At 39.4% G+C, this 72,089-nt stretch overlaps 1 pseudogene; it reads right to left on the reverse strand.

Moving 5' to 3' along the window:
• Positions 1 to 2,084: 2,084 nt before the first annotated feature.
• Positions 2,085 to 38,678, reverse strand: LOC106990902 (homeobox protein MSX-2-like; annotated as a pseudogene).
• Between the last annotated feature and the right edge of the window lie 33,411 nt (positions 38,679 to 72,089).

A 72,089-nucleotide genomic window follows, 5' to 3' on the forward strand; every position in this document is an offset into this window, starting at 1 on the left:
CACCCTTATGGCAAAAAGTGAAGAAGAACTAAAGAGCCTCTTGATGAAAGTGAAAGAGGAGAGCGAAAAAGTTGGCTTAAAGTTCAGCATTCAGAAAACTAAGATCATGGCATCCGGCCCCATCACTTTATGGCAAATAGATAGAGAAACAGTGGAAACAGTGGCAGACTTTATTTTTGGGGGCTCTAAAATCACTGCAGATGGTGACTGCAGCCATCAAATTTAAAGATGCTTATTTCTTGGGAGAAAAGTTATGACCAATGTTCAGTTAGGTTCAGTCACTCAGTCATGTCTGACTCTTTGTGACCCCATGAACTGCAGCACGCCACGCCTCCCTGTCCATCACCAAGTCCTGGAGTGCACTTAAACTCATGTCCATTGAGTCAGTGATGCCATTCAGCCATCTCATAATCTGTCATCCCCTTCTTCTCCTGCCCCCAATCCCTCCTAGCATCAGAGTCTTTTCCAATGAGTCAACTCTTCACATGAGGTGGCCAAAGTACTGGAGTTTCAGCTTTAGCATCATTCCTTCCAAAGAACAGCCAGGACTGGTCTCCTTCAGAATGGACTGGTTGGATCTCCTTGCAGTCCAAGGGACTCTCGAGAGTCTTCTCCAACACCACAGTTCAAAAGCATCAATTCTTTGACACTCAGCTTTCTTCACAGTCCAGCTCTCACATCCATACATGACCACTGGAAAAACCATAGCCTTGACTAGTTGGACCTTTGTTGGCAAAGCAGTGTCTCTCCTTTTAATTTTTTTATTTTTATTTTTTACTGCAATAAAACAAACGTTTAATTTAATTCAGAATAAGAAATAAGAAATAACTCTTCAATAAGATATATAAAATTATATAAGGCACTCTTTCAAAGTGATAAAGGTATACTTGGGGCAGGGAGGGGGTGCTGGATAGAAAGATTAAATACCAAGGAGCTATACTGACTGTCTGACAATATCATTTTTTACCAAGTCAAAACATGCTTTACCCTCTGCCCCCAGCATGTTAAAAAGTATATAAATTTTTCTAATAAGTTTAGCACATACAATAGGTACACACAGAGAAAGCATGATTTTCTTCTTTTTTGGATCTGTTCATTGTTCAAGAATATTTAGCATATAGACAATGGTTACAAGATACTCATTTTTTTTAAAGCAGAGAATTAACTACACCCCTCCTCCAAATTGCCTTTGCAATGCGTGAGGACTGACATACCTAGTGGTTCACAGAAACCATCAATTCCTCCCAACATGCTTTAACTTTTCACTCCCGAATTATCTGAAATGAAGTTAAGCAACAGCCTTGAGAGGAATTAGGAAGGACCTCCATTTTCCACCTTACCCGGGAGGACTCTCGCGATTCTAATCTTTTATTGATCTCACAAAAACTTTTAGTAATGTGTAATAAAGAAGGTGGAGAGGGGGAAAAAATATAGGGCCAAATAGGGTCATGTCTAGTGAATTTTCAATCTATGTGAGTTTTCAATGCACATGAAAAATGCAAAAACATGATGTGTCCCTTCCCTGGGAGGAATCTTTCCATATCTACTCCTTATGCAAGTAATGTCTAATTCTAACGTTTGTTTTCCATAAGCTAAAGTCAGTTATTCCATCCAAATCACCAGATTTCAGCAATTTTAGCAAATAATTTGTCTTCCCCATAAGAAAAACAAAACAAAACAGGTAGACTTAAGCAGTCTCTTTTAGGAAGGTGAAATATAGAGAAAAAAGATATATATATATATATAGCCTTTCAAAATAATTTGATTTTTATGTCTGCTGTATAAATATATATATATATATATATATATATATATATATATATATATATAAAGTGTCAGAGCCAATCTTTATGAAAAGAGGGGGGGTGCATCTGGCAGATTAATCAAGAAAACAGGGCTTGGGTGTCTCCGGTCAAAGAAGCAATTCGAACTATGTCTGTGGCCCTGTCGATCTAGCCGCTGAGGCTGAGGGTGGAGCATGCAAGGTTTGCAGAGCGGGACTGTCTTCTTGGAGTCGGGGTCGGGGTGGGGGGGGGGTGGGGCGCCGGGGCGGGGGGAGGCTTTTAAAAAACATCCGTCCCGAAGTCTATTGAGCTGGTCTTCCTTAGGATAGGTGGTACATGCCATATCCCACTGGAGTCGCATAGAGTCGAACGGGCGGGATGGGGAGCACAGGTCTATGGAAAGGGTAAGATGCACTGTATAGAGATGCTGCTTGAAGTGGAGAGTTGATGGGGAAAGGGAGGCTGAAGCCCCAGGGCAGCATAGGTTTTGCAGCCATTTTCAGCTTTTCCAGTTCTGCCTCCTGCAGTCTTTTCGCCTTGGCTCTTCGGTTCTGGAACTAGATTTTGACCTGGGTCTCTGTGAGGTTCAGAGAGCTGGAGAACTCTGCCCGCTCTGCGATGGAGAGGTGCTGTTTCTGGCGGAACTTGCGCCCCAGAGCGAGGAGCTGGGACGTGGTAAAGGGTGTGCGCAGCTTCCGATTGGTCTTGTGTTTCCACAGGGTGCAGGTGGTGGCGCTCATGTGTCTTGGCGGCAGCGGCGGTTCCTGCATCCACGCCGCTCAGTCTTTTGAATTTTCCGACTTGACGGAAGCGGTCTCGAAGGGTTTGACCAGCGGCCCGGGGCTGTGAGCTTCCCGGACGCCGTGGCCAGGCAGCAGAAGCGGCCGCAGGGTGGCCCAGGCGGAGGCGCTTTCGGCTGGCCGCGGGGACGTCTCCTTGGGCGGCTTCTTGTCCGACATGAGCGCCTCCACACTGAAGGGCAGGCTGGAGACCTTGATGCGGCGCTCCTCCGCCGCCCCTTCGGCGCCCCCAGGCCCCAGGCCCGGTCTGGCCACCATCGCCGGGCCCTCCTCATCAGGCGAAGACAAGTCATTGGCTTTGGACGGAGAAGCCACGACTTCTCTGCCCTACGTAGCTCCCTGCGCGCGACTCCGCTGGCAACCCAGCAGCTGCGACTCAAACTTTTTTTCTCTCTGCTTTTTAATATGCTATCTAATTGGTCATAACTTTCCTTCCAAGGAGTAAGCGTTTTTTAATTTCATGGCTGCAATCACCATCTGCAGTGATTTTGGAGCCCAGAAAAATAAAGTCTGACTGTTTCCACTGTTTCCCCATCTATTTCCCATGAAGTGATAGGACCAGATACCATGATCTTAGTTTTCTGAATGTTGAACTTTAAGCCAACTTTTTCATTCTCCTCTTTCATTTTCAACAAGAGGATTTTTAGTTCCTCTTCACTTTCTGCCATAAGGGTGGTGTCATCTGCATATCTGAGGTTATTGATATTTCTCCCGGCAATCTTGCTTCCAGCTTGTGCTTCTTCCAGCCCAGCGTTTCTCTTGATGTACTCTGCGTATAAGTTAAATAAGCAGGGTGACAATATACAGCCTTGATGTCCTCCTTTTCCTATTTGGAACCAGTCTGTTGTTCCATGTCCAGTTCTATCTGTTGCTTCCTGACCGACATATAGGTTTCTCAAGAGGCAGGTCAGGTGGACTGGTATTCCCATCTCTTTTAGAATTTTCCAGTTTATTGTGATCCACACAAAGGCTTTGGCATAGTAAATAAAACAGAAATAGGTGTTTTCTGGAACTCTCTTGCTTTTTTGATGATCCAGCGGATGTTGGAAACTTGATCTCTAGTTCCTTTGCCTTTTCTAAAACCAGCTTGAACATCTGAATGTTCACGGTTCACGTATTACTGAAGCCTGGCTTAGGGAATTTTGAAGCATTACTTTACTAGCATGTGAGATGAGTGCCATTGTGCGGTAGTTTGAGCATTCTTTGGCATTGCCTTTCTTTGGGATTGGAATGAAAACTTTCCTTTTCCAGTCCTGTGGCCATGTCTGAGTTTTCCAAATTTGCTGGCATATTGAATGCAGCACTTTCAGAGCATCATCTTTCAGGATTTGAAATATCTCAACTGGAATTCCGTCACTGCCACTAGCTTTGTTCATAGTGATGCTTTCTAAGGCCCCCTTGACTTCACATTCCAGTATGTCTGGCTCTAGGTGAGTGATCACACCATCGTGATTATCTTGGTCGTGAAGATCCTTTTTGTACAGTTCTTCTGTGTATTCTTGCCACCTCTTCTTAGTATCTTCTGTTTCTTTCAGGTTCATACCATTTCTGTCCTTTATCAAGCCCATCTTTGCATGAAACGTTCCCTTTGTCCAAGCAGCGGTGGCTGCACCAGCACAAGAGGGCTGAGATGAGCTATTCCATGATCAATGTCAGGAGGGGCGGCAGTGAGGACATAACCCTTGTACAAGGTAAGGAGCAGCAGCTGCGCTTTGCTGGAGCAGCTATGAAGAGATACCCCACGTCCAAGGTAAGAGAAACCCAAGTAAGATGGTAGGTGTTGAGAGAGGGCATCAGAAGGCAGACACACTGAAACCGTAATCTCAGAAGACTAGTGTATCTAATCACACGGACCACAGCCTTGTCTAAATCAATGAAACCAAGCCATGCCGTGTGGGGCCATGCAAGTGTCATGGTGGAGAGGTCTGACGGAATGTGGTCCACTGGAGAAGGGAATGGCAAACCACTTCAGTATTCTTGCCTTGAGAACCCCATGAACAGTATGAAAAGAAAAAATGATAGGATACTGAAAGAGGAACTCCCCAGGGCGGTAGGTGCCCAATATGCTACTGGAGATCAGTGGAAAAAATAACTCCAGAAAGAATGAAGGGATGGAGCCACAGCAAAAACAATACCCAGCTGTGGATGTGACTGATGATAGAAACAAGGTTCGATGCTGTAAAGAGCAATATTGCATAGGGGCCTGGAATGTTAGGTCTATGAATCAAGGCAAATTGGAAGCGGTCAAACAGGAGATGGCAAGAGTGAACGTTTACATTCTAGGAATCAGCAAACTAAAATTGACTGGAATGGGTGAATGTAACTCAGATGACCATTATATCTACTACTGCGGGCAGGAATCCCTTAGAAGAAATGGAGTAGCAATCGTGGTCAACAAAAGAGTCTGAAATGCAGTACTTGGATGCAATCTCAAAATGACAGAATGATCTCTGTTCGTTTCCAAGGCAAACCATTCAATATCACAGTAATCCAAGTCAATGACCCAACCAGTAACACTGAAGCCGAAGCTGAACGGTTCTATGAAGACCTACAACACTTTTTAGAACTAACACCCCCAAAGATGTCCTTTTCATTATAGGGGACTGGAATGCAAAAGTAGGAAGTCAAGAAACACCTGGAGTAACAGGCAAATTTGGCCTTGGAATACAGAATGAAGCAGGGCAAAGGCTAATAGATTTTTGCCAAGAGAACCCACTGGTCTTGGCAAACATCTTCTTCCAACAACACAAGAGAAGACTACACATGGACATCACCAGATGATCAACACTGAAATCAGATTGATTATATTCGTTGCAGCCAGAGATGGAGAAGCCCTATATAGTCAGCAAAAACAAGACCAGGAGCTGACTATGGCTCCGATCATGAACACCTTATTGCCAAATTCAGACTTAAATTGAAGAAAGTAGGGAAAACCACTAGACCATTCAGGTATGACCTAAATCAAATCCCTTATGATTATACTGTGGAAGTGAGAAATAGGTTTAAGGGACTAGATCTGATAGATAGAGTTCCTGATGAACTATGGACAGAGGTTGGTGACGTTGTACAGGAGACAGAGATCAAGACCATCCCCATGGAAAAGAAATGCAAAAAAGCAAAATGGCTGTCTGGAGAGGCCTTTCAAATAGCTGTGAAAAGAAGAGAAGCAAAAAACAAAGGAGAAAAGGAAAGATATAAGCATCTGAATGCAGAGTTCCAAACAATAGCAATGAGAGATAAGAAAGCCTTCCTCAGTGATCAATGACCACTGTAGACAGCATATTAAAAAGCAGAGACTTTTAAATTTTACTTTGCCAACATAGATCCATCTCGTCAAGGCTCTGGTTTTTCCGGTAGTCATGTATGGATGTTAGAGCTGGACTATAAAGAAAGCTGATTGGCAAAGAATTGATGCTTTTGAACTATGGTACTAGAGAAGACTCTTGAGTGTTCCTTGAACTGCAAGAAGACCCAACCAATCAATCGTGAAGGAAATCAGTCTGGAATATTCTTTGGAAGGACTGATGTCAAAGCTGAAACTCCAATACTTTGGCCACCTGATGCAAAGAGCTGACTCATTTGAAAAGCCCCTGATGCTCGGAAAGATTGAAGGTGGGATGACAAGGGGAGGATAGAGGATGAGATGGTTGGATGGTATCCCTGACTCAATGGACATGAGTTTGAGTAAACTCTGGGAGTTGGTGATGGACAGGAAGGCCTGGTGTGCTGCAGTCCATGGGGTCACCAAGAGTCAGACACGACTGAGTGACTGAACTGACTGACTGAGTCTGACTTCTGTCTTCCTCCAGATTGGTCTACCAGTAATCATGATTTCATCATGAAAATGGACCTAATTTTTTCCAAAGAAGTTAGTTTTTCCTTCTTCCTAACCTTAAAGGAATTGAGGCCATACTTTTTTTTTCTATTGTATTCCCTGGGCACATAGCATAAGTTATAAAATATCACACAAAGTCACACTAGCAATATTAAGGGGAAGAAAGAGAGAGTCAAGACTGTTACCATTTATTCTGGACATACCCCATACCAGACTCAGGATAAGTAACTTAACCTGCACTGTCTAATCAGCTCCCACAACATGTAATTCCAGTTTTGTACATTAACTCACTGCCTCCAAAGTAATGAACTTGCCAAAGGTCAGTGCTTTAGATTCATCCAGATTTGCCTGGTTTGAAAGCCTTGTTTCTTTATTTCTTTTTTTAATTTTTATTTTTACTTTATTTTACTTTACAATACTGTATTTGTTTTGCTATACATTGACACGAATCTACCACGGGTGTACATAAGTTCCCAAACATGAACCCCCCCTTCCCACCTCCCACCCCACGCCATCTCTCTGGATCATCCCTGTGCACCAGGACATGGAAACAACCTAGATGTCCATCAGCAGATGAATGGATAAGAAAGCTGTGGTACGTATACACAATGGAGTATTACTCAGCCATTAAAAAGAATACATTTGAATCAGTTCTAATGAGATGGATGAAACTGGAGCTGATTATACAGAGTGGAGTAAGCCAGAAAGAAAAACACCAATACAGTATACTATCACATATATATGGAATTTAGAAAGATGGCAATGATGACCCTGTATGCGAGACAGCAAAGGAGACACAGATGTGTAGAAAGCCTTGTTTCTTAACCTCTGAATTATTTCCCCTTTATTCATGTTAGGCACTAGGATACATTTACTGCCAAATAGATGGTTTGTGTCATAGAAGGAAAGAAAATTACCCAATATTCAGAACAAGTTAGGCAGATGACAGAAGGGGGAAAGAGGAGTGAAATGTGGCTTGGCATTATGCTAGTGTTCAACATTCTGGGACCAGAAAATAAATCCATACAGCTTCTTGACCTTTCCTAACTCTTCTGGCCCCTGAAGAAATAAGGAGTAGGAGACTTTAGGTATTAGAGTGGATTGATAATTTCTGAATATCAAAGACAATTTCTCAGTACAGTTCAGTCACTGAGTCATGTCCAACTCTTTGCTACCCAATGGACTGCAGCACGCTAGACTTTTCTGTCTATCACCAAACCTGGAGTTTACTCAAACTCATGTCCAGTGAGTCAGTGATGCCATCCAATCATCTAATCCTCTGTTGTCCCCTTTTTCTCCTCTTCCAATCTTCCAGCATCAGAGTGTTTTCAAATGAGTCAGTTCTTCCCATCGAGTGGCCAAAATATTGGAGTTGCAGCCTCAGCATCAGTCCTTCCAATAAATATTCAAGACTGATTTCCTTTAGGATGGACTAGTTGGATCTCCTTGGACTACAAGAGTCTTCTCAAGAGTCTTCTCCAAGACAACAGTTCAAAAGCATCAATTCTTTGATCTTCAGCTTTCTTTATGTTCCAACTTTCATATCCATACATGACTACGAAGAAACATAGCTTTGACTAGATGGAGTTTTGTCAGCAAAGTAATGTTTCTGCTTTTTAAACCTATGTTGCCTAGGTTTGTCATAGCTTTTCTTCCAAGGAGCAAGTGCCTTTAGTTTCATGGCTGTAGTCACCATTTACAGTGATTTTGGAGTCCAAGAAAGTTGTCTCTCACTGTTTCCATTGATTCCCCATCTATTTGCTGTCAAGTGATGTGACTGGATGCCATGATCTTCGTTTTTTGAATGTTGAATTTTAAGCCAGCTTTTCCACTCTCCTCTTTTACTTTCATCAAGAGGCTGTTTAGTTCTTCTTTAACTCTGTCATAAAGGTGGTGTTAACTGCATATCTGAGGCTATTGACATTTCTCCCTGCAAACTTGATTCCAGGTGGTATTCACATGATGTACTCTGCATATAAGTCAAATTAGCAGGGTGACAGTATGCAGTCTTGACCTACTCCTTTCCCACTTTGGAACCAGTCTGTAGTTCCATGTCCAGTTCTAACTGTTGCTTCTGAACCTGCATACAGATTTCTCAGGAGGCAAGTAAAGTGGTCTGGTATTCCCATCTCTTTAAGAATTTTCCAGTTTGTTATGATCTACACATACAAGGTTTTGGCATAATCAATAAAGCAAAGGTAAATTTTTTTTTTCCCTGAAATTATCTTGCTTTTTAAATGATGCAATGGCTGTTGGCAATTTGATCTCTGGTTCCTCTGCCTTTTCTAGATCCAGTTAAAACATCTGGAAGTTCACCATTCAGGTACTATTGAAGCCTAGCTTGGAGAATTTTGAGCATTACTTTGCTGGTGTGTGAGATGAGTGCAATTGTGTGGTAGTCTGAACATTCTTTGTTGTTGTCTTTCTTTGGGAATGGAATGAAAATTGAGTTTTTCCAGTCCTGTGGCCACTGCTGAGTTTTCCAAATGTGCTGGCATATTGAGTGCAGCACTTTCACAGCATCATCTTTCAGGATTTGAAATAGCTCAACTTGAATTCCATCACCTTCACTAGCTTTGTTTGTAGTGATGCTTTCTAAGGCCCACTTGACTTCACATTGCAAGATGTTTGGCTCTAGATGAGTGATCACACCATTGTGTTTATCTGGGTCAGAAGATGTTCTTTGTGTAGTTCTATGTATTCTTCCCACCTCTTCTTAATATCTTCTTCTTCTCTTAGGTCCATACCATTTCTGTCCTTTATGGAGCCCATCTTTGCATGAAATGTTCCCTTGGTATCTCTGACTTTCTTGAAGAGATCTTTAGTCTTTCTCATTCTATTGTTTTCCTCTATTTATTTGCACTGATCACTGAGGAAGGCTTTCTTATCTCTCCTTAATGTCCTCTGGAACATTCATCCTTTTCATTCAAATGGATATCTCCTTTTCTCTTTTGCATTTTGCTTCTCTTCCTTTCTCAGCTATTTGTAAGGCCTCCTCAGACAACCATTTTGCCTTTTTGCCCCTCCCCCCCCTTTTTTTTCATCCAGATGATCTTGATCACTGCCTGCTGTACAATGTTACAAACCTCCGTTCATAGTTCTTCAGGCAATCTGTCTATCACATTTAATCCCTTGAATCTATTTGTCACTTCCACTGCATAATTGTAAGGGGTTTGATTTAGGTCATACTTGAATGGTCTAGTGCTTTTCCCTACTTTCTTCAATTTAATTCTGAGTTTTGCAGTAAGGATTTCATGATGTGATCCACAGTCAGCTCTCAGTCTTGTTTTTGCTGACTGTATGGAGCTTCTCCATCTTTGGCTGCAAAAAATATAATCTATTTTATTTTGGTATTGACCATCTGGAGATGTCCATGTGTAGAGTCATCATTTGTGTTGTTGGAAGAGGGCGTTTGCTATGACCAGTGTGCTCCTTTGGCAAAACTATGTTAGTCTTTGCCTTGCTTTATTTTGTACTCCAAGACCAACTATGCCTGTTACTCCAAATATCTCTTGACATTCTACTTTTGCATTCCAGTCCCCTATGATGAAAAGGACATCTTTTTTGGGTGTTAATTCTAGAAGGTCTTGTATGTCTTCATAGAACCACTTATCTTCAGCTTCTTGAGTATTACTGGTTGGGGCATAGACTTGTATTATTATGGTATTGAATGGCTTGCCTTCAAAATGAACAGAGATCATTCTATCATTTTTAAGTTGGCACCCAAATACAGCATTTTGGACTCTTTTGTTGACTATGAGGGATACTTCATTTCTTCTAAGGAATTCTTTTCTACAGTAGTAGATATAATGGTCATCTGAGTTAAATTTGCCCATTCCAATCTATTTTAGTTCACTGATTCCTAAAACGTTGATGTTCACTCTTGACACCTCCTGTTTGTCCACTTCTTATTTACCTTGATTCAGGGACCTAACATTCCAGTTTATACTCTGAACATTTTGCATAGGGCAGCATCCTGGTGTCAGCACACAAGTCAGTAATGGGAGTTGCAGGTAGCCGAATGTGTGGATTATCCCCTACGTTAAAATGTCAAATAAAGCCTTTCCATTCTCAACAAATACAAATGTACTTCAAGCAGACAGAAATAGGTTAATAAAAGTTCTGTGACCATATGGAGCAGTGCTAATATGTACATGATAAGGACAGTAATCTGTTTATCCTCCTAATGGCTATGTGTTCTCTATCTTCACAGAGAGGATTATTTATCTTTTTAAAATAAAGTAACACTTCAGATCATTCTACAGACTACAGTAATCAAGGCAGTAAGGTCCTGGTGCAAAAGCAGAAATTTGGATCAATGGAACAGGATCAAAAGCCCAGCAATACACCCATGCACCTATAGTCATCTAATCTATAACAAAGGATGCAAGAATATACAGTGGGAGAAAGACAAACTCTTCAACAAGCAGTGCTGGGAAAACTGAACAGTTAGATGTAAAATAATGAAATTAGAACATTTTCTAACATTATACAAAAAATTAAAAAATGGATTAAAGACCTAAATATAAGGCTGGAGACTATAAAACTCTTAGAGATGAATATAGGCAGAACACTCTTTGATATAAATCAAAGCAAGATCTTTTCTGACCCACTTCCTAGAGTAATGAAAATAAAAGGTAAACAAATGGGACATCGCATTGCACAGGAAATTATAAAGATGAAAAGACAACTCTTAGAACAGGAGAAAATATTTGCAAACAAAGCAACTGACAAAGACTTAATCTCCAGAATATACAAGCAGCTCACGCAGCTCAGTAAAATAGAAAAAAAAAGAAAAAAATAGGGAGAAGACTTAAACAGAAGTTTTTTTTCAAAGAAGACGTATACAGATGGTCAACAAACACATGAAAAGATGCTCAACAAAATGCTCATTATTTGCGAAATGCAAGTGAAAACAATGAGATATCACCTCACATGGTCAGAATGGCCATCATAAAAAAATCTACAAACAATAGATGCTAGAGAGGCTGTGGAGAAAAGGCAATCCTGCTGCTCTGTTGGTGGAAATGTAAATTGATAAAACCACTATGGAGAACAGTATGGAGTTTCCTTAAAAAGCTAAAAATAAAACTGCCTTATGGCTCAGCAGTCCTACTATGGGACATATACCCTGAGAAAATCATAATTCAAAAAGGCACATATACCCCAATGTTCACTGCAGCACCATTTACATTAGACAGTACATAGAAACAACCTAAATGCCCATCAACAATGGAATTCATAAAGAAGATGTGATATATATATATATATATATGTGTGTGTGTGTGTGTGTGTGTGTGTGTGTACAATATAATATTACTCAGCCCTACTAAAAAGCCTCTTGGTGAAAGTGAAAGAGGGGAGTGAAAAAGTTGGCTTAAAGCTCAACATTCAGAACACTAAGATCATGGCATCTGGTCCCATCATTTCATGGAAAATAGATGAAGAAACATTGGAAACAATGTCAGACTTTATTTTGGGGGCTCCAAAATCACTGCAGATGGTGATTGCAGCCATGAGATTAAAAGACGCTTACTCCTAAAGCGTCCTAAAGTCATGACCAACCTAGGTAGCATATTCAAAAACTGAGATACTACTTTGTCAACAAAAGTCCATCTAGTCAAGGCTATGGTTTTTCCAGTGGTCCTGTATGGATGTGAAAGTTGGACTGTGAAGAAAGCTGAGTGCCAAAGAATTGATGCTTTTGAACTGTGGTGTTGGAGAAGACTCTTGAGAGTCCCTTGATATGAAAGGAGATGCAACCATTCCATCTTAAAGGAGATCAGCCCTGAGATTCCTTTGGAAGGAATGATGCTAAAGCTGAAACTCCAGTACTTTGGCCACCTCATGCGAAGAGCTGACTCATTGGAAAAGACTCTGATGCTGGGAGGGATTGGGGGCAGGAAGAGAAGGGGACGACCCAGGATGAAATGGCTGGATAGCATCACTGACTCGATGCACATGAGTTTGGGTGATCTCCGGGACTTGGTGATGGACAGGGAGGCCTGGTGTGCTGCAGTTCATGGGGTTGCAAAGAGTTGGGCACGACTGTGTGACTGAACTGAACTGAACAAGGAATGAAATTTGTGGTGATGTGGATGGACCTAGAGTCTGTCATATAGAGTGAATAAGTCAGAAAAGCAAATATTGTATATTAAGGTATATATATGGAACCTAGAACAATGGAACTGATGAACAAACTTGTTGACACAGTGGGGGAGAGAAATTGTAAGGCAAATTCGGAGAAGCATTGACATATATACACTACGATGCGTAAAATAACTAGCATAACGCTGTTGCCTAGTACAGGGAGCTCAGTTCAGTGCTGTGTGATGATTTAGAGGAGTGGGATGGGGATTGAGAAAGAGGCTCAAGAGGGAAGGGATGTATGTATATATAAGAAATTAACACAGTATTATAAAGCAATTATACACCAATTAAAAATAAAAATACTTGAAAAAAATTAAAGTGACAATATAGGGTTACAGTTATTTATTGAGTGTCATCCATTCCCCACCCTAAATTTCTTGAGAGGTGCAAAAAGTTTTCTGAAAGAATTCTGGAGCCAGCAGAAAAGTCTTGTCAGTTAGCTCTTCACGTAAAGAGATGGAGTTCAAGAATGGAACTAGGTTGTAATGCACCTTCTGACTTTCAGTCCTTTGAGTCTTCTGTTGGATGCAGTCTCAGGGAGGGGTTGCAAGACTGAGGAACAGCTATAGTCAGCAAAGCCTGATGTCATTATTGTCTCAAATCTCTGTGGCAGCTCACTGTTCAGGGAGCCACTATTGGGTCTGAGCACAGTAACTGACTGTAGCCATCACTGGTTCTCTGAAGAAGGCATTGTCAGGTGATATGATCCAATTTGGTTCATAATTCCATCCTAAACATAACTTCCACAATTAAACTAGGAATATTATGATGGGAAAAGTCAACCTTGGTGTTATATACTAAACATGTTTTTGGGTCACTTGATATACCTGGCAAGATAGAAGTCTACCATAATCTTAAGAATATACTATTTGAATACACTGATTTACTTCATGGAGAAGGCAATGGCACCCCACTCCAGTACTCTTGCCTGGAAAATCCCATGGACAGCAGAGCCTGGTGGGCTGCCATCTCTGGGGTTGCACAGAGTTGGACACGACTGAAGCGACTTAGCAACAGCAGCAGCACTTACCTCATGAGAAGAGTTGACTCATTGGAAAAGACCCTGATGCTGGGAGGGATTGAGGTCAGGAAGAGAAGGGGATGACAGAGGGTGAGATGGCTGGATGGCATCACCGACTCAATGGACATGAGTTTGGGTAAACTCCGGCAGTTGGTGATGGACAGGGAGGCCTGGCATGCTGCGATTCATGGGGTCGCAAAGAGTTGGACACGACTGAGCGACTGAACTGAACTGAACTGAATTAAATAAAATTTTAGGTCTCTTCTGTAAGTATTTTGCAACTCAACAGTTTTCTGGCTCAGCAAACCACATTTAGACCTTGTTGTATCGCTTTTATTTTAGTGTGCATACTGTGAGTAGTTGCTCAATTGTATCTGACTCTTTGTGGCTCCATGAATCATAGCCCATCAGGCTCCTCTGTCCATGGGGAGTTTCCAGGCAAGAATACTGGAGTGGGTCACCATGCCCTCTTCCAGGGGATCTTCCCAACCCAGAGATTGAATCCAGGTCTCCCTCATTGCAAGCAGATTCTTTACCATCTTAGCCACCAGGGAAGACCATGAATACTGGAGTGGGTAGCCTATCCCTTCTCCAGGGGATCTTCCCTATCCAGGAATTGAACCGGTGTGCCCCGCATAGCAGGCAGATTCTTTACCAGCTGAGCTATTAGGGAAGACCATCTTCAGTTTGCACGGTCAACTTTAAAAGCAGATTATATACGTCTCAAGAGTTATTTCAGCTTCATTCTTAGAAATCTAGCATCTAAGTATCTGAAATGTAGAAAGTTTGATTCATAATGATAATAGATAAAAAAAAGATATTGATTTAAACTGCTGTGATTTTGAAGATTTATTGCTCTAAAAGCATATATTGACTTAAAATATAAGGTCAGATTTTGACATTAAATTAACAATAAATATTTGTATATATACCAGAGCAGAAAGGCAGTAAATGTAAATAATGCTCTCTGCATGTTGAATCTAAAAATGAATCATTTGCTCTTCTAATCCTAGTTTCCCAGGACACTCACACAAAAGACTTATTAAAAACATGAGAAAGAACTTTGATGTAGAAGCTCAGATATCATCTGCATCAGCTACCAAGATGACATTAGGATAATTACCAAAATATGAATCTCCGTGTAGTCATGACAGTGCAGCTGTTCCCAGGCTGATTCCCTTTTGGCTTCTGAGTTGATTGCAAAATGACATCATACTACATTCCACTTTACAATAGGCAGTTATTTTTCATCCTGTATTAGGGGATACATATTGGATTCTATTTAAAAACTGATTTTATAACATTCAAGGTTTAAATATATACATTAAGTGTATGGATGAAAATCAAAGGACATGGTCAGTAATGAGCTATGTTATAAATTTTCCATTTCTTTCAGATGCTGTTATGACTTTATAATATTTAGAACACTTTATCTACTGCCTATCCACATATTTATGTCATCTGTTTCTATTATCTGTCTGCCTTTAAGCCTGCTTTACTATGGATCTTGAATGCAATCCTGATTCCCTTTGAGAGATTCAATGAGCACATAAATTTGTCAAAGTCCAGATTTTAGGTTACAATAATTGACCCTGATGTCTATAGACTCATTTCAGCAAAATTGTACATCTTTTGAAATTTTTGTGTGTATGTTTATATACTGTTTATATATTTGAGAGAGACTCTATAGTTCTTGACAGATGAGAATTTGTGACTTGAGAAATGATAAAGATTTAAAAAGAAACATGTGAGTTAAGTTGGGAGAAGAAACAGTTGGAAGCATTTCTGAGATTAGAGTTTCACCTTATTCTTTTTCATGATAACATATCTCAGCACCATTCACAAGGGGATACATACCACATCAGCACATACTCAAACTTTGTATCATATACCTGGTGGCATATCTTATACCAGGTTCTTTTCTCTCTTCTGGCAGCCAAATTCTTCCTTTCTGGGAAATACCAGCTCAGTAAAAGTCCTGCATTCACTGCAGTTCATGGTACAGAGGTACTTCTTCCTACTCTCCCACCTTGCCCACATACCTCCCCTCTCCTCACATGTGCCAGGCAGATTTTTTCTATGTCTTCACTCGTCCTACCCTTTCAGCCTGGGATGAACTCCTCACTTCTTTGGGGTACATGTCTGATTATCCCAATGCTGCTTCTCCATCATGATCCCTCATATGCTGTGTTCATTTACCTTGTAGTTCTACCATACTGTCTTCCTTCTTCACTAGACTCTGAGAGCCTTCTTTAAAAAAAAAAAATTTTAGCATCTCATCATTATGTAGCAGTTTATGATTTATCAGTACTTCTTGCATTTGATCCTCACAACCACTTTAGCTCCTTGGGGATTCCTCCCTTCTGCCTGAGTGTTTAGGACCTCAACGAGTGTCTGGTAAGTGTCTTAAGTATGGGAAGACATGAACTTCACATCTTCCTCCTCTGTTCTTGACTCCACCCCTGGCATCCTGGAAAGAAGGCAAGCATGCCTTTCATCACCATACCTCTGGCCCCAAAGCAGGGCCTACCACTCGGGAGAAGCTTAGGAAGTGTGTGTGTGGAAAGGTATCCTCTGCAATCTATTGTAACCTCTGCCCCCTCCAAACCCATACTGGGCTCCCAATCTGTACCACACACCTTGAAGCTGCTTCTCCTACATGGAGCTGTTGATGTTCTATGTGCTTAATTTTAGCACCCTAGACAGACAGAAAGTCACTCAGAGAAAGAGACTGTTTTCACACTTATGAACTTTCAAAGAAAACAAATCTACCAAATCTATTTGGAGCACATGTGAGGGAAGGGGCAGGCCCTAGGCAAACACTGGTCAAGAAGAATTGACCCCTCCAGTGTTTATTACTTCTCTGAGAAGAAAAACACTGCCTCTGAGTCTTTGAAAAGAGTATTCAGATAGAAAATGAAAATTTTCAGGAATGAATGCTTGAGTTTTTGTTTAGTGCTAGCAAGGAAGTCAAAAGCAATCCTGTTATTGCTATCAATCATAACAGGATTAGAAAAGTGAATCAAGAAGGGAGTTATTGCCATAATAAGCATATTCATCTTAGAAACTACTATCCTTCCCCACCAGTCCTAAAACTAACCTTCCTCATCCAGTGACATGTGGCCCTGGGAGATCTGGGGGCGGGGGGGGGGGGGGGGGGGGGGGGGGGGGAGCTGAGAGTGGCTTTACTGCAAAGAAGTGAGTAAAAATTCAGTTTTAAAATGCATTTGAACTTGAGTGACTTAAAATGATTGAAAAAAAATACGACAATAAACACAGACAAAAATAATAATAGGTACACGCATAAAAAAGAAAGGAATCCAAAGCATACTGCTAAAGATAGTCACCAAATAATAAGAAGAGGGAAAAAAAGAAGAAAGAAACAAGAAAGAATTACAAAAACAACCCCACCTAAAACAATTTTTAAAATTGTAGTAAGTGCATTCCTTTTCATAATTACTTAAATACGAATAGACTAAAAGCTCTAATAAAGGCATAGCATAGCTGAATGGATAGGAAACCAGTCCCATATATCTGGTGCTTATAAAAGACTCACTTCAGGTCTAAAGACACACACAGACCAAAAATAAAGGGATGGAAAAAGGTGTTCTATGTAAATACAGATAAAATAAAGCTGGAATATTTATATCAGACAAAATAAACTTTAAATAGACTGCAACAAGAGACAAAAAAAGACAGTACATAATGATCAAATGATCAATCCAAAAAGAAGATATAACAATTATATATATATATATATTATATATATATATATATATATATTCACACACACACACATATAAAGTGAAAGAAAGTGAAAGTCTCTCAGTCGTGTCTAACTCTTTGCAACTATATACTCCATGGAGTTCTCCATCCCAGAATGCTGGGGTGGGTAGCCTTTCCCTTCTCCAGGGGATCTTCCCAGCCCAGCAATCGAACCCAGGTCTCCTGTATTACAGGTGGATTCTTTACCAGCTGAGCCACAAGGGAAGCCCAAGAATACTGGAGTGGGTAGCCTATCTCTTCTCCAGCAGATCTCGCCAACTCAGGAATTTCCTGCATTACAGGCAGATTCTTAACCAACTGAGCTACAAGGAAAGCTATTATATATATACTTCCATGTTGGTTACATATGGGAGCAACCAACATGGGAGCACCTAAATATATAAAGCAAATATTACAGACCTAAAGGGATAAATTGAAAGTAACACAATACTTATAGGGAATTTTAACATATTGCTTACATCAATGAAAAAATCATCCAGACAGAAAATCAAAAGGAAATACTAGCCTTAAATGATAACTTAGATCAACTATTTACTATAAAATATTTCATTATAAAGGAGCAGAATACACATTGTTTTCAAGTGCACATGGAACATTCTCCATGGTAAATTACATGCCAAGCTATAAAAGAAATCTCAGTAAATTTAGGAAAGTTGAATATATATATATAAATATATAAATATATATATATATAATGGATATATATATATAGATATCATATATATATGGATATATATATAATCATGATATATATATAACTGAATATATATACATAATATATATATTTTATATATATATATATATATATATATATACACGTAGCATCTTTTCCAATTACAAAACTGAGACTAGAAATCAACTTCATGAAAAGAGCTTCAGAAAGTATAAACACATGATAGCTAACTAATATGCTACTAAACAACCAATGGATCCAGGAAAAAATCAAGAAGAAACAAACAAAAAGAAAAAAAAAAAAAACCCTGGCGACAATGAGAATGAAAATGCAGTGATTCAAAATATAAGACACATAGCAAAAGAAGTTCTAAGTAGGAAGTTTATAGCAATACAAGAAAAATTTCAAATAAACAACCTAAACTTACAAAAACTGGAAAAAGTAGAACAAACAAACAAACCCAAAGTTAGTAGAAGGAAATAAATAATAAAAATCAAGTCATAAATAAATGACATAGAGGAAAAAATAGAAAAAAATCAATACAAGCAAAAGCTGACTTTTTGAAAAGATAAAACTGATAAACTTTAGACAGATTTATCTAGAAAAAAAGAGAAAGGGCCCAAAATGATAAAATCAGAAATAAACAAAGAAGTTACAACCAAAACCACATAAATGGGAAGAATTATAAGAAATGGCGTCAATAATATACCAGTAAAGTGGATTACCTACAAAAATACATTTCTAAAACAAAAGTCTTCTATGGCTGAATCAGGAAGAAGTAGAAAGCATAAACAGATAAATGATCAGTAATAAAGTTGAATCACTACTAACAAACAAGTCCAGCACAGTTTAGCTCTATGGGTAAATTTTACCAAACACTTAGAGAAGAGTTAACACATTCTTTTCAAACTATTTCAAGAAAACTGCAGAGGAATAAATTTTTCTGTACTCATTTTATGAAACCAGGATCACTCTGATACCAAAACAGGACAAACATATCACAAATGAGAAATTATACTCCAATATCATTTATGAATGGGGTTCCCTGATAGCTCAGTTGGTAAAGAACCCACCTACAATACAGGAGACCATGGTTCAATTCCTGGGTTGGGAAGATCTGCTGGAGAAGGGATAGGCTATCCATTCCAGTATTCTTGGGCTTCCCTTGTGGCTCAGCTGGTAAAGAGTCCAAGTGCAATGCAGGAAACCTGGGTTCGAGCCCTGGGTTGGGAAGATCCCCTGGAGAAGGGAAAGGATACCCACTCCAGTGTTCTGGCCTAGAGAATTCCATGGACTGTATAGTCCATGGGGTCACAGAGTCAGACATGACTAAGTGACTTTCACTTTCACTTTCATCATTTATGAACACAGATTAAAAATTCTCAACAAAATATTAGCAAACTGAATGCAATAATTCACTAAGATGATTATACACTATGACAAGATGGGGTTTATCCCAGGGGTGAAAGGATGATTCAATATTAGCAAATCAAAAAAATCAAATCAATAAAATTAGAAATGAAAATGGAGAGATCACAACAGACAACACAGAAATACAAAGGATCATAAGAGACTACTATCAGCAGTTATATGCCAATAAAATGGACAACGTGGAAGAAATGGACAAATTCTTAGAAAACTACAACTTTCCAAAACTGAACCAGAAAGAAATAGAAAATCGGAACAGACCCATCACAAGCATGGAAATTGAAACTGTAATCAGAAATCTTCCAGTAAACAAAAGCTCAGGTCCAGACGGCTTCACAGCTGAATTCTACCAAAAATTTTGAGAAGAGCTAACACCTATCCTATTCAAACACTTCCAGAAAATTGCAGAGGAAGGTAAACTTCCAAACTCATTCTATGAGGCCACCATCACCCTAATACCAAAACCTGACAAAGATGCCACAAAAAAAGAAAACTACAGGCCAATATCACTGATGAACATAGATGCAAAAATCCTCAACAAAATTCTAGCAATCAGAATCCAACAACACATTAAAAAGATCATACACCATGACCAAGTGGGCTTTATCCCACGGATGCAAGGATTCTTCAATATCTGCAAATCAATCAATGTAATTCACCACATTAACAAATTGAAAAATAAAAACCAGGTTATTACCCAATAGATGCAGAGAAGGCCTTTGACAAAATTCAACATCCATTTCTGATAAAAACACTCCAGAAAGCAGGAATAGAAGGAACATACCTTAACATAATAAAAGCTATATATGACAAACCCACAGCAAACATTATCCTGGTGAAAAATTGAAAGCATTTCCCGTAAAGTCAGAAACAACACACGAGTGCCCACTTTCACTGCTACTATTCAACATAGTTCTGGAAGTTTTGGCCACAGCAATCAGAGCAGAAAAAGAAATAAAAGGAATCCAAATTGGAAAAGAAGAAGCAAAACTCTCACTGTTTGCAGATGACATGATCCTGTACATAGAAAACCCTAAAAACTCCACCAGAAAATTACTAGAGCTAGTCAATGAATATAGTAAAGTTACAGGATATAAAATCAACACACAGGAATCCCTTGCATTCCTATACACTAATAGTGAGGAAGTAGAAAAAGAAATTAAGGAAACAATTCCATTCACCATTGCAATGAAGAGAATAAAATACTTAGGAATACATCTACCTAAAGAAACTAAAGACCTATATATATAAAACTATAAAATACTGATGGAAGAAATCAAAGAGGACACTAATAGATGGAGAAGTATACCATGTTCATGGATCAGAAGAATCAATATAGTGAAAATGAGTATACTACCCAAAGCAATCTACAGATTCAATGCAATCTCTATCAAGCTACCAGCGGTATTTTTCATAGAACTAGAACAAATAATTTCAAGATTTGTATGGAAATACAAAAAACCTCGAATAGTCAAAGCAATCTTGAGAAAGAAGAATGGAACTGGAGGAATCAACTTGCCTGACTGCAGGCTCTACTACAAAGCCACAGTCATCAAGAAAGTATGGTACTGGTACAAAGACAGAAATATAGATCAATGGAACAAAATAGAAATCCCAGAGATAAATCCACACACCTATGGACACCTTATCTTCGACAAAGGAGGCAAGAACATACAATGGAGTAAAGACAATCTCTTTAACAAGTGGTGCTGGGAAAACTGGTCAACCACTTGTAAAAGAATGAAATTAGATCATTTTCTAACACCACACACAAAAATAAACTCAATCAATATGATAAACAATTTATGAAAAGAAGAATAAAAATCATATGATAATCTTCATAGATCTTGAAAAATCTTTTGACAAAATTTAGCATCCATTTATGATAAAAAATTCTTCACAAATTGGATACAGAGGGAACAGGTTTCAACATAATGAAGGACAAATATAAGACAGCTAATATACTAAATGGTGGAAAAGTTGAAAGCATTTCCACTAACATCAAGAATGTGACAAATATCCCCATGCTTGCCATTTTATTCAACAAAGTATTGAATGTCCTAGACACAGTAATTGACAAGAAAAAGAAATAAAAGAAATTCAAACTGGTATAAAGGTGTAAAACTGTCACTATTTGCAGATGACATGATACTATTTATAGAAAATGCTAACAACATCAAAAAACTACTAGAACACATCAACAAATTCTGTAAAGTTGCAGAATATAAAATATATATACAGGAATCAGTTGCATGTCCATAGCCTAGCAACAAACTATCAGAAAGAGAAATTGAAAAAGTGAAAGTGTAAGTCCCTCACTTGTGTCCAGCTGTTTGTGACCCCATGGACTACAGCTTGCCAGGCTCCTCTGTCCTTGGGGATTCTCCAGGCAAGAATGTTGGAGTGGGTTGCCATTCCCTTTTCCAGGGGATCTTCCCAATGCAGGGATCAAACTCAGGTCTCCCATATTGCAGGCAGATTCTTTACCATCTGAGCCACCAAGGAAACCCAACAACAAACTATCAGAAATGAAAACTGAGAAAACAACCCTATTTACCACCAAGTCAAAAAGAATAAAATACCTAAGAAGAAATCTAACCGAGGTGCTAAAACTCCTGTACCCTGAAAATTTCAAGACACTGATACAAGTCATTGAAGATTAAACAACCAGAAAGATATATGATGTTCATGAATTGGAAGTTTAAAGTTGTTAAAAATGATTATATATCCAAGGCAGCCTTGAGGTTTGATACAATTTGTATCGAAATGTCAATGGCAATTTTCACAAAATTAGAGAAAACAATCCTAAAATATTCAGGGAAACACAAAGGACCTCAAATAGGCAAAACAATCTCGAGAAGCAAAAACAAGCCTGGAAATTTTGTGCTCCCTGACTTCAAACTATATCACAAAGCACAGTAATCAAAACAGTATGGTACCGGCACATAAACAGACACAAATATCAATATACCAGTTTAGTTGGTTCAGATATAAACCCATACTTATATGGTCAACTAACTTATGATAAAAGAGGAAAGACTATACAATGGGGGAAAAGACAGCCTCTTTAGTAATGGTGTTGAGAAAACTGGATGTCTTTGTACCAAAGAGTCTCACTGGACTACTTTCTCCCACCATATAAAAAAAATATGCTCAATATAGATTAAAGGCTTAACTGAAAGACCCGAGCCATAAAACTTGTAGAAGGAAACATAGGCAGTACATTCTTTGACATTGGACTTAGCAATAATTTTTGGATATTTTCTCAGGCAAGAGAAGCAGAAGCAAAAATAAGCAAATGAGATTATGGTAAAATCTAAAGCTTCTGCATAATGAAGGAAACTATCCAAAGAATGAAAAGCTGGCCTCCTGAGTGACAGAAGATATTTGTAAATGATATATAGAACAATGGGTTAATATCTAAAATATGCAAAGAACTTATACAGATGAACATAAAAAAACTAACAACTTGATTAAAAAGGGGCAGGTGTCTGAATAGACATTTTGCCCAAGAATATCTACAGATGGCCAATAGGTACGGGAAAAGGTATTTAACATCACTAATCGTTTGTTGTTGTTGTCATTCAGTTGCTAAATTGTGTCTGACTCTTTGAAACCCCATGGAATGCAGCATGCCAAACTCTCCTGTTCTTCACTATCTCTCTGAGTTTGCTCAGATTCATGTCCACTGAGTCAAGGATGCTATCTCAATTTTGCCTTCAATCTTTCTCAGCATCAGGGTCTTTTACAAGGAGTTGGTTCTTCACATCAGGTGGCCAAAGTTTTGGAACTTCAGCTTCAGTCTTCCAATGAATATTCAGGGTCGATTTCCATCAGAATTGCCTGGTTTGATATCTGTAAAACCTAAGGGACGCTCAAGAGTCATCTCTAGCATTGCATTTTGAAAGCATCAATTCTTCAGCACTCAAGCCTTCTTCATGGTCCAACTTTCACATCCATTTATGAGTACTGGAAAAATGATAGCTTTGACAATATGGACGTTTGTTAGCAAAATGATGCCTCTGCTTTTTAATACACTGTCTAGATTTGTCATAGCTTTCCTTCCAAGGAGCAAATGTCTTCTAATTTTATGGCTGCAGTCACCATCTGTAGTGATGTTGAAGCCCAAGAAAAGAAAATCTGTCACTGCTTCCACTTTCCCCCCATGACATGAAGTGATGGGACTGGATGCCATGATCTTAGTTTTTTGAATGTTGAATTTAAGCCTGCTTTTTCACTCTCCTCTTTCATCTTTGTTATGTGGCTCTTTTAGTTCATCTTCATTTTCTGCCATTAGAGAGGAATTATCTGCATAACTGAGGTTGTTGAATATCTCCCAGCAATCTTGATTCCAGCTTGTGATTCTTCCAGTCCAACATTTCAACATGATGTACCCTGCATAGAAGTGAAACAAGCAGGGTGACAATGTACAGCCTTGTCATACTCCTTTCCTAATTTTGAACCACTTCCTTGTTCTATGTCTGGTTCTAACTGTTATTTCTTGACCTATACACAGGATTCTCAGAGAACAGGCAAGGTGGTCTGGTATTCCCATCACTTGAATAATTTTCCAATTGTGATCCACAAAGTCAAAGACTTTAGTGTAGTCAGTGAAGTAGAATTAGATGTTTTTTCTTAGATTTTCTTGCTTTCTCTATGATCCAACAGATGCTGGCAATTTAATCTCTGGTTCCATTTCCTTTTCTAAGCCCAACTTGTACATCTGGAAGGTCTCAGTTCACATACTCTTGATACCTAGCTTGAAGGGTTTTTAGCATAACTTTGCTAGTATATGGAATTAGTACAATTGTACTGTAGCTTGAACATTCTTTGGCATTGCCTTTCTTTGGTATTGGAATGAAAATTGACATTTTCTAGCCCTGTGGCCACTGTTGAGTTTGTCAAGTTTGCTGACATTGAGTGCAGAATTTTCACAGCATCATCTTTTAAGATTTTAAATAGTTCAGCTAGAATCCCATCACTTCCACTATCTTTATAATAATTCTACTTAAGGCCCAGTTGACTTCATACTCCAAGATGTCTGGCTCTAGGTGAGCTACCATACCATCATGGCTATCTGGGTCATTAAGACCTTTTTAAAATAGTTCTTCTCTGTATTCTTGCACCTCTTAACCTCTTCTACTTGTTACATCCTTCCTGTTTCTGTCTTTTATTATGCCATCCTTGCATGAAATGTTCCCTTGATAGCTCCAATTTTGTTGAAGAAATCTCTAGTCTTTCCCATTCTATTACTTTCTTCTATTTCTTTTCATTGTTCACTTAAGAAGCCTTTCTTATCTCTCCTTGCTATTCTTTGGAGCTCTTCATTCAGATGGGTATGTCTTTTCTTTTCTCCCTTGCCTTTTGCTTGTCTTCTTTCTTCAGCTATTTGTAAAGCCTCCTCAGACAACCACTTTGCCTTCTTGCATTTCCTTTTCTTTCAGATAGTTTTGGTAACTGTCTTCTGTACAATGTTACAAACTTCCATCCATAGTTTTTCAGGCACTCTGTCTACTAGATCTAATCCCTTGAATCTATTTGTCACTTCCAGTGTATAATCATAAAGGATTTTATTTAGGTCATACCTGAATGGCCTACTGTTTCCCCTACTTTCTTGAATTTAAGCCTGAATTTTGAAACAATTAACTCATGATCTGAGCCACACTCAGCTCCAGGTCTTGTTTTTGCTGACTGTATAGGGCTTCTCCATCTTAGGCTGCAAGAACTATTATCAATCTGACTTCATTATTGATTATTTGGTGATGTTCATGTGTAGACTATCCTTTTGTGTTGTTGGAAGATGCTATTTGCTATGACCAGTGTGTTCTCTTGACAAAACTTAAACATTTTCCCTGCTTCATTTTGTACTCCAAGACCAAACTTGCCTGTTACTCCAAGTTTCTTGGTATCTGTTGACTTTCTAGTTATATGTTCCAATCCCCTCTTATGAAAATGACATATTTTTAAGTGTCAGTTCTCAAATGTCTTGTAGGTCTTCATCTAAGGCCCACTTGACTTCACTTTCCAAGATGTCTGGCTCTAGATTAGTGATCACATCATCATGATTATCTGGGTCGTGAAGATCTTTTTTTTTTTAACAGTTCTTCTGTGTACTCTTGCCACCTCTTCTTAATATCTTCTGCTTCTGTTAGGTCCATACCATTTCTGTCCTTTATCGAGCCCATCTTTGCATGAAATATTCCCTTGGTATCTCTAATTTTCTTGAAGCATTTCCCTAATGATTAGTGTTCCTTCATGGATCATAGACTTGCCATGCTAAAGAGGCCCATGTAACTCAATGAAGCTATGAGATACGTTGTGTAGGGCCACCCAAAATGACAGGTCATAGTGAAGTGTTCTGACAAAACATGGTTTTGCCATACATTGACATGAATCAGCCACGGGTGTACATGAGTTCCCAATCCTGAACCCCCCTCCCACCTCCCACCCCATATCATCTATTTTCTAAAGATATATGAAACCCTATGTTCATTGCCAAATCACTTATAATAACCAAGATAGGGAAGTACCTTAGCACCCATCAATAAATAAATTAATAAGGAAGATGTGGTATGTATATGCAATGGAATAATGCTCAGCCATAAAAAAAAAAATGAAATCTTGCATTTGCAGAATCATGGATAGGCCTAGAGGGTTTTATGCTCAGGGAAATTAGTCAGATAGAGACATATGCTGCATGATTTCACATTAATCTGTAAAACAAAATGAAATATCAATAATCTCAGATATGCAGAGGACATCACCCTTATAGAAGAAAGTGAAAAAGAAGAACTAAAGAGCCTCTTGATGAAAGTGAAAGAGGAGAGTAAAAAAGTAGGCTTAAAACACAACATTCAGAAAACTAAGATCATGGCATCTTGTCACTTCATGGCAAATAGATGGGAAACAATGGAAAGAGTAACAGTCATTATTCTGGGGGGCTCCAAAGTCACTGAAGATGGTGACTGCAGGCATGAAATGAAAAAACACTTGCTTCTTGGAAGAAAAGCTATGACCAACCTAGACAGCATATTAAAAAGCAGAGAGATGTTATGTTGCCAACAAGAGTCAGTCTAGTCAAAGCTATGGTTTTTCCAGTAGTCATGCATTGATGTGAGAGTCAGACTATAAAGAAAACTGAGCGCAGAAGAATTGATGCTTTTGAACTGTGGTGTTGGAGAAGACTTTTGAGAGTCCCTTGGACAGCAAGGAGATCCAACCAGTCCATCCTAAAGGAAATCAGTCCTGAATATTCATTGGAAGGACTGATGCTGAAGCTGAAGCTCCAATACTTTGGCTACCTGATGCGAAGAGTTGACTCATGGGAAAAGATCCTGATGCTGGGAAAGACTAAAGGGAGGAGGAGAAGGGGACCAGAGAGGATGAGATGGTTGGATGGCATCACTGACTCAATGGACATGAGTTTGGGTAAACTCCGGGAGTTCGTGATGGATAGGGAGGCCTGGTGTGCTGTGGTCCATGGGGTTGCAAAGAGTCAGACACGACTGAGAAACTGAACTGAACTGAGCTGAAGTACTGAGAATGTAATGAACAACATGATAAAATAATTAAAACTGCTGAAGTATGTATGAAACTTATTTGAGGAAATCTTAAGACTTCTCACCACAGAGAAAAAAAAATTGCTGTTTCTTTAATTTTGTACCTATATGAGATGATGTATATTTAGTAAACTTAATGTGATAATCACTCCATGATATATTTAAGTGAAATAATTACACTGTACACCTTAAACTTATACATTGCTCTATACCAAGTATAAACTGGAATAAAAAAGTAAATAAAATTTGAATTTTATAGAATTTTCTGTTATAAAATCATAATTTTCCTTCTCTTTCTTTTCTCTGTCTTCTTTCAGTTGACATAATTATTTTGAGATATATCAATGGTTGCCTGTCAATATTTCATTATGTGGATGATTTACAATTTTTATCTATTTCCTTTTTTGGGACATTTAATTGTCTCTAGTATTTTGGCTCTTACTATTAAAGTTGCCTTGAATATTTGTGTAGATAAAAAAGATCGAGCAAGTGATATAAATAGACATTTCTCTAGTGGTAATATACTCATAGCTCAGTCAGTAAAGAATCTGCCTGCAATGCAGGAGATGTAGGTTCTATTCCTAGGTTCAGGAGATCCCCTGGAGAAGGAAATGACAACCGACTCCAGTATTCTTGCCTGGAGAATACCATGGACAGAGGAGCCTGGCAGGTTACAGTCCATGGTGTCGCAAGAGTTGAATATGACTTAGTGACTAAAGCATCAACAAGCACATAAAAGATGTGTAGTTTCATTTGGTTCAGTTCAGTGGCTCAGTCATGTCTGACTCTTTGCGACCCCATGAATATCAACACACCAGGCCTCCCTGTCCATCACCAACTCCCGGAGTTTACCCAACTCATGTCCATCAAGTCGGTGAAGCCATCCAGCCATCTCATCTTCCGTCATTTCCTTCTTCTCCTGCCTCCAATCCTTCCCAGCAAAAGTTTCTTTTCCAATGAGTCAACTCTTCGCATGAGGTGGCCAAAGTACTGGAGTTTCAGCTTTAGAATCAGTCCTTCCAAAGAACACCCAGGACTGATCTCCTTTAGAATGGACTGGTTGGATTTCCTTGCTGTTCAAGGGACTCTCAAGAGTCTTCTCCAACACCACAGTTCAAAAGCATCAATTCCTCAGTGCTCAGTTTTCTTCACAGTCCAAATTTCACATCCATACATGACCACTGGAAAACCATAGCCTTGACTAGATGGACCTTAGTCGGCAAAGTAATGTCTCTGCTTTTGAATATGCTATCTAGGTTGATCACAACTTTCCTTCAAAGAAGCAAGCATCTTTTAATTTCATAGCTGTAATCACCATCTGCAGTGATTTTGGAGCCCAAAAAAATACAGTTTGACATTGTTTTCACTGTTTCCCCATCTATTGGCCATGGAGTGATGGGCCAGATGCCATGATCTTAGTTTTCTGAATGTTGAGCTTTAAGCCAACGTTTTCACTCCCCTCTTTCACTTTCAACAAGAGGCTTTTTAGTTCCTCTTCACATTCTGCCATAAGGCTGTGTCATCTGCATATCTGAGGTTATTGATATTTCTCCCAGCAATCTTGATTCCAGCTTGTGGTTCCTCCAGACTAGCATTTCTCATGATGTACTCTTCATATAAGTTAAATAAGCAGGGTGACAATATACAGCCTTGACATACTCCTTTTCCTATTTGGAACCAGTCTGTTGTTCCATGTCCAGTTCTAACTCTTGCTTCCTGACCTGCATACAGATTTCTCAAGAGGTAGGTCAGGTGGTCTGGTATCCCCATCTCTTTCAGAATTTTCGACAGTTTATTGTGATCCACATAGTCAAAGGCTTTGGCATAGTCCATAAAGCAGAAATAGATGTTTTTCTGGAACTCTCTTGCTTTTTCGATGATCCAGCCAGTGTTTGCAATTTGATCTCTGGTTCCTCTCCCTTTTCTAAAACCAGCTTGAACATCTGGAAGTTCACAGTTCACGTATTGCTGAAGCCTGGCTTGGAGAATTTTGAGCATTACTTTACTAGCCTGTGAGATGAGTGCAATTGTGCGGTAGTTTGAGCATTCATTGCCATTGCCTTTCTTTGGGATTGGAGTGAAACTGACCTTTTCCAGTCCTGTGGCCACTGGTGAGTTTTCCAAATTTGCTGGCATATTGAGTGCAGCACTTTGACAGCATCATCTTTCAGGATTTGAAATCGTTCAACTGGAATTCCATCACCTACACTAGCTTTGTTCGTAGTGATGCTTTCTAAGGCCCCCTTGACTTCACATTCCAGGATGTCTGGCTCGAGGTGAGTGATCACACCATTGTGGTTATCTGGGTCAGAATATGTTCTTTGTGTAGTTCTGTGTATTTTTGCCACCTCTTCTTAATATCTTCTGCTTCTGTTAGGTCCATACCATTTCTGTCCTTTATGGAGCCCATCTTTGCATGAAATGTTCCCTTGGTATCTCTAATTTTCTTGAAGGGATCTCTAGTCTTTCCCATTCTGTTGTTTTCTTCTATTTCTTTGCATTGATCGCTGAGGAAGGCTTTCTTATCTCTCCCTGCTATTCTTTGGAACTCTGCATTCAGATGCTTAAATCTTTCCTTTTCTCCTTTGCTTTCACTTCTCTTCTTTTCACAGCTATTTGTAAGGCCTCTCCAGACAGTTATTTTGCTTTTTTGCATTTCTTTTCCTTGAGGATGATCTTGATACCTGTCTCCTGTAGAATGTCACCAACTTATGTCATCAGGCACTCTATCAGACCTAGTCCCTTAAATCTATTTCTTACTTCCACTGTATAATCATAAGGGATTTGATTTATGTCATACCTGAATGGTCTAGTGGTTTTCCCTACTTTCTTCAATTTAGGTCTGATTTTTGGCAATAAGGGATTCATGATCTGAGCCACACTCAGCTTCCGGTCTTGTTTTTGCTGACTGTATAGAGCTTCTCCATCTTTGGCTGCAAAGAATATAATTAATCTGATTTCGGTGTTGACCATCTGGTAATGTCCATGTGTAAAGTCTTCTCTTGTGTTGTTGGAAGAGGGTGCTTGCTATGACCAGTGCATTCTGTTGGCAGAACTCTATTAGCCTTTGCCCTGCTTCATTCCATATTCCAAGGCCAAATTTGCCTGTTACCCCGGCTGTTTCTTGACTTCCTACTTTTGCATTCCAGTCTCCTATAATGAAAAGGACATCTTTTTTGGTTGTTAGTTCTAGAAGGTCTTGAATGTTAGTTCTAAAAAGTCTTTTTTGGGTATTCTAAAATGTCTAATTGCTTCATTATACATCAAAGAATGCAAATCAGGTCACAATGATCTCCTACTCACATGTACTATGATGGGTAGAATAAGAAAGGTAGGTAATAACGAGTGTTGGTGATGATGTGGTGAAATTAGAACACTTATTCCATGCTGGTAGGAATGTAAATGCCATTTTGGAAAACAGTATTTCAGTCCTCAAATGCTTAAGCATAGAGTTACCATATGGCACAGCAATTTCATCCTTAGGTATACCTTACCCCCAAAAAGCACATATGTCTAGAAAATCTTGTAAATTAATCTTTATGGCAACATTACTCATAATAGTTAAAAGACAAACACAACTCAAATGTCCTTCAACCGATAAATGGGAAAAGAAAATATGGTGTATGAATGTAATGAAGTATTATTCAGCTAAAAAACAAATGACGTATTGATGCATACCATATGAGTGAACCTTGAAAACATGCTAAATGAAAGAAGTCTGTGATAAGAGACTATGTATTATATGATTCTATTCATAAAAATATCTTGAAGTGGTAATTCTATAACAGCAGACAGTAGATTAGAGGTTAAGGTTGGAGGTGGAGAGGGGTTATTTAAGGAGGTGATAGCTAAAAGGATATAACGTTTAACGAAAATGTTCTAAAACTGACTCAGTGTTGATTGCACTTATCTGTTAATATATTAAAAACCACTGAATATCCAGAGAGATGATATGGGGAGGTTGGTGGGAGGGGGGGTTCAGGGTTGTGGTGGATTCATGTCAATCTATGGTAAAACCAATACAGTATTGTAAAGTAAAAAAAATTAAAAATAAAAAAATAAACCCTCTAAATGGGTGAATGTTATGGCATTTGAATGATAAATCAATAAAGGAGTTTAAAAATGATGGAAAGTCTGGAAAGTTTCAAGTTATTTACCCTAGCTGTACCATGAAATTGGTGCAAAGGATATGGCTGGAGAGAGAGAAGCTGAGGGGTCTGGACAATGTTCCAAAGTCAACAGGGAAGCAGGATGATTTTGAATTCAAATTCAAGACTGTTAGCATATGCAGATTTCAGGGAGTATAGGGGGAGAAGTGGCAACCCACTCCAGTATTCTTACCTGAAGAATCCCATGGAAAGAGGAGCCTGGTGGGCTACAGTCCATAGGGTTTCAAAGAATCAGACATGTCTGAAGCACCTTTGCATTCAGGGGTAGAAATGGCAGGGTGATCTGCTTTTCTCTAGTTAACTGTGTTTCCACAACTGCAAAAATGTTTTTGCCTTAATATCAACCTTTTTTCCCCCAACCCCTACTCACCTAAACTGATGATGGCATTGTTCTTCTTTTCACGTCACAATTTCATCTTCTTCACTGATTCTCCTACATACTAACTCCTGCAAGTAGCATTAGCCAACTGATTAACTTTTCTTAAAGAAAAAAAATAAATTATTATTTAATGCCTCAGGGTGGTGCCTGGTGTACACTCGTCGCATTCTTAGAAGTCCAAGGGAAACTTGCATGCAAAGAAACAGGCCCAGCATAGAAAGATGGTTGCTGTGATAGGCGGAGGAAGGGGTAACAAAAAAAGACAGTGGTTAGATATGCCTCTTAGGAAGGCAACACAAGGGAGGTAACCTCAGGAGAGTCTTAAATTTGCTAAGTAGAAAAAGTGTGTGTGTATGTGTTTTTGGGGAGCAGAAGCTTATCAAGTGCCAAATGTTCAGGCTTTTTGGATTACCTCCTATGAAATTTAACTATATTTCCTTTTCTATACAGAATAAAAGTAAACAATTGTAAGTCACGCTTTTACGTGCCTCAGTTATTTTCCTTCCATGAGTCAAGAGACTGTCAATAAATGAGCCCTTCCTTCCCTTGCATGCATAACTAACATGATATTCATTAGATTCTAAGCAGAATTATTGATGAGGATTACAAAGGTATATAGGAGGAAGAGAGCAATAAAACATTATGTTGGCAGAAGTAAAGCATTTTATAGTTTTCAAAGCATTTTGACATCTATTAATTCTTTAAGACCATAAAACTTCTCAGAAGATATGTGATATCATCCTCATTGTACTGTTGGGTGAAGCAAATCTTAGAAAATGTGACATCTAATAGGTCATTCAGATTTGATGAGATATAAATGGACAAGTGGGGTCAGCTTAGACACTTGTTCCAGGGCTTTCCTCTGGCAACATCACAATGTCAGGAGTGACTCAGTAGAAAGAATGAAGACCATGTACATATTGGGTTCTGAGAATGCAGGTATTGAGAGTGAGAGTCTTAACGGTCTACTACAGATGCACAAAGTGGGACTTGAAACCAAGCTGAGGATCCATGATTCCTGCCAAGAATTCCTTTTATTCCATAAAAACACAAAGCCTAAATATGGAGCATGTATTTATTATGGAGAGTCTGACCAGGAGGGTCTAAGAAGACATGAATGTTGTCTACAAAAAATTTACAAGCAAGTTCTTCTAAGTATGGAAGAAAATCAGAACCTTTTTCTTTATATTATAAATGTAAGTATTACTGTGGTAGAAAATGTTGTGTGAGAGAACGCTCATGTACCAGGTCTCAGGTGAGACCTTGGAATGCAACACCAAGTAAGAGTCCTCGGTTTTGCAGAGAAAAATGTTCAAGAGTGAGCTGTAGTAAAGTGAAACAGGTTTATTTAGAAACCATGCATGTTCCAAGTGGCCTGTCTCTAAAGCATCCCTGGGGTGCAGGGGTGGTTAGTTTCTATGGGATGGGTAATTGCATAGGTTAAGTGGGAGGATTGTTCCAATTATTTGGTGGAAGGGTTGGAGATTTCCAAGAATTAGGCTACCACCTACTTTCTGCCCTTTTATGGTCAGCCTTGGAACTGTCATGGCTCCTGAGGATGCATCATTTAGCTAATGTATTACAGTGAAAATATGCTAAGACTCACGGTCCACTGAAAGTTGAATCTTCTGCCATCTTAAGCTTAGTAGGTTCTAACCAGTTTTTGTTGTATACTCAACAGCTATGTCCTTCTTTTAAAGATTGTGTTCTATCCCCCTTCTTTCATGTCTCATCATTAGAGTAATATTTATAAAGATTTGGTCTATGGATCACTGACATAAACTCTGTCCTTAATATAATTTTAATCAGGCTCCTCTGAGCTTTCTGCCTGGCTTCTCAAAGTTGGCCTACTGCTTTGCCCTTGGCCTGCCTTAATCCTATTGAGTCAGTTTAGCTAGACTCTCCCTTTTCTTAATATCTGGTCATGTTCTTTTTAGTAATTTTCCATCCACTGACCCCCTTATTCTGCTTGTTGTCTTTATTTTTTTTTAATTAAATTTTTATTTTTACTTTATTTTACTTTACAGTACTGTATTGGTTTTGCTATACATTGACATGAATCCACCATGGTGTACACGCGTTCCCAAACATGAACCCCCTCCCACCTCCCTCCCCACAACATCTCTCTGGGTCATCCCCGTGCACCAGCCCCAAGCATGCTGTATCCTGCATCAGACATAGACTGGCGATTCGATTCTTACATGATAGTATACATATTTCAATGCCATTCTCCCAAATCATCCCACCCTCTCCCTCTCCCTCTCCCTCTGAGTCCAAAAGTCTGCCATACACATCTGTGTCTTTTTTGCTGTCTTGCATACAGGGTCATCATTACCATCTTTCTAAATTCCATATATATATGTTAGTATACTGTATTGGTGTTTTTCTTTCTGGCTTACTTCACTCTGTATAATCGGCTCCAGTTTCATCCATCTCATCAGAACTGATTCAAATGTATTCTTTTTAATGGCTGAGTAATACTCCACTGTATATATGTACCACAGCTTTCTTATCCATTCATCTGCTGATGGACATCTAGGTTGTTTCCATGTCCTGGCTATTATAAACAGTGCTGCGATGAACATTGTGGTACATGTGTCTCTTTCCATTCTGGTTTCCTCAGTGTGTATGCCCAGCAGTGGGATTGCTGGGTCATAAGGCAGTTCTATTTGCAACTTTTTAAGGAATCTCCACACTCTTCTCCATAGTGGCTGTACTAGTTTGCATTCCCACCAACAGTATAGGAGGGTTCCCTTTTCTCCACACCCTCTCCAGCATTTACTGATTGCAGATTTTTGGATCACAGACATTCTGATTGGTATGAAGTGGTACCTCATTGTGGTTTTGATTTGCATTTCTCTAATAATGAGTGATGTTGAGCATCTTTTCATGTGTTTGTTAGCCATCCATATGTCTTCTTTGGAGAAATGTCTATTTAGTTCTTTGACCCATTTTCAGAGTTGAAGTTTCTTTCCTCTACAGCAATCACTTGAACGAAGCACATCTTGCTGATTTTAACAAGTATCTGGTGCAAACGTTTTCTTTAACACCACCTACATTGGAATTACAGGAAGTTTGTTAAAGTGTATATTCCTGGGTCCACTCATGATCTACTGGATCAGGTCCCTTGAGTAAAATCCTGGAAACTGTGCTTTCTAAGCTTGAGGGGATTTTCACATGCATTAGAGCAACAGGCAGAGATTTTCATGATGCCATGCCCTGTCCCTTCCCCACCCCCTACCCCCCATGCATTTTATTTGTGGCTAAGACCTTGGCTGTCTGAGAGACCCAGGGCAGGCACTAGATCAACTCACAACGTGACATAACTGACTGTGTGTATCTTCAGAAATGAATTCCTGCCAAGCTGCTTTCTTCACTTCCCCCAAAGAGAGGCATTGGAGTATTGTTTTTCAATGCAAAGATTGGTCTTAGAAATAGTGTTTCAAGGTTCATTTCTGCCTGAGTGCTTGAAAAACACTGTTTGGCTCCTTCCCTGAATAAATAAAGACCTGCTGATTGAAAGGTGTGCTAGAGAAGAAAGACTACACACTTGTAACTATTTATAAACTCTTGACCTCTCAACATAGCACTGTGGTTCTAGAACCATCTAAACATTTAAAATGCTGAAACAGTATATATATATATATATATATATATATATATACATAAAATTATCTAAGTATCTTATCTATATGACATTTTTGTCAACAGAGAAGCAAGTGGATAGAAAGGAGCTTGGAATCAGTGCATATTTGAGCTTAGCCATAGTTATTGCAGTCTTGGGCATATGTCCAAGTGAACACTTGAGTGAATGTTGTAATGTCAGTGCTGTTACACTGCAGTGGATCTCCCCTCAGCTTCTGCACTTTCAGTCAGTTCTTCCAACTCTAGTCCATAATCACCCTTGAGAGCAGCACTGCTCAGACACAGTCTACAGAGCACAGTTTGTGGCCTCCATATTGGAGATCACAGAAATGGTGTGTAAAGATTTATAAACTTTAGAACAATTGTTCAGAGTAATTTAGTGTCCATTGAATCTAATAATAAAATATTGGGGCAATTGGGGATAACTACCCAATTTGGTGGGAGGAGTGCTATGTACCTACAAGAATGGAAAGTGTGGATGTAGACCGTCTTTGAGGGTTAGCTATCATAACCTTCTTGCCCTTTATTTTTCATAAGAACCCACTAGCCATTAAGGTTCATGTGACAATCATTTCATATTCAAGTTTTCAGGGACGGTAATAGCTCAGTGAATGATTCAGTAGAATTAATTACACTACCAACCCAAAGCCTGAAACTATAGACTGTTCCCATGCTGTCATTTTCCACTGTGCTTAAATAACCCACTTGCAAATGGAGCAGACGTGAGATGAAGGTTTGATAATTGGGTTGGGAAGACTCCCTGGAGAAGGCCATGACAACCCACTCCAGTATTCTGGCATGGAAAAATCCCATGGACAGAGGAGCCTGGTGGGCTACAGTCCATGGGATCTCAAAAGAGTAGGATGTGACTTAGAGACTAAACAACAATGGATAGGTAATATTCTTGCTCTTTCTTGAGAAATGGTTCATACTGATTTCAGCAACTAGATGGAAATAACAACCACTTCTCCATACCAGGCCACAGCTAAAAATCTTTACAAAATGCAGAAAACAATTCCTGATCATTTCCAAAACAAAGGTTGCAAAGTCAGAAATAACTGCAGGGACTTAGCAAGCACACACGTTTCTTCTCGTTGTAGAATGAAAGGAACAGCAGAAGGACGAGGTAGTGGACAGATGTATGGAGAGAAAGGCCAATACTGAACCCTGAGGAAAAGAGATAATTGCTGGATAAGGATACTTGACTCAGTAGTAACTTTACATTTTGCTGTTGTTAGCAGCATTTTTCAATTATATAGAAAGTAATTCTGATTTCCCTTCTCCAAAAATTCACAGACTTTCAAAATGACACTATTTTCCACATGTTGTATTTCTGTTTGTATCATTCATTTACTCAATAAACCTCATTGAACATATACCAGGTATAAGGCATCATTCCAGATCTTGAGAATACAGAGAAATAAAGGAGCCACCCTATTTACATGACTTGGCTCAAGCTATTCTCTCTGTTTAGATTCTCCCCACTCTCTCCCCTTCTTTTGGCTCACTTCCATTCACTCTCCCTAAATGGAGATGATACCTGTTACGTGGAAACTTCAGCTTTTTCTCACATGGTATCCCAGGTGGGACAAAGAAACATTTCTCCATCCTCTTATCCCCTCTGATTACCTCAATCATTTTTACTGGGTTGGGAGTCTGAGGGCAAGGGCTGGATCTTGTCATTCCTGTCCCCAGAATCTTGCAGTGTTTGGCAGATAATTAAACTGGATAAATGTGTAGGTATGAGCATTTACCCTCAGGACATGCCCTAAAGAAAATAGACCTTTAATGATGCTAAAGATTGGTATCTTTGCCTAAGAGATTTCTGCCTGTAATCTTTGGAGAGAAGATGGGGTCCTCTGAATATTCTCAAACAAGCAGGAGCCTTTCCTTTTCACTGGTTTACTGAAGAGAAACTCTGACTATCTCCCACCAGGTGACAGGTTACCCTCCCTTGGTCGGTTTGCCTGCATGTGATGCCTTAATTGGCCAATTTCAATCTTTTTGTTTCTTTCACAGTCACATAAGTTGTTCACATGCATAGCATTCCCAGAAATGGGGTCAGAGTTTGGAAACAGTTCCTATGGAAGGAGGTATCCTAGCAATGTGAACTTACCCCACTGAAGGCCTTCAGGATTATGCATCAGACTTGCCTCTGCCTCCTTCATCATTATTCAGAAAAACACAGCCAATAAAAAAGGGAGCTAGTCTTGTAAGATCCATATTAAGGGATAGCACTGAATTCAACGTGGGTAATAAAAAGCAAAGGATATAATCAATCTGATTTTGATGTTGACCATCAGGTGATATATATGTAGAGTCTTTTCTTGTGTTGTTGGAAGAGGGTGTTTGCTATGACCAGTGAATTCTCTTGTCAGAACTCTATTAGCCTTTGCCCTGCTTCATTCTGTACTCTAAGGCAAAATTTGCCTGTTACTCCAGGTGTTTCTTGACTTCCTACTTTTGCATTCAGTTCCCTATAATGAAAAGGACATCTTTTTGGAGTGTTAGTTCTAAAAGGTCTTATAGGTCTTCATAGAAATATTCAACTTCAGCTTCTTCAGCATTACTCGTTGGGGCATAGGCTTGCATTACTGTGATATTGAATGGTTTGCCTTGGAGAGGAATAGAGATCATTCTGTCGTTTTTGAGATTGCATCCAAGTACTGCATTTCATACTCTGTTGTTGACCATGATGGCTACTCCATTTTTTCTAAGGGATTCCTGCCCACAGTAGTAGATATAATGGTCATCTTAGTTAAATTCACCCATTCCAGTCCATTTTAGTTTGCTGATTCCTAGAATGTCAACGTTCACTCTTGCCATCTCCTGTTTGACCACTTCCAATTTGCCTTGATTCATGGACCTGACATTCCAAGTTCCTATGCAATATTGCTCTTACAGCATCGGACCTTGCCTCTATCACCAGTCACATCCACAGCTGGGTATTGTTTTTGCTTTGGCTCCATTCCTTTATTCTTTCTGGAGTTATTTTTCCACTGATCTAGAGTAGCATATTGGACACCTAACAACCTGGGGAGTTTCCCTTTCAGTATCCTATCATTTTGCCTTTTCATACTATTCTTGGGGTTCTCAAGGCCAGAATACTGAAGTGGTTTGCCATTCCCTTCTCCAGTGGACCACATTCTGTCAGACCTCTCCACCATGACCCTCCATCTTGGTTGGCCCCACACAGCATGGCTTAGTTTCATTGAGTTAAACAAAGCTGTGGTCCATGTGATCAGATTGGCTAGTTTTCTGTGATTATGGTTTCAGTGTGTCTACCCTCTGATGCCCTCTTGCAACACCTACCATCTTACTTGGGCTTATCTTACTTGGATGAGGGGTATCTCCTCACACCCGCCCCTCCTGACCTTGGACGTGGAGTAGCTCTTCTTGGCCTTCCTGAACCCGTGCATCCACCATTCCTTGAACGTGGGGTTGCTCATCTCAGCCACCTCCCCTGACCTCGGGCATGTGGTAGCTCCTCTAGGCCACTGCCCAGACCTCGAGAATGTGATAGCTCCTCTCCATCACTGCCCTTTTAGGAACATAGCTCCAGCTTGCTGCTGAGCTCTTCCTTGTGCAGGGTCCAGCTCTCAGCAGGGACGAGTCCAGCGCTGTCCTCAGGTCGTTCACTCTGGCTGGGCATCTCCGCAGAGAAGTAAACACACAGGGCACAAGGCCAGGTGGCACTTTAGGTAGAGACTTTAGGGTTTTCCAAATAAAGTATTCAGTTCAGTTCAGTTCAGTCGCTCAGTTGTATCCAACTCTTTGTGACCCCATGAATCGCAGCACGCCAGGCCTCCCTGTCCACCACTAACACCCGGAGTCCACTCAAACCCATGTCCGCCAGTCGATGATGCCATCCAACCATCTCATCCTCTGTTGTCCCTTTCTCCTCCTGCCCCCAATCTTTCCCAGCATCAGGGTCTTTTCAAATAAGTCAGCTCTTCGCATCAGGTGGCCAAAGTATTGGAGTTTCAGTTTCAAGATCGGTCCTTCCAATGAACACCCAGGAATGATCTTGTTTAGGATGGGCTGGTTGGATCTCCTTGCAGTCCAAGGGACCCTCAAGAGTCTCCTCCAACACCACAGTTCAAAAGCATAAATTGTTTGGTGCTCAGCTTTCTTTATAGTGCAACCCTCACATCCATACATGACCACTGAGAAAACCATAGCCTTGACTAGACGGATCTTTGTTGACAAAGTAATGTCTCTGTTTTTTAATATGCTGTTTAGGTTGGTCATAACTTTCCTTTCAAGGAGCAAACATCTTTTAATTTCATGGCTGACATCACCATCTGCAGTGATTTTGGAGCCCAGAACAATAAAGTCAACCACTGTTTCCACTGTCTCCCCATCTATTTTCCATGAAGTGATGGGACCAGATGCCATGATCTTCGTTTTCTGAATGTTGAGCTTCAAGTAACTTTTTTACTCTCCTCTTTCACTTTCATCAAGAGGCTTTTTAGTTCTTCTTCACATTCTGCCATAAGGGTGGTGTCATCTGCATATCTGAAGTTATTGATATTTCTCCTGGCAATCTTGATTCCAGCTTGTGCTTCTTCCAGCCCAGCGTTTCTCATGATGTAAGTTTCTCATGATGTAAGTTTCTCATGATGTAAGTTTCTCATGATGTAAGTTAAATAAGCAGGGTGACAGTATACAGCCTTGATGTACCCCTTTTCCTATTTGGAACCAGTCTGTTGTTCCATGTCCAGTTCTAACTGTTGCTTCCTGACCTGCATACAGGTTTCTCAATAGGCAGTTCAGGTGTTCTGGGATTCCCATCTCTTTCAGGATTTTCCACAGTTAATTGTGATCCACACAGTCAAAGACTTTGGCATAGTCAATAAAGCAGAAATAGATGTTTTTCTGGAACTCTCTTGCTTTTCCATGATCCAGTGGATGTTGGTGATTTGATCTCTGGTTCCTCTGCCTTTTCTAAAACCAACTTGAACATCTGGAAGTTCATGGTTCACATATTGCTGAAGCCTGGCTTGGAGAATTTTGAGCATTACTTTACTAGCATGTGAGATCAATTGTGTGGAAGTTTGAGCATTCTTTGGCATTGCCTTTTTTTGGGATTGAAATGAAAACTGACCTTTTCCAGTCCTGTTGCTACTGCTAAGTTTTCCAAATTTGCTGACATATTGAGTTCAGCACTTTCACAGCATCATCTTTCAGGATTTGAAATAGCTCAACTGGAATTCCATCAGCTCTATTAGCTTTGTTCATAGTGATGCTTCCTAAGGCCAACTTGACTTTACATTCCAGAATGTCTGGCTCTATGTGAGTGTGAGTGATCACACCATCATGATTATCTGGGTCGTGAAGATCTTTTTTGTATAGTTCTGTGTATTCTTGCCACCTATTCTTAATATCCTCTGCTTCTGTTAGTTCCATAGAGTTTCTGTCCTTTATTGAGCCTATCTTTGCATGAAATTTTCCCTTGGTATCTCTAATTTTCTTGAAGAGATTCTAGTCTTTCCCATTCTATTGTTTTCCTCTATTTCTTTGCACTGATCATTGAGGAAGGCTTTCTTATCTCTCCTTGCTATTCTTTGGAACTCTGCATTCAAATGAGTATATCTTTCCTTTTCTCCTTTGCTTTTTGCTTCTCTTCTTTTCACAGCTATTTGTAAGGCCTCCTCAGACAGCCATTTTGCTTTTTTGCATTTCTTTTTTGGGGATCGTCTTGATTCCTGTCTCCTATACAATGTCATTAACCTCCATCCATAGTTCACCAGGGACTCTGTATATCAGATCTAGTCCCTTAAATTTATTTCTCACATGCACTGTATAGTCATAAGGGATTTGATTTAGGTCATACCTGAATGGTCTAGTGGTTTTCCCCACTTTCTTCAAAATAAAGTATTAATCACTTGCTAATAGTGACAGTTTTGCTTCTTCCCTTCCAACATAAAAATCTTTTATTTATTTTTTCTTGCTTAATTTCTTTAGCTAGAACTTTCAGTAATATGTTAAATAGAAGTGATAAACATTGATATTCTTGTCTTTTCCCTGAATTTAGAGAAAAGCCTTTCTTCCTTTCACCATTGAGTATGACGTTGACTGTGGATTTGTCATAAGTTGTCTTTATTATATATATGCCCTCTATACCCACTTAGATAACAATTTTAAATTATGAATGGATGTTGAATTTTGCTAAGTGTCTTTTCTCTGTCTATTGAGATAATCATGTGACTTTTACACTTTGTCTTGTTAATAGCCCTGTAGTCATATTGATTGATTCATGAATATTGAACCATTCTTTCTGCATCATTCAAAATAGTCAAGACATAGAAATTACCTTAGTGTCCATCTGCCAATGACTGGGTAAAGAAATTGTAATACATATATAATACTTCAATGTATACATTACAGGAGTCAAGATATGGAAACAATCAAAGTGTTCGCCAGCAGATGAAAGGATAAAAATATATGTGTGGTGTATATATCAATGCATGTATTAATATACTAAAGGAATAAACAAACTTGTTACTTGTCAGCAAAAATATGTTGATTGTAATGATTCCTATTTTGATTGATAACAATGAGTTTGAGACTCATTATACTGATTTAAAATTCATAGTCCAAAATCACAATAGTGTATGCACCAACCTAATATATATATGATAAAAATATTTTAAAATGTGATATACATATATATAAAAAACATATAATGCAATAATATTGTCATGAGAAAGAAGAAAATGCTGCTATTTTTGACAACATGGATGCACCTTGAGATCATTATGTTAAGTAAATAAGCCAGACAGAGAAAGACAAATTCTGAAATTCTGCATGGTTTCACTTATATGTGTCAAAGTCACTGAATCAGAGAGTTGAAAAGTGGTGTCTAGAGACTAACGGGTGGGTGAAATATAGAGAAGATTAAGGAGAGATGGGTAAAAGGGTGCAAACTTTCAGCTATAAGATGAATAATGTCTAAGTATGGTGCTGAAGTTAACAATATGTATTAATATTATACAATTGCTATTTGCCAAGAGAGTAAATGTCCGTCTAGTCAAGACTATGGTTTTCCAGTGGTCATGTATTGATGTGAGAGTTGGACTGTGAAGAAAGCTGAATGCTGAAGAATTGATGCTTTTGAACTGTGGTGTTGGAGAAGACTCATGAGAGTCCCTTGGACTGCAAGGAGATCCAACCAGTCCATCCTAAAGGAGATCAGCCCTGGGTGTTCTTTTGGAAGGAATGATGCTAAAGCTGAAACTCCAGTACTCTGGCCACCTCATGCGAACAGTTGACTCATTGGAAAAAACTTTGATGCTGGGAGGGATTGGGGGCAGGAGGAGAAGGGGACGACAGAGGATGAGATGACTAAATGGCATCACTGACTCGATGGATGTGAGTCTGAGTGAACTCTGGGAGATGGTGATGGACAGGGAGGCCTGGCGTGCTACGATTCATGGGGTCACAAAGAACCGGACACGACTGAGCGACTGAACTAAATCGAAGAGAGTAAAGCTTAAATATTCTCACTAAAATATAGTTAGGGACTTCCTGGTGGTCCAAGACTCCATGTTCCCAATGAAGGGGACCCAGTTATGATCCCTGGTCAAGGAATTAGATCCCACATGCTGCAACTAAGAAGTTTGCATGCTGTGATTAAAGATCTCACAGGCCAGAACTAAGACCCAGTGCAGCAAAATAAATAAATAAATACTAAAATAAATGCTTTTCGTATCTAGTCTTTTTTTAAAGAAAAACAAGAAAACAAACAAAACTGGTGTCTGATTTCATCAGTCAGTAAGAAGGTGTCAATGGAATATGAGAGAAAACAGAGACTGTAGACAGAGAAGAAACAGAATTATCTGAAGAGTTTCTCCACTTCATCCTAAGTAAGAAAATGAAAATTGAATACTAAATGGAGATGTTTTCATCCATTTGAATTATCAAAAAGATTCATTACTTACTCTAATGATGAGAGTGTGGGAAATCAATATTCCTTATACTTTTAGTGAGGATCAAAATTGGTGTAACCAATTTGGAAAAAAAAAATCATAATATATATAGCCTAAATTTTAGGTTCTAGGAATTCATCTAGATATGTGTGATATTTATGAGGAGATATCATCATTTCAGTTACATCTGACTCTTTGCAATCTTGCAACCTTATGGACTGTAGCCTGCCAGGCTTCTCTGTATTTGGAATTCTCCAGGCAAGAATACTGGAGTGGGTTGCTCTGCCCTCCTCTAGGGAAATCTTCCCAATCCAGGAACTGAACCCATATCTTCTGCAGCTTCCCCATTGTAGGCAGATTCTTTACAGCTGATCCACTGGGGAAGCCCCATATGTATGTGTGTGTGTGTGTGTGTGTGTGTGTGTGTGTGTGTGTGTGTACTCATATACATATATGGGGAAATTAACAAGATGGTGCCAGTGAGGGTCTTTTACCCCATGTTCTGTAAACAATGACTTTACACAGTTGTATAATAGTTGAGGTCACTTACAGCACTGTTCCTGCACATCACAAGGTACTTGCTTGGTCACAGGCTACTTTGTGTGGTACACCTGTATGAGCTTCACCATGAAAGCCCTGGCTGTTGCTGAGTTGGAGCGACAACATGGTTATGTTATATGAGGTTATGGTGTGGCTACATTATTGCTACATTATGGTTATGTTACAGCTACTGCTATGGCTGCTGTGTCAGCCAGGAGAGAGACTGTATTATGGCTGTCATGCCAGTTAGGAGAGAGTAAACGGGTCTTCAGTTCCTATGGCTCCTCATATCTTTTTCTAGCCTCTTAGCTCCAGCCTTGTGTACCCTGGATTCAGTGAACAGTGCAGACAGTGTGAATATTTAGATGACTGGAGCTTTAACAGCATCAGCAATGCAATATATTATACATGCCCATGGTGAAAGAAATGGGGACCACTTCAGTACTCTTGCCTGGAGAATCCCATGGACAGAGGAGCCTGACTACAGTCCATAGGGTCACAAAGAGTTGGACATGACTGAAGCGACTTAGCATGCACACATGCATATATAGTATTAATTTTAAAAAATTTAGTAGTAAATGATTGGAAGCAAAATACATGATGAAATATTCTTATAATAGAATTTCAAGTAGATAATAAAAAGAATAAAGTAGAACTTTATGTATCATTGTGCCCAAAGATACATATCAATATTAATATCATTGAACTAATAATGTAGGAAAAGGAAAGGAAAATGGAAAAGAGAGAGAAAGAAAAGATTGAGGGAGAATGATAATGCATCTAGTATCTATCTGTGTGTGTGTGTGCTAAGTTGCTTCAGTTGTGTCCAGCTCTGTGCAACCCCATGCACTGTAACCCTCCTAGATCCTCTGTCCATGAGATTCTTCAGGCAAGAAAACTGGAGTGGGTTGCTGTGCACTCCTCCAGGGTATCTTCCCAACCCAGGGATCAAACTTGCGTTTCTTCTGTCTCCTGCCTTGTCAGGGGGGTTCTTTACCACTAGCGCTGCTGGGAAGTCCCCTGGAAGAATATTAAGATATTAGTAATAGTGGCCACTATTAAAGAAAAGAACAGGCAAATGGATTTAGGGTTAGGAAGGCCCTAAATTCCATTTTCACTGAATTCCTTGTTTCATATTTGAATTTAAATTTTTAATTGGAAAGAAAAAACAGATTAAAGTACTAGCTAGAAACATAAGTTGGCATCACTGACATGCAAAAGACACATTTGTAAAGCATTTGTAAAATTCAATAGGAATTAGGACTGTGATTTCTAAAATTGGATAAACTATGGATGTACTTACTAGCAATATTACTTTCACTACATATTAGATCATGGGAGGAAGGTTCTCACTCTCACTTTGTTAGGAGATCTGTGTTCAGTTCAATTATCTTTTATAATAAGAAGCATAACTATTTAATAAAGCTGAGAATTTGTGATATGCATTCTCTCATTTAATCCTCCTAACAATTCTACTGGTTGGTATTATTATTATATTTATTTTGAAAAATTAAAAGTTATGCCACTGAAAACTTTAACTTGCTCAAAGTCACAAAACTTAATAATAACAGAGGATCTTAGCCCATACCTTCAAGATGCCACAGCATGAGTGCTTTTAACCATACTGCCATATTGTCTCCATAGTGATATTGACAAATGCTAGTTTTCCAGATGATTGCATCAGAAATGGTGGGAACTTAGAAGCAAGAAGTGTTAGTGATATCACAAAGTCCTCCTTCTTTGGAAGGATGGTTATATCAAAGGTCATCTTTTACTAGTTGGGTTACATGTGCTCTGTTAGATCACAAGGACAGAAGTGGACCTCCAGAAATTTCACTGACATAGAGGATCCTTGAATTTTTGTCAGATTTATTTCTCAACCTTTGATATACACCAATGAGTCTAGAGTAACTGCCACTTCTTCCTCACTAGGTCTACTTATAAAAAAGCCAACAATGTGGAAGTTATAGGAAATAAATGTAAATTCAATGCTCGATAAATACATCTTTTAAGACTCTTCAAATAGTGCAACGATTTCCCTCTTATTCCCTTCTTGTAAGTACAACTAGCTTCTCTCTTCTTTATGTCGTATTCTAGTACCTGAGAGTTTGTATAAAATTGGTATTGTTTCTTTCTTAAATATTTTATAGAACTTACCATTGATATTATCCAGGCTTGGAGTTTTCATTGAGAGAAGTCTTATTTATTACGAAGTCCTGGGTGATGTTCACCCTTCCTGATATTTTGTAACCTAAATACAATGTTGTAAAATTAACAAAGTTCTTAAGTATAAGGGGATAAGAAAGAGAAGGAAACAAAGGTCACACATTCATTAAAAAAAATAAGGAAGAAGTGGTCATTACAAACAGTTCTCACTTCTGTAACTGATCACATAGATGATGTAAGTATCTTTTTTCACCATTCCTTCAAAATTTCCTCTGCCCTCCAGCAAGCACATTAGCTTTTTGTGTTCTTTACCTGGTGGGATGATTGAGATCTTTATTCCTGAAGGATTTGGGTTGTTAGCAGTCCCTGAATTGGGTTGTTGTAGTTTTCCATTAACTTTAACCACAGGGCATGAAAAACACTAAGGGCCATCCTAAAGTATCTCCAATATTTCAGATGTATTCTTCCTTACCTCCACTGTAGAGTATCTATTCAATTTGCCCTTGATAGAATCAATCACTCCAGCCAATACAGTAAATTCACTCTGCCTGTTGACCTAGAGACATAAGTGATCCAAAATGACTGGATGGTAGTCTTAGCTTCTAGTTCAATGGAACTATTGTTTCTTGTTGGAACTTGGATGTCTAGACCAGCAGAGCCTATTGTTGCAGGGACAGAAAGTCCAAGATTTTGCTAGTGGGCTCCTAAGGGTAAGAGTAAGTGGTGCTGTTCTCATTGCCACCCTTTGGTTCCTGGACCCATCCATCTCTGTTGTGGGAGGAACAGCACTACATACTGTGTGCTGATTCAGAGCCACACACCCTCCAGTAGAACCTTACTCCAGAAATGCACCACTTTTCCACCTAGCTAGCACTGCAACTACATCTGCAAAAGGCCATTCCCCCATTCTACAAAGCCAACTGGTTCAGGGTGGCGGGGAACATGCTAAGGCCAGTAAAGTTCATGAGTATGGGCACATTCTGGCTCAGAGGTAAAGAATCTGCCTGCAATGCAGCAGACCCAGATTTGATCCCTGGGTCAGGAAGATCCAGTGGAGAAAGGAATGGCAACCCACTACACTATTCTTGCTTGGGGAATTCCATGGACTGAGGAGCCTGGCTGTCTATAGTCCATGGTGTCACAAAGAGTTGGACATGACTGAGCCATGAACACACACAAAGTGAGTTCCTAAATAAGAGGCTATGCTGTGTGCAATACTTTGACAGTTGATGAGGCATTGTGTAAGTCCACAGGTGGTAGTTTTGGTAGGAGCCTTGTGTTCAGGGAAGACAAATCCATAACCAGAGTAAGGATATATTCCAGTAAGAAGAAAACACTGTTGATTCCATACTGGAAGTGATATAATGTAATCAACCTAATGTCAAGTAGCAGGAAGATCACTCCAGGCAATGATTTCTTACTGGGGACTCAGTGTTGGTCTCTGCTGTTGGAAGATTGGGTAGTTAGCATGACCCAGGAGGAAAAAAGTCCATGGTGCTGAGCCTGGGCATAATGTTTATCACTGCTGCCAAGGACACTGTTCATAAGCCCTCTGAGCAATGATGTGGTAACTGAGGAAGAATGCTGAACTGTATATATAGAATGGGTCATCCCATCTACTTGATTAAAATTCTGTTCTGCTGAAGTCATCTTCATATGGCACATAATTTCATAACATTTTTGTCCACACATAGAGGTCTATGAATGTACCACTCCCCAGACATTTTTTGCCACCAATTTTCCAATCACAATAGTTCAAAACCCCTGACATCTGGCCAAAACATTTGTCATAGACTATATATATGGACCTAACAGAAGCAGTACATATTAAGAAGAGGTGGCAAGAATACACAAATGAACTATGCAAAAAACATCTTAATGACCAGATAACCACAGTGATGTGATGACTCACTTAGAGCCAGACATGTTGGACTGTGAAGTCAAGTGGGCCTTAGGAAGCCTCACCACAGACAAAGCTAGTGGAGGTGATGTAATGCCAGCTGAACTAGTTCAAATCCTAAAAGATGATGCTCTGAAAGTGCTGTACTCTATATGCCAGCAAATTTACAAAACTCAGCAGTGGCCACAGGACTGGAAAAGGTCAGTTTTCATTCCAATCCCAAAGAAGGGCAATTCCAAAGAAAAATCAAATTACCACACAATTAAACTCATTTCACTGCTAGCAAAGTAGTGCTCAAAATTCTCCAAGCCAGGTTTCAATAGTACATGAACAGAGAACGTCCAGATGTTCAAGCTGCATTTGGAGAAGGCAGAGGAATCAGAGATCCAATTGCCAAAAGCAAGAGAATTCTATAAAAAATATATCCTTTTGCTTCACTAAGTACACTAAAGCCTTTGATTTGGATTACAGCAAATTGTGGAAAATTCTTAAAGAATGGGAATGCCAGACCACCTAACCTATCTCCTGAGAAACCTGTATGCAGGTCAAACAGCAACAGCACGAACTGGACATGGAAAAACAGACTGGTTCCAAATTAGGAAAGGAGTACATAAAGGCTGTATGTTGTCACCCTTATGGCAGAAAGTGAAGAGGAACTAAAGAGCCTCTTGATGAAAGTGGAAGAAGAGATTGAAAAAGCTGGCTTAACAAAAAATGAAGACCATGGCATCTGCTCCCATCACTTCATTGCAAATAGGTGGCGAAACACTGGAAACAGTGACAAACTTTATTTTCTTGGGCTCCAAAATCACTAAAAATGGTGACTACAGCCAAGAAATTAAAAGACATTTGCTCCTCAGAAGAAAAGCTATGACAAACCTAGACAGCATATTAAAAGGCAGAGAAATTACTTTGCTGACAAAGGTCCATCTAATAAAAGCTGTGGTTTTTCCAGTAGTCATATATGGATGTGAGAGCTAGACCATAAGGAAGGCAGAACACTGAAGAATTGATGCTTTTGAACTGTGATGCTGGAGAACACTCCTCAGAGTCCTTTGGCCATCAAGGAGATCAAACTAGCCAATTCTAAAGGAACTCAATCCTGAATATTCATTGGACGGACTGATGATGAGGCTGAAGATGCAAAGAGCTGACTCATTTCAAAAGACTCTGATGCTGGGAAGGATTGAAGGCGCGAGGAGAATGGGATGACAGAGGATGAGATGGTTGGATGGCACCATTGACTCAATGGGCATGAGTGTAAGCAAGCTCTGGGAGATGATGAAGGACAGGGAAGCCTGGTGTGCTGCAGTCCATGGGGTGCAGAGAGTTGGACATGACTGAGGGACAAATTATATATATATGTGTACACATGTGTGTATATATATATATATACACACACACACACACACACACACACACACACACATATAAAACTATATATATATATATAGTCACATAGTGGGCCATTTTTATTTCTGAGAAAAATGATCAGCCAAATCCATTGCATGAAGTTCTGTGCCCTGGGTAGATTTCTCTTCACCATTTTTCTTCAGGGACATCCCAGAAATGGACTATAGTATGGTTGTCCAATTTTTTGTAGTACTTGAATATTACACAGAGCCATTGATAAACCAGGTCCAAGTTTTCTCTTCCAAGTTGGGGAACTGAGAAACTCCACACAAGGACATCATTGAGGCCTAGGAGAGAGTAGGCAGTGTAGCAGGAGTGGGGAACATGGACATTGGGTCACTTCATCATGTAACTTACTTGTGATTTCAGGACTTGCCCAGGCCTGATCACATAGTTCATTCAACATTTGATGATGGAGTCCTGCTGTGCATGCCCAACTTTATGGCTTGGTGGGTCAACATAACATCAAATATATGATGGGAAGCTTAAGTCACTTGGGGCTTCCCTGATAGCTAAGTTGGTTAAGAATCCTCCTGCAATGCTAGAGACACTGGTTTGGTTCCTGAGTCAGGAAGATCCACTGGAGAAGGGATAGGCTACCCATTCCAGTATTGTTGGGCTTCCCTTGTGGCTCAGCTGGTAAAGAATTCTCCTGCAATGCAGGTCATCTGAGTTTAATCCCTGGGTTGGGAAGATCCCCTGGAGAAGGGAAAGGCTACCCACTCCAGTATTCAAGCCTGGAGAATTCCATGGGCTGTATAGTCCATGGTGTTGCAAAGAGTCAGACACAACTGAATGACTTTCACTTTCAGTCACTTTTACTTTTAAATCACTTGGTAACTTTTTGGCTCATGATCAAGTGCTCAGTCACTACTAAGGCTCAGCAGGAAGAGAAGATATATTTCCCCAAAGGAATATGTTATCTGCAGAGGATAGAAGGAACTTGATCTAAGATCCTAAGGATCTGTGCTTCAATTCACCTACTAGAAGGCAATGGCACCCCACTCCAGTACTCTTGCCTGGAAAATCCATGGACAGAGGAGCCTGGTAGGCTGCAGTCCATGGGGTTGTGAAGAGTCAGACACAACTGAGGGACTTCACTTTCAATTTCACTTCCATGCATTGTAGAAGGAAATGGCAAACCACTCCAGTATTCTTGCTTGGAGAATCCCAGGGATGGCAGAGCCTGGTAGGCTGCCGTCTATGGGGTCACGCAGAGTCAGACATAAGTGACTTTGAAGCAGCAGCAGCAGCAGCAGCAGCAGCAGCAGCAGCAGCAGCAGCAGCAGCAGCAGCAGCAGCAGGGCTTCCCAAAGGCTGTACACAGCATCTCTACCTGCCAGTGACACTTCAAATACATGATCTGATGAGTAATATAGCTCTAGTGGCAAAGTGAATTGTAGACTGGGTGGCAGACTGGACTCATGGCGGAGTCTATTCTTGTTCTGAGCCCTACTCAAAACTGGTAGTTTTGGGGGTCACTCAGAAGATAATCTGGGTAGCATTCCCAAATGAGAAATGTGTTCCCTCCAATTTCAGAGACTACTAGGCCATGTGACTCTTTTTTGGTTGTAGGAGGGATCTGATGCAACTTCACTTTCATTGAGTTGGAGAACCCCTGATAGAGAATCCCTGAATTTTTGTCAGATATATTTCCCATCTTCTGATACGCAAATGTCTTACTAATAAGATGAGGGTGCTTGTTACATCTTGCTTAATAGGTAAAATTAGTAATAATGTCATTAATGTAATGGACCAATGCGATATATGTGGAAGAGATAGGTGACAAAGATTCCTACAAACAAAGCAATGACATAGGGCTGAAGAGTTGATATAATTCTGAGGTAGGACAGTGAAGTTCCTGCCAGCTGAAAGAAAACTGCTGCTGGTGGTCTTATTAACAGATATGGAGGGGAAAAAGCACTTTCTAGATCAATAGCTACATACCAGTTACCATGGGATGTGTTAATTTGCTCAGGCAATAAAACCACATCTGGTACAGCAGCTGCAATTGGAGTCACCACCTGGCTAAGCTTATGATAATTCACTGTCATTCTCTAATTCACTATCATATACTTATTTTATGCACAGGCCAAATAGGTGAGTTGAATGAGGATGTGATGGGACTCATCATTCCTGCATCCTGTAAGTCTTTGATGATGGCACTCATCTTTGCAATCACTCCGGGAATGCAGTATTGCTTTTGGGTTACTGTTTTCCTGGGTAAATGAAGTTTTAGCAGCTTCAGCTTTGTCTTTATTCTCATAATGGCCTTCACACCACAGGTCATGGAACAAAAATAGGAATTCTTCCAGTTGTTGAGTATGTATATTTCTATCATGCTGTCTGCAACAGGAGAAAAACCACAGGGTTGGTTTGAGGACCCACTGTGAAATGGACCTGAGTTAAAACTCCATTGTTTATCTGACCTTCTTATGCTCCAGCTCTGACTGGGGGATCACAGTGATATTTTGGGTCTCCTAGAAATAATGTCAGTTGAGTCAGTGTCCTGTATTCCCCCAAAGTATGATTATTTCCTTTCCTTCAATGCAAAGTAACCCTGGGAAAAGACAGTAGTCCATGTAAGAAAGGCTGAGAGAAAAATTAATTTTGTAAATTTCTGGCAGTGTAGCAGAATTTATCTTCAAAGGGACCCAATCTTCCTTTGTTCAAGAGGTTCTGGATCTGTAAACTGACACAGTTCCAGGAATATAAATATTCAGATTGAGATTCTATTTTTATAATTCAAGTTAGGCCTCAGTTAATTTAATCTAGAAATCTTTATATAATTAAAATAAGAGTTTGCTAGACTTCTTGTATATTTACTCATAAGGACACTATGATCATCTAGTTAATGTTGTAGGTCTCTGTGAGTCAGACTTTTCTGATTACAGTTTTGACTTTGCTGTCCATTAACATAGATCTGTTTTTTTCTTTGGGGATTGAGTACCATTACTTGGCCCTTGCCATCCTGGGATCCAGTTGTCTCTATTACATCTAAACTTCTTAATTCAATGGCAGCAGTTCTCACTATAATTTCTAACCTACAGACAAGAACAATCAGCCCATCAAGGATGCTAGGGATCCCTTTGTAAATTTATTTCTCAAAGCTATGGTTTAAGATTTGTCCTATGGATCCATCTGGGTTAGGTTAGTGGGTATCACATGATAAATCTACTCTAAAATTCTTAAATGTTAGTTGCTCAGTCATGTCTGATTCCTTATGATCCCATGGACTATAGCCTGCCAGACTCCTCTGTCTATGGAATTCTCCAGGCAAAAATACTGGACTAGGTATCCATTCCCTTCTCCAGGGGATCTTCTTGACTCAGGGGTCAAACCAGTGTCTCTTGCATTGAAGGAAGATTCTTTACCATCCGAGCCACCTATACCAAAGCACATTGCCATTTAATCTTCATTTAGTGTAGGTCACATTTTGGTCCATATTTCAGTCAACAAGTAAACCAACCAAATAATCAAACCCGTTCTAATGTCCCAAGCTACAACATTAATCCAGAATCTCTGCTTAGAGGGCCCATAAATGTAAATTTGGCCTGATGCAGATTTATGTTCCTTCTACCATTTCCTCACACATGTAATATTTAAGAAAGATTGAGGACAGGAGAAGGGGGTGACAGAGGATGAGATGGTTGGATAGCATCACTGACTTAGTGGACAGGAGTTTGAGCAAACTCCGGGAGATACTAAAGACATGCTCCAATCCATGGGATTGCAAAGAGCTGGACACAACTTAGCAACAAAACAACAACACATATTCCTCATATTTCTGTCAGTATAAATTTGAACAAAAAATCACATAATTCTTTTGAGCCTCCTCATTGATCATACTTTGCATCTTACCTTTTGAGGCATTCTGGGATTTGAGTGCAGATATAAATGGGGAACCAAAGATGAGTGGGGTGTGGATGGGTTCCAAGGAGACTTATCAGTGTCTTATATTGCAACTCTCTTGAGGGAGGCATTACAGTTTCCTTAGGTAAAGCAGAATTATTTCCTAAGACAGGGATGAGGAGGCTCCTTTTATTGGCAGAGTCTCACCAGAATTTATAAATTCAGTGTCCCCAGCTTATCAGAGTTTTCCCATATGTTCAACTCTCAGTATCCCATTCCTACTCAATCAATGTCCTCACTTTAACAGCAGATATCCGGAGAGGGTGGAAACTCAATCTGTCTTATGATTCAGCCACTTGCAAGGTGAAACCCTCAATTTGGTTTTCAGAAATCTAAGCTCCAGCTCTGTAGCTGTAGGAGTTAAGAACTTTCAGAGCATACATAGAATCTTTAAGGCCATTTATGTGGTGCTTGAGGAAGAAATTTGAATCCCTGCGCTCATGCTTTTTTAATCCACTGTGTCCAATGTAATTAGGAGCAACCTGTCAATATCATTATGTTTACTAATTTGCAAAATGCTCTAAACTCTCAAACACATGGCCATTCAAATCTAGCCTCTTAAAAGTATTTTATTAGGAGTCTCCAATGATGATATTTTGTGTATTTATATTGCCATATCACACTGCAGACTATTAGTGCTCTCTTTACTATTAAATATCAATATCCAATTGATGGACATTATGCTTTTAAATCTAATCAAATTAGAGAATCAACCACAGATATTCTAGATCCAATTTGGAAAACACATACTTCAGATTCTGTTTTCAGTACTAAAATCTGTAGTAGTCAATGTTCTCCAGGGAAACAGAATCGATAAGGAGATCTATACATGGACAGAGATATCCCCTTTTGCTTCTCTCTTGTTCTCTCTCTCTCATAAGGAATTGGCTCCTGTAATTTTGGGATATGGTAAGTCTAAAATCCATAAGGGCAGGCCTGAATTCTAGAGATTTACGTAAGTGTTGATGTTTCAGTCTTGAGTCTGAATTCCATGGGGAAGCAGGCTAGAAACTTATGCAGAATTTCTATGTTGCTGTCTTGAGAATTTCTTCTTCAGGAAGCCTCTGTATTTACCCTTAAGGCTTTTAAGGTTTTGGATAAGACAAAGCTACAGTTTTTCCAGTAGTAAGTATGGACGTGAGAGTTGGACTGTAAAGAAGGCTGAGTACCAAAGAATTGATGCTTTTGAGCTGCAGTGTTGGAGAAGACTCTTGAGAGTCCCTTGGACTGAAAGGAGATCAAACCACTCAATCCTAAAGGAAATCAGTCTTGAATATTCATTGGAAGGACTGATGCTGAAGCGCCAATACTTTGGTCACCTGATGCAAAGAACTGACTTATTGGAAAAGACATTGATGCTGGGAAAGATTGAAAGCAGGAGGAGAAGAGGATGAAAGAAGACTAGATGGTTGGATGGCATCCATCACTGACTCAATGAACATGAGTTTGAGCAAGCTCTGGGAGATGGTAAAGTGCAGGAAAACCTGATGTGCTGCAGTCCATAGGGTTGCAAAGAGTTGGACACAACTGAGCAACTGAACAACAGCACCCATATTATACAGGATAATCTGCTTTAATCAAAGCTCACTGATTTAAGTATTAATCACATATAAAAAATAGCTTCACAGCAACATCTGGACTGGTGTTTGACCAACAGTTGTGCAGTATAGACTAGTCAAGTTAATACATAAAATTAACCATTACAGATCAAAGCTTTTTTAAAAAAAATATTCCCACTTTCAGAACCTTGAAAAGAATCTGGAAAATAGTGTAAAAATATTTATTATTAATTAATAAATAATCGGTCACCTGCCAATTCAGTGATAACCTTTCAAACTAATGAGTTCTTTGTTTCAGTTTTTAAAGATAGGAAAAAATACTGGGTGGCCATCAAATTAGAATGCTGTGAAATTGACCATTTATATTCTGTTGCAATACTCAGTTCCTAGAATTATGATATGAGAACTGAAGCACACTTTCTCTTTAAAGAAAGTCTGTGACCACTGAAAACTACATTGTGAAGAATATCTATTCCTTGTGGAATATGACGGGATTGCTGTTTTCTCCTTCATTTTACATGTGCCAAAAACTTAAAAATCTTCATTAAATAAGAGTGTGAAGGAAGATGAGATAGAAAACAAATTTAGAAGCTAAATTAAGGACAAGCTGATCTCATTCCCCTCACCTGTCTAACTTCTTTTCTTAAGCAATCATATGTTCCCTGTGGGAGCATATGCATGTGGTGTATATCTTTTTCTCTCCCTGTAGTTTATTTGAAAACTTGTCCAGAAGGGGTGTTGGAATAGCAATGAAGAAGAAGCTGCCAAGTTAGGTGATTCACTTCTATATAGCATGAGGGCATTTGTATCCCCAGGAGCTCACATTATTTGTCTGTTCCTTCACTTCTCTGTAATTCCTCCTCCAGGAAACAGAGCCAGGGAGGATCTGGTGGTGTCTTATAGAAATGTAAGGGTATAAAGAATGCAGAGGGTCTCCCTTGCCCTCTTCCCCACCAGAAGAAGAAGAAGAAAACAAAACAAAACAAAAACTGTAGCCTGATAAGGCAAGTCAGTTATAATAGGTTTATTGAAAACTCTTGCAATCTTGAAACCTTTTGTAGTCAAGGTTCCCCAATAAATACTGAAAGATGTTGGCAAGGCTGCTTGTAGCTGTGTGACTAGAAGCTTGAAAGAACTAAAAACCCAGAGACCAAAAATTATTTCATTGCCTAAGTGGAGGGCAAAATCTCTTGTCTGCGTGTTTGGGGAAAAATGAGTTGTCTATAGCACGAAAGTTGAACTCATGAGATTAGGATATCATTAGAAAGAAGAGAGAGAGGACGTAATGATATATAGAAGTTTTGACATGTGGAATCATGTTTTCAAAGTGGAAATGGCAACTAATTTTGAACCAGGAGTTACCCTACCATCTTACTTTTTAATTGTGATGCAGATGATAGGAAAACATTTATGATCTGAATATTCATGTCTCCAAATTTTATTTCAGTTCTAACAAGAAATTACTGTGAAAAGCAAGATGAGAAGAACAGGGGGAAATTTTTTCTGACTTTCTCTGATACTGAGGAAACTAGAGACCTTCTACTCCTCAATTTCTTTAGCTCCAAAGTTGTTACCTAGCTCAGGTTCAGTTGCTCCCCACTCAAAAGCCAACAATTGAGCAAGTGTCCTTAGAAAAGAAAGATGCTTTATTCAGAAAAGTTGGCAATCTGGGGAGAAGGCAGACTTGTGTCCAGAGACCAATTCCAAAGGCTTTGATCAGACATTACAATTTTTCGAGGGAAAAAGTGAAATATTCTTAGTGGAAGGTCAACTTCTTTATCATTTTTTCCATTTTGTGCAGTTTTCAATGCAGGAACCTTCAGTTTGCCCCCACCCCCTGCCTAGCAAAGTAACAAAACTATTCTTTTCTACTTGACCAAAACTCTGTATCCAAGATTCAAGTTGGCACCAGTGCACAGAGGCCAAGTTTTTGGCATCAAGCTTTTGATGAGAGTCAAACCCTGGATGACACCTTAATTGAGGCAAACAACCCAGATAAGTTGTGTTTGAGCTCATGATCTACAGGAATTTTGTGAGTTTAAACAAACAAACAAACAAAAAGCTTTTAAATTGATGACTTTGTGCTCATTTTTTGCATCCACTTTTCTTGGTGCCTCACTTGGAGTGAGTGGACTCCCTTCTCTCTGGTTTCCAGTTATGTTTAGCTGATGGGAGGCACTAGGATATCAAAGGGTGACAGGTGAGTAAGGTTGGGTTATTTATTTTTTTCAACTTCCTTCTCTCCATCCAGAGAAAACAGCCCTCTCCATATGGCTGTCTCTGTTCACTCTCTTTGTTTGGTTAGGCTCACCTGATTGTTACCACTTCCCCCAGGGCACCTTACCATTCTCTATGCTTTTCTACACCCTAATCACACTTTTGTAAGTATTAATAGTCCTTTCACTAACTTCTTTCCAAATAACCCAGATAGGTGAGTCATCTGTTTCCTGATGGGATCTGACTGATTTAAGAAACCTCCAAAGACATCTATTACATGAGATTCTTCTCCAGTCCCCAACAAATAAAATTGAGGACAAATGAAATTTAAGTATCCATAATAGATGGTTTTTGTGCTTATAGACTGGTAGTCAGTTTTTAAACTTTCTTTATGGATAGCCCTGAATTATTGATTTAGAATTTGAAAAGTGGATGCTCATGTGTGCTAGGAATGGAGAACAGGTTTGGCCATTCCTGTAAGAGGATCAAGGAAATACAAACTTCTAAATTAAAGTCCCAATTATACTCGTGTATTAAAAGCTGAATACACGGGAAGTTTACACGTGTGCTTGAATAAGAATGGAAGGGGGGAAACTGACACTCACAGATTCCGTGTTTGTCACCCTGTCGGAAATGAATTTATTCCATCCCTGCCGTTGTGGTGGGATGCCTCATATTGTATATCTTTGCTACAGCTGTCACTTTTTGGCATGGATTATATACACAGTGTGACACTACAGGACCTATCTAGTCTTCATTCAGAGTTAAAGAGATGAGGTGGCTGAGGTTCAGAGAAGTGAACTAATATGTCCACGGCCACAAAGTAAGTAAGTGGCAGAAACTCAATTTGAAGTTGCCTGTCTGACTCACTTTGTGCTCATATCCTGAACCAATTCACATTATCACAGACTTCACTCAAAGAAAGTGAGGACTTAGAAAAGACTTGGATCATGAAATGGAAATTTATAATTTGTTCATGAATGCAACAGCTTTAATTCCAGTAGAAGTTACTTGAAACAATATGCTTCTGATAGAGAAGTGTAAATAGAACTTTATTTTATGAGTATGCCCATCACTCTTTCCTGTTGCCTAGAATAAGTTGAGATGTGTATATTCTTTGGGCCTGACATGTAAGATAAAACATGCAATCACCACATTTTATGTGCTTTGAATATCATAATGTTCATTGACTCAAGAAGGAAATGTTGTCTATTAAGTTTTACATGAATTAGAACACCAGTAACCCAGGAAGAAATTATTTATTTTTGATGCTACTTTCAATGGCAGAGGACATTTTGATGTTATTGCTTCTATTGTTATTTTCATTTTAATCCCCCAACTGGAAAATTACAGACTCCTTACAAAACAAGCCCCTCTAGTGTAATGAGGTAGAGACAAACACACCTTTTACTAGCATATTATTTAGGCAGGTGCAAAAGTAATTGCAGTTTCAGACTCTAAATTTTAAATCATTATGACTGGGGTCAAACACATCTTTATTAATCAAAATAGGAACTTTTACAATCAATATATTTTAGCCAACAAGAAATAGGTTTGTTTATTCCTGTAGCATAAATATCCATGCTTTGGGATTCAACAGATTCTTAGAAAGCATTTTTTGCCTCCTGCTGGTTGTGGAAGTGCTTTACCTGCAAAAATTGTGATACATGAAGAAGTGGAAGTCAGTTGACAAAGGTCAGATGAATATGCTGGATGAGGCAAAACTTCAGAGCTCAACTCCTTTAACTTTTTTTTTTTTTTAATAGGAAGAGAAGAAAATTTTATGTCTGTTAAGTATATATTATATATGATAACTGGAAAAAGCATGAAACATAAATCAGAAAATACATTTGTACTTTGTGTTATATATATTATACAATTTTAATTATTTAATAAGGTTTTGCATTATTAAAAAGTTAGTCTGATAAAGGATTTAAGGCAAGACTATAAGAACAAAATTAATATTAATATACAAAACAATATAAGATCAGTTCAGTTCAGTCACAGTCATGTCAGAATCTTTGTGACCCTATGAACCGCAGCACGCCAGGCCTCCCTGTCCATCACCAACCCCTGGAGTCCACCCAAACCCATGTCCATCGAGTCGGTGATGCCACCAACAATTTCATCCTCTGTTTTCCCCTTCTCCTCCGGCCCTCAATCTTTCCTAGTATCAGAGTCTTTTCCAATGAGTTAGCTCTTCGCATCAGGTGGCCAAACTATTGGAGTTTCAGCTTCAACATCAGTCCTTCCAATGAAAACCCAGGACTGATTGCCTTTAGGATGGACTGCTTGGATCTCCTTGCAGTCCAAAGGACTCTCAAGAGTCTTCTCCAACACCACAGTTCAAAAGCATAAATTCTTCGGCTCTCATCTCTCTTTATAGTCCAACTCTCACATCCATACATGACCACTGGAAACCATAGCCTTGACTAGATGGACCTTAGTTGACAAAGTAATGTCTCTGCTTTTTAATATGCTGTTTAGGTTGGTCATAACTTTCCTTCCAAAGAGTAAGCATCTTTTAATTTCATAGCTGCACTCACCATCTGCAGCAATTTTGGAACCCGGAAAAATAAAGTCAGCCACTGTTTCCACTATTTCCCCATCTATTTGCCAGGAAGTGATGGGACCAGATGCCATGATCTTAGTTTTCTGAATGTTGAGCTTGAAGCCAACTTTCTCACTCTCCTCTTTCACTTTCATCAAGAGGTTCTTTAGTTCTTCTTCACTTTCTGCCATAAGGGTGGTGTCATCTGCATATCTGAGGTTATTGATATTTCTCCCAGCAATCTTGATTCCAGCTTGTGTTTCCTCCAGACCAGCATTTCTCTTGATGTACTCTGCATAGAAGTTAAATATGCAGGGTGACAATATATAGCCTTGACGTACTCCTTTTCTTATTTGGAACCAGTCTGTTGTCCCATGTCCAGTTCTAACTGTTGCTTCCTGACCTGCATATAGGTTTCTCAAGAGGCAGGTCAGGTGGTCTGTATTCCCATCTCTCTCAGAATTTTCCACAATTTATTGTGATCCACACAGTCAAAGGCTTTGGCATAGTCCATAAAGCAGAAATAGATGTTTTTCTGGAACTCTCTTGCTTTTTCGATGATCCAGTGGATGTTGGCAATTTGATCTCTTGTTCGTCTGCCTTTACTAAAACCAGCTTGTACATCTGGAAGTTCACAGTTCACATATTGCTGAGGCCTGGCTTGGAGAATTTTGAGCATTACTTTACTAGTGTGTGAGATAAGTGCAATTGTGCAGTAGTTGGAACCTTCTTTGGCGTTGCCTTTCTTTGGGATTGGAATGAAAACTGACCTTTTCCAGTCCTTTGGCCACTGCTGAGTTTTCCAAATTTGCTGGCATGTTGAGTGCAGCACTTTTACAGCACCATCTTTCAGGATTTGAAATAGTTCCACTGGAATTCCATCACCTCCACTAGCTTTGTTCATAGTGATGGTTCCTAAGGCCCATTTGACTTCATATTCCATGATATAATGTAATAAAACCAATAAAGCAAAGATATTGTTATAACTGTCTTACTTTGAGGAAACATTGAAAAAAAAACTCACTATGAATTCTCCACCATTAGTTCTTCCCATCCATGACAAAGGATGAAAGTAAATGGAAAATTCAATATTATCAAAGAAAAGCTAATTAAAATGTCATTAGTGGGATCATGTCTATATAATGGCTATGTATGTTTGATAATTGATTGTCTATTGTTTTGGTACCAGTTCAGAAGGAATATCAAATACTAGCCAATCACTTGGATATTTCTAGCTCTGAGTATTGCTTTGTTCTAGGGGTTCATGTTGTTATATGGATATATTACACATTTTGCCTTTAACTTTTGAAGCATTGGTTTTCGGAGGTGTGGTTGGTTGTTGTCATGAAGAAGAATTAGGCCCTTTTCTTTGACCAATGCCAGTTTCAGTTTTCAGTGCATTTTATCAATTTGCTGAGCATACTTCTCAGATGTAGTGGTTTTTCTGGGGTTCAGAAAGCTGTAGTAGATCAGACTGACAGCAGACCCCCAAACAGGGACCATGATGTTTTTTGGGATGCAAGTTTGGCTTTGGAAGTGCTTTGGAGCTTCTTCTCAGTCTAATCACTGTGCTATTCATTGCTGCTGGTTGTTGTATAAAACCCACTTTTTGTCACACACCACAAAATGATTGAGAAATGGTTCATTGTTGCATAGAATAAGAGAAGATGACATTTAATTTAATTTAATTTTAATTTTAATTTTTACTTCATTTTACTTTACAATACTGTATTGGTTTTGCCATACATTGACTTTTTAAAGTGACTTTTTTTTTTTCAGTCAGCTTGTGAGGCACGCACTTATTGATCTCTTTTATCTTTCCAATTTGCTTCAAATTTTGAACAATTATAGAATGGTTGAGCTGAGTTCTTCAGCACCTTCTCATGTAGTCGTACGGGATCACTTCAATGATTGCTCTCAATTGGGTTGTTGTCATTTCTGATGGCTAGCCACTGCACCCTTCATATTCAAGGCTGTCATCTTCTTTACAAAATTTCTCAAATCACCACTGCACTCTATGTTTGCTAGCAGTTCCTGGGCCAAATGCACTGTTGATGTTGCAAGTTGTTTCTGCTGCTTTACAACCCGTTTTGAGCTTGAATAAGAAAATTACTCAAATTTACTTTTTGTCTAACATCATTTCATACATATAAAATAAACAGCAGGTAATAAGTCATTATTCAAGAAACATAAAGCAAGAAATGCACATTAAAATGATGTATAACATAACCACATGTATTTAAGAATGTATTCCAATATCAAATGGGAAATTTCAACAGTGCAAAATAGCAATTACTTTTGCACCAACTTAAAACCCTATGCATGATGAGATTTTAGTACATATACGTATCTGTGTTGGCAAACAATTTGCCCTACAGTCGTCCTGAATCCAAGCAAGATTGTAAAGGAAGTGGATATGTTGTCTTTTCTCTATTTTGCTCCTCCCCTTCACTCCTGCATCCCCAAAGATTAAGGCTCAGTGAAACTGGTATTATTTATGGTATAAACAACTAACACGGGGATTTGTTCCAACTTGTGTCAGGTGGATCCTGAGAACATGCCTGACATAGCTCTCTAGGAAAAGGGTATGCTGACTCTTGGTTCCCAGAGGAACTGAGTCCAGGAGTTTAGGGACTGTGTGTTTTCCTAGGCCCGAGAATCACGTGTGCTTGCTTCCCTATGAGTTTCACAGTATAGGTTGTGTGACAATAATTTTTTAAAAAGTAATCCATGAAAAGAGAAATTCACCACATTTACTAACTCTGCCAGTTTTCTATAAAGGTTTATTTAACTATTTATGAAGTTAGTAGGAAATCATATTGATGGGTTGGTAAAATATAGTAAGATACAGATATGCATACAAGATCCAGCTCTATCAACAAGAACACAGGCACAAGTTTCCCCAACCAGGAAAACATCACATGACGCTAATCCAACCCCATCCACGGGAGCAGATTCTACAACCAAGATTAATTACAACCTTGAAAACTTTATTTTTCCTTATAAATCACACTGTTTATTCCTCCTACAAATTCCTACCTTCACATTAGCCTTTTGCAGTGCTGTAAAGTTTTCCTCTTTGTTTTTATTGCTAAAGATTTTCTTCACTGCTTTTATGTGACTTTTTCTAATTTTGTGTTTGATATGTTTGATTAACTTTCTTATCGTTCTTTACTAAGCTGTAAGTATTACTGAATTAACATAAATCTTTTTCACACGTTTATTTATCTTTGCTTCTCTATTTCTTTCTCTTTTACCCTCTCGTCCACCCCTTCTTTTTCTTTCCCCTTCTCCTCTTTTTCCTCCCTTTCTCTTCTCCCCCTCTTTTTTTTCACTCTTTCTTTTTTCACCATGTAAGTTAAACTGTTGTGCTCTCTTTGCTATGTTACCCAGTAGGCAACCTGTTCAGGCTCAGTTTTCCAGATTGAGCTTTAGTCAGCTCTGCTTTTACTTGGTCAATATCACTTTTGGTTTCCCTTGTTCACCAAGTCAATCCCGTGTACTCATTTCTTTAGAATCAGTTCAGTTTAGTTCAGTCGTTCAGTCATGTCTGACTCTTTGCAACCCCATGAATCGCAGCACGCCAGGCCTCCCTGTCCATCATCAACTCCCGGAGTTCACTCAGACTCACATCCATCGAGTCAGTGATGCCATCCAGCCATCTCATCCTTGGTCGTCCCCTTCTTCTCCTGCTCCCAATCCCTCCCAGCCTCAGAGTCTTTTCCAATGAATCAACTCTTCGCATGAGGTGACCAAAGTTCTGAAGCTTCAGCTTTAGCATCATTCCTTCCAGAGAAATCCCAGGCTAATCTCCTTCCGAATGGGCTGGTTGGATCTCCTTGCAGTCCAAGGGACTCTCAAGAGTCTTCTCCAACACCACACTTCAAAAGCATCAATTCTTCTGTGCTCAGCCTTCTTCACAGTCCAACTCTCACATCCATACATGACCACTGGGAAAACCATAGCCGTGACTAGATGGACCTTAGTTGGCAAAGTAATGTCTCTGCTTTTGAATATACTATCTAGTTTGGTCACAACTTTTCTTCCAAGAAGTAAGCATCTTTTAATTTCATGGCTACAGTCACCATCTGTAGTGGTTTTGGCACCACCCCAAATAAAGTCTGATACTGTTTCCACTGTTTCCCCATCTATTTCCCATGAAGTGATGGGACCAGATGCCATGATCTTCATTTTCTGAATGTTGAGCTTTAAGCCAACATTTTCATTCTCCTCTTTCACTTTCATCAAGAGGCCTTTTAGTTCCTCTTCACTTTCTGCCATAAGGGTGGTGTCATCTGCATATCTGAGGTTACTGATATTTCTCCCCACAGTCTTGATTCCAGCTTGTGTTTCTTCCAGTCCAGCGTTTCTCATGATGTACTCTGCATAGAAGTTAAATAAGCAGGGTGACAATATACAGCCTTGATGTACTCCTTTTCCTCTTTGGAACCAGTCTGTTGTCCCATGTCCAGTTCTAACTGTTGCTTTCTGACCTGCATACAGATTTCTTAAGAGGCAGGTCAGATGGTCTGGTATTCCCATCTCTCTCAGAATTTTCCGCAATTTATTGTGATCCACACAGTCAAAGGCTTTGGCATAGTCCATAAAGCAGAAATAGATATTTTTCTGGAACTCTCTTCCTTTTTCCATGATCCAGTGGATGTTGGCAATTTGATCTCTTGTTCCTCTGCCTTTTCTAAAACCAGCTTGAACATCAGGAAGTTCACGGTTCACGTATTGCTGAAGCCTGGCTTGGAGAATTTTGAGCATTACTTTACTAGCATGTGAAATGAATGCAATTGTGCAGTAGTTTGAGTATTCTTTGGCATACTTTGGATATAACTGCATGTGTGGAAGTATTTGTATATGTCCCATTATTTCTGCAATTATCTGCTTGATCTCCTCTTATTAGAACACAGGCACAAGTTGTCCCTTAAAAGAAGTCAACAGAAACCACTCAACCATTCTTTCCCTCCAAGGGCAAAAACCAAAAGGAAGAAAGAATACAATCCTAAACCCTGGAAAAAGTGGAGCAAATTAGGAAAAAAAGTGAAAAGGCAGAGAAATATAGCACAAATGAAAGAATATGAAAGAAATGCACAAGAACAAATAAACAAAGAGAAAAATAGGCAATCTACCTGAAATAGAATTCAGAATAATGATGGTGAATATGTTCCTAAGACTTGAAAATAGAGTGGAGAAAATGCAAGAAGCAATTAACCCAGTTAATACAATCACCAAGAACACAGAAGAAATAAAGAATGAGCAAACAGAGATGAGTAACAAAATTACTGAAATTTAAAATACTCTAGAAGGAACCAATAACAGAATAACCGAGGCAGATTAATGGAAAAGTGAGCTGGAAGATAGAATGGTGGAAACAACTGCTGAAGAGAAGAATAAATGAAAAATAATGAAAAGAATTGGGGATAGCCTCAGAGACTTTTGGGACAATATTAAATGCATCAACATTTGAGTTATAGGGATCCCAGAGGAAGAAGAAAAAAAAGGCACTGAGAAAATTTTTGAAGAAATTATAGTTGAAAACGTCCCCAACATAGAAAAGGAAACAGTCAATCAAGTCCGAGAAGCACAGAGAGTCCCTTACAGGATAAACCCATAGAGAAGCACATTGAGGCACATATTAATCAGGCTAACAGAGATTAAACACAAAGAAATAATATTAAAAGCAGCAAGGGAAAAGCAACAAGTAACATACAAAGGAAAAACTATACAATTAACAGGGACTTTTTCAGCAGAAACTCTGCAGGCCAGAAGAGAATGGCAGGATATATTTAATGTACTGAAAGAAAAAAAAAAAAAATCTGTTACCAAGATTACTTTACATGGCATAGATATCATTCAAAATTGATGGAGAAATCAAATGCTTTACAGACAAGCAAAAGTTAAGACAATTTAGCACCAACCAACCAGCCTTACAAGAAATAATAAAGAAACTTACATAGCCAGAAAACACAAAAGTAAGGAAATACCTACAAAAACAAATCCCATTAGGAAAATGCCAATAGGAACATATATATCAATAATTAATTTAAATGTAAACAGATTAAATTCACCAACCAAAAGATACAGACAGACTGAATGGATACAAAGACAAGATCCATATATCTGCTGCCTACAAGGGATCCATTTTAGACCTACAGACACATACAGACTAAAAGCTAAAGTATGGAAAAAGATATCCCATGTGAATGGAAACTAAAAGAAACCTGAAGTGGCAATCTTTATTTCAGTCAAAAATAGACTTTAAAATAAAGAATACTATAAAAGACAAGGAAGGACACTACATAATGATCAAAGGATCAATCCAAGAAGAAGACATAACAACTGTAAATATTTATGCATCCTGAAATCCAAACTGTGATCAACAATCTCTCAAAAAAAAAAAAAAAAAACCCACAAAAGCCCAGGGCCAAAAGACTTCACAGGGGAATTCTATCAACATTTAGAGAAGAGATAATGCCTATTTTTTCTGCAATACTTTTAAAAATTTCAGAGGAAGGAACGCTTCCAAACTCATTCTAAGAGGCCACAATCACCCTGATACCAAAACCAGGCAAAGTCAACAGACACAAAAAAGAAAATTACAGGCCAATATTATTCATGAACATAGATGCAAAAATCCTCAACAAAATTCTAATAAACAGAATTTGACAGCACATTAAAAAGCTCATACACCATGATGAAGTCAGGTTTATTTGGGATGCATGGATTCTTTAATATACATAAATCAATCAACGTGATACACTGTATTAACACTATATGATCATCTCAATAGATGCAGAAAATGCTGTGACAAAATTCAGCACCCATTTATTATAAAAACGCTTCAAAAAATGGTCATAGAAGGAACCTAACTCAACATAGTAAAGGCCATATATAATAAGTCCACAGCAAACATTATTCTCAATGGTAAAAAGCTAAAAGCAGTCCCTCTAAGATCAGGAACAAGACAAGGGTGTTCACTATCACCATTATTATTCAACATAGTTTTCAATGTCCTAGCTACAGCAGTTAGAGAAAAAAGAAATAAAAGTAATCCAGATTGGAAAAGAAGCAAAACTCTCACTATTTGCAGATGACATGAATACAAGATACGCAGAAAAATCTAAAGATAGTATTAGAAAATTACTAGAGCTAATCGGTGAATTTAGCAAAGTTGTGAGATACAACGTCAATACACAGAAATCACTTGCATTCCTATATACTAACAATCAAACATCAGAAAAATAAATTAAGGACTCAATCCCATTCACCAATGCAATAAAAAGAATAAAATATCTAGGAATATACCTGCCTAGGGAGACAAAATAACTGTACATAGAAAATTATAAGACACTGATGAAAGAAATGAAAGACGACATAAACAGATGGAAAGATATTCCATGTAACGGGTAAGAAGAATCAATGTGAAAATGACTATACTACCAAATGCAATCTACAGATTCAAAAGAATTCCTATCAAACTACCAATGGCATTTTTTCACAGAAGTAGAGCAAAAAATTTCACAATTCATATGGAAACACAAAAGATCCTGAATAGCCAAAGCAGTCTTTAGAAAGAAGAATGGAGCTGGACGAATCAACCTTTCTTACTTCAGACTATGGGAAGTGACGTGAAAGTTGCTCAGTCGTGTCTGGCTCTTTGCGACGGCATGGACTGTACAGTCCGTGGGATTCTCCAGGCCAGAATACTGGAGTGGGTAGCCTTTCCCTTCTCCAGGGGACCTTCCCAACTCAGGGATTGAACCCGGATCTCCTGCATTGCAGGTGGATTCTTTACCAGCTGAGCCACAAAGGAAGCCCAAGAATACTGGAGTGGGGAGCCTATCCCTTCTCCAGCAGATCTTCCTGACTCAGTCTTCCATAAGAGGAGGTTAGGGTGTCTCCAAGGGTAAACATTTCATTGTCATAGACTCACTGTAGGTAATAACAGAAGTAGTGACAAAGGAGTGGGTTATCTGGCCCAGTTAGGGATATTAAGGTATTTTAATAGTAGGCTGAGTGGAACAATGTTGCCTACAAGGGGGCAGGGTCCTGATTGTAGGAGTTAGTAATTGGCTCAATAACAAATCGGTAAGAGGCAACCATCCAAATGTTCCATAAAAGTGGAGTGGAGATTTGATCCTGGGGATATGTTTGTAACTTTAGGAGAAGGGTGATAAGGGTTTGGGCCCAAATGGCCTACAGGGCTAACTCCCAAAGTGGCAAACATTATCCCTGGAAGCCCAATTGCCTTTGAAGGGATGACAACTGATGGACTTCTAGTAGGCATTGTGCCTAGTGGGTTCACTGAGAGATGAACTATAATCATCAAGACAGTATAGTACTGGCACAGAAACAGAAATACAGACCAGTGGAACAAGTTAGAGAGTCCAGAAATAAACCCATGCACCTATGGGCACCTTATTTTTGACAAAGGAGGTGAAAATATACAATGGAGCAAATAGCCTCTTAAGTAAGTGGTGCTGGTAAAGCTGGATAGCTACATGCAAAAGAATGAAATTAGAACACTTCCTCTGTCCATGGGATTCTCCAGGCAAGAATACTGCCATGCCCTCCTTCAGGGTATCTTCCTGACATATGAATCAAACCAGTGTCTCCTATGTCTCCTGCATTGCCAGATAGGTTCTTTACCACTAGTGCCACCTGGGAAGCCCATCAGGTTATTCATGAGTAATCTAGCTTTCCGTGGCCTGTGTTTCTTCCTTAAAGCAAATGCATTACCCCTCATAGACTAGGAGAAGCCTATTCTGTCCTTCATTCATGAGTCACAGAAATACCTTCCGACCCCTAATTTACTTCTGTCTCTTTGATGCTCTAGATCAAGCCGATGGCTGTCAATCATGGAGGAGCTCAGGAACAGCAGCACCAACTCTTCCACTAATTCTGGTCATGCTTTCAGGCTGGTTCTATTGTTTTGGCTGGCTTTTCTTTTACTCTTTTTTTCTTTACCAATTGCTAAAAATGATGAAGCCAGCAATCTAACATAGCCATGCCTACAGCTAAAGCCATAGAAATTTTACCCACATCTCATCTAGTAAACACATATTTCATTTCCCTTCTGACCTTTAACTCCCAAGGGAAAAAAAAAAATCTCAGTGATACTATATTGCATATTCAGCAGAGTTCTGAGCTGTTCCTAGAATTTGCCAGCTTCAGAATAATGAAAATCCTGAAACTGATTCAGCTTGTTTTGTGGTTTTCTCCAGTGAAACAGTTGGTCTGCATTTTTTAAAGTGGCAAGACAAGAGATTCTTATATTTGTGGGCTTCAGATTATCCTTATCCTGCTGCATCGCTAAGCACATGGCCTTAGCTTTTTTTCACATTTGATCACAAGGATTTGCCATTCATCAAAACCAGCTTCATCTCTCACTCTGAGCTGTGGATCCAAGTGAGCCTTAAGTCCATTTGTAGGCTCTCAGGCTATGTTGGAACAGAATCTGAGTGGACAGCTTATCCTGCCTCCAGTGAGTCACCTACAAATCAGGCAAGCTGAGCTCTGTGAAACCACTACTATGTTTGGGTAGATCAGTGCCAGGTCCAGAACTCCATGTGGCTGCATAGACTCCCCTCCATATTACCACTGAGCCCATGGTTAGAATCTTCAGGCTGATTAAAACTCCAACTCTTTGAGGAAACTTCCAGTCAGGGATATCAGACATTTCAGTTGGAAACCTTAGTTTCCTCTCTCCCTTTCTCTGTCTCTCCTTCCCTGCTTTCCTTCCTTCTTTCTCTTTGTGCAGGTCATTCTGCTGAATAATTGAGACAAGGATTTGCTGGAGCTCAGTGGTAAAGAACCTGAATGCCAAACAGGAGATGCTGGTTCAATCCCTAGGTCAGGAAGATCCCCTGGAGAAGGGAAGAAAACTCCAGTATTCTTGCCTGGGAAATTCCATGGACTGAAGATATTGGTAGGCTACAGTCCATGCAGAGTTTGACATGACTTAGTGACTAAAAAGCAGCAGCAAGATGAATATCTGGGGGACTAATATTAAGGAGCCCCCAGTCTTATGAAACAGACAAGATGACAATGACATGCATGAGGGGATGAGCATTGAGGGTCACCTGGGTGAAACAGCACATGGAGGGGAACCACACCTCACCATCACAGCAGAGTCTGCCTAGTTTTGGGCAGGGAAAATCCTTGAGGTGGGTCTGAGAAAGGAATAGAGCCCATCACACAGGCAAGAGGATATGGAAGAATTAAGGCAGAGAAGACACTACAATCCCACAGAAAAGTGAGAATATGTGCTCAGGGAAAAAGCAAGACAACAGAGTGACCCAGGGTGAGATTTGTGGGGAGAGTGGCCAAGATAAAGCCTGAGAGGTTGGGACAGCCACAAGCTGAATACACAAGGTTATGAGAAGAGTTGTCCAGATCGATGCTGAAACCAAAGGCGTTCCAACAAGAAGTGTGGCAGCACAGCACTGTGGTGGATGCTTGGGACATTGATTAGGCCAGCAGGTACGTGGGTTTCTCAGCTTGTTTGTTTTGCTTAAATAGTTCCCTCATTGGACTGGGAGCCAGTCTATGGGTCTTGTGTGAGAAGGCAGCTTGGTCCTCTAAGCAGCTTTGCTCTAGGGTCTGTGGGTGTGGAGCAGAGAGGTCAACTACCCAAGGAAAGAGGGATTCATCAATTCAGTGTAGCTTCCTCCTGGCTGCGGTGGCCTCCTATTTCCACTTCACATAGCACATGGGGAGTGAGCATTCCTTGGGCCCTGCTGCAGTCTCCCACAGTCTACAGCTTCTACATGAGGGCTTGTCTCTAGGCAGATTGATTACTTTAGGAAACAGTACTTGGGTTTTGCATGTGAACACTACTGGTCTGAGTGTAGGGAAGGAGAAGGGTCCTACCTTCTGATCAAGTAAATACCTGTATTAGACAGAAGAGCTTAAATATGTTGATGAGCAAATTAAACCAGCCATCTCTGAGGCTTTAACAAAACAGTGGCTTATTTCTCACTCACTTAAATTCTGAAGCCAGAGCAGCCAATATTCCAGGGAAGCTTTCCTCCATGCTGTTACATCATGATCATTTTTGCGGCTCAGCCATGTCCACACATGCCCCCTTCATTGTGGAGGTGGAGGGAGAGCGTGGAGGGAGGACCCAAACATGCGCATGGGTGTGTGTGCACACACACACACTCATTCTGCTTGGCTTCAGCCCACAAGGGACACATGGATACTGAAATTCTTTTTCCCACCAGACTGGAGAGAAATAGTCACATGGCTCTACTCACCAGCATTGTTAAGAGGACTAGTCCCCAGGTACACAGGAAAGAAGTGATCAAACACAGATTAACACAGAACCCTTATGGTTACCAAGCCTTTCCCAGATTCTTGGACAGCAATATTAAAGAAATGAATATTGCTTACCCTGGACTCTTATGTAAGCGAAGCTTTTTATTAAAAGAGATAGCTTGTGCACAAGGGAGAAGGCAGGAAAAAAAAAAAAAAGTGCCAGTTCTCCAATTAGAAGAGGTGAGTTGCTTTTATAACAAAAGGGAGGATTTGTCTCATGATCACTGAGAATTTCCAGAAATTGTCGAACTTCTTTCATCAGTAGCAGGTGACCCTGGCGTGGCTATGGAGGACAGGGGGTCCTTCTGTGAGGAATTATAGGGCCCATATGGGGGCTCATTGTTAAAATGGCTCATTATATTGACCTCACACAGGAAGAATAAAGTCACAGTGACCCTTGAGACTGACCAAATTGCCTAAACAACATTCTGTTTTCCCACTGGCACCTACCTTCTCAAGGCTAGGAGACCACTGGATTCCAGACCACTGGCTATGTGACCACAGGACTCAGCTACAGGCTAAAAATTAACCATCCCATCAGAGAATGTTTCATTGCTGAGGTATACGACCCTGTCAGAAATGGAGGACACTGGTTCTCCTTAAGGGCCAGTCACCCTCTCGTTTTCCCTCTAATAAATTTCCTTCCCCTGCCTGACTGCCCAACTTGCTCTCCTTTGCTCTGCACTTGCCTTACAAGGGGAAAGAAATGTGTGAGAATTTTCTTCAAGAAAGCATAGGAACAGTGAAGCTTAAAGTTTATACTTCAGCTTCTCGTCTTGTGGCAACTAGGTATATTCTCCTTAGTGTAACAGATATAAATTTAATCTTTTAAGCCTGGATTTTTGTCTCAGGATCAGGCTTCAGGGTCTTGTTTCTTACTCTGCCAAGCCTGTTTGATGAAGGCTGCTCCATGGTCCTTTTTCAAAATGGCTCTGCTCTTGTCTTCCTGTCTTGTTACCACACCTCCCCACCACTGGCTAGGCCTGGTTCCCAGTACCTCCACTGACTCAGATCAGAATATCTAGGAGATTTGGCATTACTTCTGCAAGATTTTTCTCCTAAGCCTGTTTTAGGCTAAATAAGTGTTCTTCCCTTCATTTCTTCCTCAGTATGACCCTTTCTGCTGAGTATCTTCCAGGACTCTGAAAACAATTTGATTTGCTATGGATGTTCCCTTACTTTTTTGAGAGGTGTTATGATTCAAGTAAAGTTGGCTGAGGGCCTTTTCTTTTCTTTTCTTTTTTTATTCATTTTCTTAATTTTCAAGTGATGTTGGAGAGTGTCAAGGAAGAAGAAATTTCCTCTACTCTTCCAGGTTCTTCTGGCTGGTCTAAGAATTAAAC

Source organism: Ovis aries, chromosome 2 (assembly GCF_016772045.2).
Source record: "Ovis aries strain OAR_USU_Benz2616 breed Rambouillet chromosome 2, ARS-UI_Ramb_v3.0, whole genome shotgun sequence".
NCBI lineage: Eukaryota > Metazoa > Chordata > Mammalia > Artiodactyla > Bovidae > Ovis > Ovis aries.